Source organism: Arachis hypogaea, chromosome 12 (assembly GCF_003086295.3).
Source record: "Arachis hypogaea cultivar Tifrunner chromosome 12, arahy.Tifrunner.gnm2.J5K5, whole genome shotgun sequence".
Lineage (NCBI taxonomy): Eukaryota > Viridiplantae > Streptophyta > Magnoliopsida > Fabales > Fabaceae > Arachis > Arachis hypogaea.
Window position 1 is genome coordinate 99,969,941 of NC_092047.1, and position 72,089 is coordinate 100,042,029.

A 72,089-nucleotide genomic window follows, 5' to 3' on the forward strand; every position below is an offset into this window, starting at 1 on the left:
GGGTTAAACGGACTGGCCTGTTTATTCTTTTATTTTATTTTTTGAAAAATATTTTGACAAAAAATATCTTTTTAGGTAAAAAATCTTAAACAAACAATATTTTTTTTTAGTTGATGGATCGAATTTTCGGGTCGGATCGAAAGAAATATCAGCCAAAAAATAAACGGACTGTCCATTTAGCCCACACGCCTGTTTAACCAGCCAAAAAATAAATGGGTAAACGGGTTGGCCCGATGGGTTTAGCCTATTTTGACGGTCTTAATCCTAATCACCTTTAATCTTACTCTCATGCATGTACTTAGAAGAATAAAATTTATCCCTTAGTCAAAGATTCATATCTACATCAAATACACACACAAAGTATAGCCATGAAACAAGCCTTTCTTCTCTCTTCGCTAACGAATCGTGCTTATTTAGATTGGAATATATATAGGATTTTCACGAATTTCACTGGAGGTAGAGATTATATGCTTTTTATGTATCGTATATTAAATATTTTTTAGTATGGATGCTATAATTGCATGTCATGATATAATGTCTCTTTGTTACATAAAACATCAAGCATTTTGATGGTTTTCAGTGGCTAAGAGAGAGGGTTGAATCTTAGCCCCCTTTTCACTTAATAACACTTGCTGGTCTTTAGAACAACTTTTGGAGACTTTTTGATTTTTGTCTCGTACCCAACCACGAGACTTTTTCTTTTTATCTCGTGACCCGGCACGAGATATTTTTCAATTTTATCTCCTGTGCAGCAGAAACAGAAATGGAGTAAAAGAGAGAGAAAATTACACCCAGATATATCCTGGTTCAGCTGCTAAGTGTAGTGCATCCTACATCCAGTCTCCATCACAATGATGATGGAATTTCACTATAATCATTCTTGATTACAAACACCAATTCTCCCTAGGAACTACCCTTCTTATTCGGGACAAGTCCAGAATCTAATCCCCAATCCTGAACTTGACTTGGTCACTGCCAAGCTTTCAATTGCTAAGTGCTAACCCAACTTGTAAGGGGATTCCCACAGAATCATGAAACACAACACATATGTACAAAGGAACTCTAAGGACATCTATGACTTTTTCTTTTAATTTTGCACTCTCTGCCTTTTTTCGCTCTATGACTTTTTCTTACAAACCTCACTGTTTGCCTTTTTTCATGAGACTCAAGACAGACAAAATTAAACAGAAAATTATAAAACAGAAAACATTGAAGGAGAAGAACTTCTATTAGCTTAGGTAGCTATGAGAACTCTGTGCCTTGCACTCTCACTCCTTGCTTCAAGCCCTGGCTGTTCTCCCTTACTTATAGGGGGAAGCCTCCACGGTTGAAACCAAATAAACTAAGCCAAACTTCTTCTTCTTCATGCAAACCGGTTCGGCCAGAGAGAAAGAAGAGATAACCGAATGCTAAAACCCAACATGCAATTACCTCTGAGTCTTCTCTTTACACCAAGCTTTATCAATCTGAGCCATCAAACTTGTCTTGCTCTCCAAGAAGGACTTCTAGCCCTTGATGCTTCTTGATGTATGACAGCTCCTCCTGCTCCACTTTTGCTTCTTCCTTCACGCAGCCACCCTAGCTACCTTCTGTGATGAGTGAACACAAAAGCAGAGACGAGCCATCCTTGAGATCTTCTTCCTCTGACCGAAATCTTCTTCTTCCATTTTTGGTATGGAGAAGCTGAGATCTCTTCACCAAATCTTACCATAAGTGATGAAAATCTCAGCCACAACATACTTTTTGTTTTCTTTTTCTTGCCATCATTACAATGGTTTTTAGCTTGCTTCTAGCTTCTTCTTGATAGCTTGCAAAAGCTTCCATAGTTGCTGTGATGGAAGTGACCGAAAGTGAGAAGAGAGAATAGTAAGAGAAGAGAGAGAAAATAAAGGGAAGCATTAAATGGATTTGAACAAAGTTAATTTCCTTTCCTTTTGCTTTAGGCAGCGTGTAGCATTAAGTGCTATCTAATCAATCCCTTTTTCTCTTTCCTATTCCTAATGTTTGTATTAACTCTCCTTGATAAAATTTGAATTCCATCACATGGTAAACAAAGGAGATCCGTTGAAAGCATGAAGCAAAATATTTGCTTTCTTTCAATATTGGTCTCGGACCAACTTTAATGGTCTTGGAGCAAGAATTTCAATTGGGCTTGTATCACACATTCTGGCCCAAATATCATAACATTAATTCAGCCACAAGAATAAAAAATAATTTTCTATTAATGCTGAATGTATTTTTAATAGAATTGGGCTTGCAACAATTTTCTTTTCTGTTCGGCCCAATACAGAGATCTGTACACACAAAATTATTAATTAAGCAAGTATGATTTAAAATCAAATTAATAATTTTGTAATTAATTATTTCAATAATGTTTGTTCATCATCAAATTAAATTAGAGTTTTCTAAACTCATCAATCTCCCCCTTAATGACAAACATTATTAAAAAATTGAAATGGAAAGAGATCAAAAGTTAGAGTACTTCCTTTGTGAATACTTGGATTCTTTCCTTTCCAATTGTTACATGGCTCCTCCTTAATGTATGCTACTTTACCAAGGGAAGCTTTATACCTGTAACAATTTTTATCAAGTCTAAGGCAATAATGTTATTCAACATATTATATGTAGGATGTTGAATGGGTTGATTTATGAGTAGAATTGAAGTGATAAACAAAACTCATTTGTTATCATAAATTGATTTTCTGCTCAAACACATATAAAGCAATTGAGTACATATCAACCAAAAATATTTTTGATATTTCAAGAAGTTGCTATTCAATCTATTTGAAAATATTTTTCAATCAACATATTAGAGCAAAATAATCAGAGCAAGGAAATATTTTTGAGCATGATCATCTCAAAACATAGCAACTATTAGAATTTATTTACATATCACAACTTAAAGGAACGGCCAAAAATAAAATATTCCTAATCCATTATACAGTACAGCCAACATATTCACCAAGGTAAATCAAATGTATATTCCTGATCCAAAACATCAAACATCTTTACCAAGGTAAATCAAATGCATCCACAAGATAAATCAAATGCATATTTTTAATTCAAAACACAGCAGGCATATCTACAAATGCATCACAAGAATCAAGCTGATCACCACAACAAGTAATTGAAACAAGGGTGATCATAAATCCACAAAGGATTTTATCCCCTGTTTTGATCATAAATCCACAAAGGATTTCATCCCCTGTTTTCTTAATTTCAATTTCTTAGCCATTTCTCCCCCTTTTGGCATCAAGGGGCACCTGCAAAAAATTGACATTGGAAGCAAAATATCCAACATATAACCAAAATACCAAAAGTTTGTCACAGTGCCATAGGTCTAAAGTATCCAAGTATAAGAAAAACAGTGATCAATCATCAGATAAATTGTACTCAGAGCCATTTGCCTCATCATCACTGGTCGCACCCATCTCCTCTTCAAGACTCTGCAGCATTAGACCCACTCTCTCTTGGCGCTTCACCCATGCCCTTTCATTTTCAAAAGCTTTTTTATGTGCAGCCTTGTATGAATCCACCATTAGTTTAGACATATTAGAGAACTCAGTAAGGATGTCTCTCATCGATTCTGCTGTCTTGGAATGCTCAGGTAGTCGGCTCTCAAACTCGTTGTCAGAGGGAATAGACTTTTTTCCTTTGTTCCCTTTCATACCTCCTCCTCCCTTGATGATGAGTGAAACCTTATTTTTTACAGCTTCATTGATTAGATCAACTTTAAAATACTCAAAATTACTTGTGAGAAATATGTCATAAGGTAGATTTATCTTTTTGGTACTTTTAACAGATTCCCACATATGCCTTATCATAAGGTATCCAAAAGAGATAGGAGAGGAAGTGACAATAGCAAAAAGTATGAGAGAGTCAGAAACAGTTACTCTGTTATGTGAACCACTTTGAGAGGTTAGGATATGAGTGATGATTCTGTGGAGCAATGAGTTTGTGGGGCCGAGTGCCTTGTGAGTCGGGATGGTGCCGTCCAAGTCAGACAAGTTCTCGCAAATATGTTGAAGGGCAACCTTGGATGTGACTCCAACCTGCGAGTCCCATTTGTCAGTCATGTATGCTCTTGGTCCTTCATCTATGTAGCCTAGGGCAGCGCCGATTGTCTTCGAGTTCAGAGTCATGTATACCCTCTTTACATAGGAGTGAATGGTACCATCGATCAGCCTCATATTAGCATAAAATTCACGTACCAATCCAGGATAAACAGATTTCTGAATATGGAGCAGAGGAGTCCATTTCAGATTTTCAAATAGATGAGAAAAGTTGATTCCTTTGGCTGCCAGTGAGTCCAGATTCACTAGGTATGTGGCACATAAGTGGCGTTTCTCCAACACTTCCTTGTGAAACTCATAGAATGCACACGAATTGAACCTGGCAGGATCAAAGTGTGAATGAGATTTGTTGAACTTATTTTTGAATTTCAATGATTTCAAGTTGGCTGGTTCCCTTGTGTTGTGTAACACAAAGATTTTGGTCTTCTATGAACTGCATCCATGGGTGGTCTTCTTTGGAGGTGATGGATGCGGTGATGAAGGCAGTGAGGTGTGGGATTCTTCTTCTTCTTCAACCACTGGTTCCTTCTCCTTCTTCTTCCTAGAGGAAGTCTTTGTTGCTATCACTTTTCTCCTCATGTGTCCGTGTGCTTGGATGGTGGTGAGGGGGATGATGAAGAAGTGAAATGAATGTATATATGAGTGTGGGTTTGAGGTGTGGAAGGTTTTTGAGAGAAGAGGATTCGTTCACTTTTCCTTGGGGCAGTTTTCTTTTTCATGATAATGAGAATGGAGAAGTGGAAGGGGGAAGATGAAGAGAGAACCGAATTGAGTGGAGAGATGAGGGAGGTTAGAAACGCATTAAATGTTGAGTGGAGAGAGAATTGGAGGGAGTTAATACCCATTAATAAACGGTTATTTTATGTTGATAGTCTTTTCTAATCATTCTAAAGATAAAGATTAAAAAAATAAAAAAAATAAAAAAATATTGATGCCAATAAGATGGAATCTCATTTGACCTAGTTCTCCTTCTTTCTTTGATTTTTTTTTTGGATTAATTAACTTTCATAAACTGATAATTCATTTATTGTTTAATTCAAATATTGATATAACCTTATTAAAATTTTATTCGACAATGATGATAAATGAATTTTGAGTTAGTATGCATAGTCACTCGAATCAAATAGGAACAAAATAACACGACTCATCCTTATATCAAATTCTATGTCCCACTAACTTGAAAGATGCATTCGAACTTTAAAAAGGGAAATAAATATGAATATCTCCTATTATATATGCTTTGCTTCTTCCCATTTTTTATTGGTCCTACCTAGAGGTGAACATAAATCTAATAATATTCGTAAATTTGTAGTATTTTTTCGTATCTAATACACAAATTGTAATATAAAAAATTTTAGTTAAAATGACGGTTTTTTAGAGTTATTATGACAGTTTAAACTGCCATTATTACCTTAAATGGCAATTAAAAAAACAGCAATAATTCTAAGCGCCATTAATCGCCACCATTCTGATGATTAAAACGAAAGTTTTCTCTACGTTTAAAGAGGCGATTAAAACCACCATTTTAATTAGATAAAATGGCGATTTTTTAATTGTTTAAAACGGCAGTTTAAAACTGTCGTTTTTACTGGTTAAAATTGCATTTTTTTATGTTTATAATGGAGGTAAAAACCATCATTTTTACCGAGTAAAATGATAATTTTTTCGTTTAAAGTGACGATTAAAACACTATTTTTTACCTGCCAAAATGACAGTTTTTGCTTAGTTAAAATGGCTGTTAAAATTGCCGTTTTTAACTAATTAAAATGACAGTTTTATATTATTCAAAATGACAGTCTTAATCGTCGTTTTTACCTAATTAAAATGACAATTTTATGCTATTTTTATCGGATAAAATAACAGCTTTTACTCGTTTAAAATAGTGGTTAGAACAAATAATTTTTATAATTCATATAATTTTTATAACTCATACATAGTCATCAAAAATCAAAAGTCATAATCCAAAAACAAAATATCAACAATAACATAGTTTTTCAATAACAGATCTTAACATATGGTCCTCAATACATAAATATCATGCAAGATCATTACTTTCTAACTTTTTGTTGATGAAATCTCGCTCTCTTGATCTAATCTCTAAAACAAAAGAAGAGAGTTAAAAGATTAACCAATAAAAATATATTATAAAAATTTATACTCCATTAATTAATAATATTTTATATCTCATTATGCAAGATAATATTTCATATTTTATTATGTATGATAATGCTCCATACTGTATAATATATCATCCGTAATAATAACTATTTTATAACAATTCTCTTGTATTTTCTTTTGTTTCTCTTGCATGTTGCTAATTATTAAAGGTTAAATTAGGCTCGCTTTTAGTTCAAGAAGTTGGATAAATCAAAATATCTGTAGAATAGATCAGAGTTAGAAATGTTAGAATTGAATGTGTCCAAAGTCCTAAATCTTCCAAATGGGTTGTGGCTTGTGGGCTATAAAATTATAATAGCTTTGTCTCCAAAAGAAACGACCCATCTCTCTCTCTCTCTCTCTCTCTCTCTATATATATATATATATAAATAAGAAAGCAAGATTGCCAACCTAATATTATAGAAATCTCTCAACCTAATCTCCATCCTTCATTCAAACCAACTACTCAAATACTATAGAAATACAAATAGGTGTCTAATCAATGCACATTGCTTTATTAATAACTTTTCATTAATTTTTTTATTTTCTTTTTTCGGACATTTTAATAAAGTATCTTGATGTAGGACTCCACTTATAATGTATATGCCGAGTTATACATTATCATTTAAAACTCAATCTGCTTTATTAAAATATTACCAGTCTCAACTTGAGTGCTATGATATGACTGTTATAAATTGGTTATGAAAAACTCGACATATACGTTATAGGTTGGCCATAAAAAATCATAACAACAAATCAGAACGTTATGATTTCTATATGTTACTATAATTCGGTAACAGACAATCACGAATCACCAACTCTCAATATAAGAGAAAGAGAAGAATTCATTTGGAGGTAAGTTAAGAAGTATTTGAGAATAAACTTATTTAAATACTGACTTAAGTGTCGGAGTACCTTTTCCAGGTATTCACCCCTTGTTCACAAGAAGCCGAGGCATAACCCGTCTCGAAGAAAGTCATCGAAGAACAAGTTATATCCCAATCAATCCACCTAAGAACAATAGTTAATTAAAGTGTATGTCAATGTATAATAGAATTTGTGATCACTAGTGAGTTCATGTATATAACACAAACTCTACTCTCATTTTAATACAATTTTTACTCATTTTTTTATCTCATATATCTCTGATTTTTCTGTTTTGTGCCCTTATTTTCATTCCTCTAAACCTTAGCTTTGGAAGTTCGATACCTTTCAAATTGAGTTGTCAAATTTACATTAAATTAGTCTTAGGCATATTAATTATTATGATGATTGAAGAAAATATTTTTCTATGGTTACACACAATTTTTTGTTTTTCTTCTTGTATTAGTGTAAAACAAAAAAATAATTTTTCTTTAAAAAAAATTAACGGATATATATATATATATATATATACACACTCATTTTAAAGAAAATTAACGGATATATATATATATATATATATATATATATATATACTCATATCTAAAACTGTTCTTTCAAAGCCTAGTCATTCAAGCACCCAAAATCAATATGTTCATGTAGTTTTCAATCTTGTTAGTTGTTACACACACCAAATGTAACTTTCACACTTTTATTCTTCTTTTTTTAGTATACTTTTTTATTTGGTGAGAGAAATTTTCACTTCTCTACATTATTAGTCTATTATCAACTTTGTAATGGGGAATCAGAAGTGTTTTTCGATTAGAAAAATGAATTTCTTTATTCACAAGAAATTAAATAAAACGGAACAATATATAATTGTTACAAAGGTTTTGCTGATAGTATTATATATAAAGAAGGTTCTCATATCGATCGATCGACAAATTAAAGATGCAACTTTATATGTATTGCAGTTATAGAGAATGTTTAAAAATGAAGTGTTATCCAAAAACTATAAGAAAACAAGATAAGTTGGTGGAAATCGTTGGGTTAAAATTCATTATTTATTACGATGATAAATATAATCGTTGGAGTATTGAAATATATTTTAAATAGTTTTTATGTGTTTAATATATGTGATAAGTATGATAGGTATTTTCATGAAATTAGAATGAATAATGCTAAAAATAAAAGTAATAATTTGGACCGCACATAACATTAAAAGGAAAAGAAAGGATATTACGTAAAACATAATATAAATCAAGAGAAAGAATATTAAAAAAAATTCAAAACAACACACAATTAATCGAAAAAGCAAGAGGCTTTTACACTAAGCAATGCTTTAGATACATGAGAGTCATATTATTTTTTTTTTATTGAATTCATTTTGTATATCAGATTTTTTTTTCAGGCTTGACTAGTATTTTATATATATCTATATATATAAGAGTCTTGTATTAGGATTTTTCTTTTCTGTAAAGAAAAATGCTATAGTATGCAGAGAGAATTCAATAAAAATTATGAGAGAAAAAGCAAAATATTAGAAAGAAAAGTCATGAAGTATTTTTATTTGTATTTTTGTATTTTGACACAAAGAACATTCATTTAGAGTTTGTTCTTGATGTTTAGCGTTTTGAAAGCTTGAAATTTTGAGTTTTATTTGTCTTAACGTTGGAACCGGTTTTGGTTCTTTTGTTTAATTTTGTCTTTGAATTAGTGTTTATAATAAATTGATGATTATAATAAAATTCTACGTTTGTTGTGGTGAAAATTAAATATATGTCTTCTTACACTTATATGTTGAATTAGGATACATATGATGTTATATTCTCCTTTTCTTATTATATGTTCATGTTAGTCCAGATTCAATTCGTGAAACAAAATAAAATAATCTTCTGCAGTATCTATAATATCTTAGTTTTTTTGAATTATATTCATTATTTAATAATTAATCAATTAAAATTACAATGATTTAAAAAATTTAAATTCATAATAAAAAAATTAAAAGAAAATATGCTTAAAAATAAATATATCTAATTTAAAATTTAAAAATATGAAAACATTAGTTGTAGTGAATTTCTAAACAACAATAAATAATTTTTCAAGATATAGTTATAACTAATTTCATGTTTATTGGATTTGAATAATTTTTTATCATACAAAAAGATGAGAAAACTAGCTTTATTGTTTGAGCTCGTTACAAAATTAAATTCAAATTCAATTAGGTAGATAAATATGTTACAAGTTCATAATAAAAAATTGCGCTGTAACTAATTAATCTGACATATTAATAGTATTTCATAAATATCTTAAGCTCGAGTTATCTGATTGACTTGGTTCAAAGTTTTTTTTTTAAAAATCTAACTCAATTCTCTATAAAATTGTATCTAATAGATATTTTTAAATTTTAAATGTAGAGAAATTTATAGGGTTTGCAAAGTGACAATTAAAATTGAAAATTTTACCGAATTAAATACGAGTTAGATTTTCTAACACATACCTAAGAGCCATTTGAGTCCTATATTTCTCATTTGAGTAATGCTAGGAACCAAAAGGGTATTAGCCAAAAACCAGCCAAAATATTTTTGGTGAATCCAAAATTTCTACGAGTTAATATATATGAATGTTTCTTTTTCTAAATATCAGAAAAGTTTCTTTTTCATACTAAATGGATGTTCTTTTATATATTTTTCGAATTTTTTTCTATTGCAAATGTGAATGCCTATATTTCTTTAAGAATTTTATATATTTTTTTAAAATTTTATAGATATTTAATTATTTTTGCTAAAATATAATTAGATGTTTCTTTTGTTAAGTATTATGATTTTTTTTCATATTAAATGAATATTTTTTTATATTTCTGTAATTGTGTAATTTGCAGTCTCTTTAATCATCAAAATGGCACCTAATATCCCAAAACGCATCGAGCAACATCGTGATGATAAATAATTCTTTTAAAATAATAAAATTTTATTGAAGATAAAAATATTTTATTAAAAATAATAAATGAAAAACAATGAGAAGGGAAGAAAGAATGCAAGCAGCCAAACAAAACCCAAGAAAATACCCAAAAAAATAAAATGCACCAAAAAATAAACCCAAGAAAGTTCTCCAACCCTCTGAATTCTCAATTCTCTGTACGACTGCACACCATTTGATTGGCCTTAGCTCACAAATCCCAACTTTCCAACTGTTAATGGCCTTCCTCTGCTGACCACCCGCGGCGCCGCATGCTTCATGTCTTTCATCCGTAACCACGGCGGAGTCTTCCACGGTGGCCCCACCATCGATCACCACCTTCCATCAAAACGTAAACTTGAAGACTCCAGCTCCCTCATCGATGACAGCACTTTACTCGGCATGATCCTATTCGGTCTCGACGCGCCTGTTCCTGTCGCTGTTGACGCCGGCTCCGAGGGGGAAGTCACGTGCGCTGATGCGCGGAAGCTCCGAGACCCAAACCTGAGTCCGAACATAAGGTTTACGAGCTCCCGATCTAGTAAAGACAGTTCCGACTGGAAGCGGAAGCGATCAGAGGAGTGGGTCGCGATGGGGAGGCGGAGAGGGTCTGACGGTGAGAGAGAGGTCTGTGTGTGTGATTGTTAGAGGTGGGTAGGTTAATGTGAGAGAGAAGAGGAAGGTTTTTATAGGTTTTAATTAGGTTTAGTTAATCAAATTTAAATTTTTTAAATTTTGAATTTAAAAAATTTAAAATTAATTATTAATATAAATTAATGTGGTTTTGTTTAGTTTTTGGCTGATAACCTTTTGGTTCCATATACTTTTCCTTCTCGTTTTCTTCTTCTTTTCTATACAAAAATGCTAGGTGTCTTATCTCTTCTATCTTTTATTGTCTCTACAGATTGTCATTCATATACTTTCTACACTTTATTAAAAAAAATTCTTATCTTTTTTCACTTCTTTACTCACATTCTAAATCTTTTATCAAACTACTCACAAATTCTATTCATATATTGTATGAGAAGGTATCTTCTCTGAACTATACTAATTCTAAAGACTAGAAATATGTAGATTTTCTTTCTATAATAAAGTCAACATAGATTGAGAGATTTGCATAGGATTCATATTTTCGGTAACCTTCGTATTTATATTGAGTCCATCGAGTAAGACAATTTTGTCATCATAACTTATCATTTATTTGTTCCTCATATTGTTTTTATTAATAGTTTATGATTTATCAGTTTCTAACTAAATCCTAATTAGGATTGTCAGACGGGATAACTCAACCCATTTAGATCCGACCCGTTTAAGCTTGATTCATTCGCAAGCCATAATTTCTTAGCCCAGACCATTTATGGTTATCCTGATGGGTTAAACGGACTGGCCTGTTTATTCTTTTATTTTATTTTTTGAAAAATATTTTGACAAAAAATATCTTTTTAGGTAAAAAATCTTAAACAAACAATATTTTTTTTTAGTTGATGGATCGAATTTTCGGGTCGGATCGAAAGAAATATCAGCCAAAAAATAAACGGACTGTCCATTTAGCCCACACGCCTGTTTAACCAGCCAAAAAATAAATGGGTAAACGGGTTGGCCCGATGGGTTTAGCCTATTTTGACGGTCTTAATCCTAATCACCTTTAATCTTACTCTCATGCATGTACTTAGAAGAATAAAATTTATCCCTTAGTCAAAGATTCATATCTACATCAAATACACACACAAAGTATAGCCATGAAACAAGCCTTTCTTCTCTCTTCGCTAACGAATCGTGCTTATTTAGATTGGAATATATATAGGATTTTCACGAATTTCACTGGAGGTAGAGATTATATGCTTTTTATGTATCGTATATTAAATATTTTTTAGTATGGATGCTATAATTGCATGTCATGATATAATGTCTCTTTGTTACATAAAACATCAAGCATTTTGATGGTTTTCAGTGGCTAAGAGAGAGGGTTGAATCTTAGCCCCCTTTTCACTTAATAACACTTGCTGGTCTTTAGAACAACTTTTGGAGACTTTTTGATTTTTGTCTCGTACCCAACCACGAGACTTTTTCTTTTTATCTCGTGACCCGGCACGAGATATTTTTCAATTTTATCTCCTGTGCAGCAGAAACAGAAATGGAGTAAAAGAGAGAGAAAATTACACCCAGATATATCCTGGTTCAGCTGCTAAGTGTAGTGCATCCTACATCCAGTCTCCATCACAATGATGATGGAATTTCACTATAATCATTCTTGATTACAAACACCAATTCTCCCTAGGAACTACCCTTCTTATTCGGGACAAGTCCAGAATCTAATCCCCAATCCTGAACTTGACTTGGTCACTGCCAAGCTTTCAATTGCTAAGTGCTAACCCAACTTGTAAGGGGATTCCCACAGAATCATGAAACACAACACATATGTACAAAGGAACTCTAAGGACATCTATGACTTTTTCTTTTAATTTTGCACTCTCTGCCTTTTTTCGCTCTATGACTTTTTCTTACAAACCTCACTGTTTGCCTTTTTTCATGAGACTCAAGACAGACAAAATTAAACAGAAAATTATAAAACAGAAAACATTGAAGGAGAAGAACTTCTATTAGCTTAGGTAGCTATGAGAACTCTGTGCCTTGCACTCTCACTCCTTGCTTCAAGCCCTGGCTGTTCTCCCTTACTTATAGGGGGAAGCCTCCACGGTTGAAACCAAATAAACTAAGCCAAACTTCTTCTTCTTCATGCAAACCGGTTCGGCCAGAGAGAAAGAAGAGATAACCGAATGCTAAAACCCAACATGCAATTACCTCTGAGTCTTCTCTTTACACCAAGCTTTATCAATCTGAGCCATCAAACTTGTCTTGCTCTCCAAGAAGGACTTCTAGCCCTTGATGCTTCTTGATGTATGACAGCTCCTCCTGCTCCACTTTTGCTTCTTCCTTCACGCAGCCACCCTAGCTACCTTCTGTGATGAGTGAACACAAAAGCAGAGACGAGCCATCCTTGAGATCTTCTTCCTCTGACCGAAATCTTCTTCTTCCATTTTTGGTATGGAGAAGCTGAGATCTCTTCACCAAATCTTACCATAAGTGATGAAAATCTCAGCCACAACATACTTTTTGTTTTCTTTTTCTTGCCATCATTACAATGGTTTTTAGCTTGCTTCTAGCTTCTTCTTGATAGCTTGCAAAAGCTTCCATAGTTGCTGTGATGGAAGTGACCGAAAGTGAGAAGAGAGAATAGTAAGAGAAGAGAGAGAAAATAAAGGGAAGCATTAAATGGATTTGAACAAAGTTAATTTCCTTTCCTTTTGCTTTAGGCAGCGTGTAGCATTAAGTGCTATCTAATCAATCCCTTTTTCTCTTTCCTATTCCTAATGTTTGTATTAACTCTCCTTGATAAAATTTGAATTCCATCACATGGTAAACAAAGGAGATCCGTTGAAAGCATGAAGCAAAATATTTGCTTTCTTTCAATATTGGTCTCGGACCAACTTTAATGGTCTTGGAGCAAGAATTTCAATTGGGCTTGTATCACACATTCTGGCCCAAATATCATAACATTAATTCAGCCACAAGAATAAAAAATAATTTTCTATTAATGCTGAATGTATTTTTAATAGAATTGGGCTTGCAACAATTTTCTTTTCTGTTCGGCCCAATACAGAGATCTGTACACACAAAATTATTAATTAAGCAAGTATGATTTAAAATCAAATTAATAATTTTGTAATTAATTATTTCAATAATGTTTGTTCATCATCAAATTAAATTAGAGTTTTCTAAACTCATCAATCTCCCCCTTAATGACAAACATTATTAAAAAATTGAAATGGAAAGAGATCAAAAGTTAGAGTACTTCCTTTGTGAATACTTGGATTCTTTCCTTTCCAATTGTTACATGGCTCCTCCTTAATGTATGCTACTTTACCAAGGGAAGCTTTATACCTGTAACAATTTTTATCAAGTCTAAGGCAATAATGTTATTCAACATATTATATGTAGGATGTTGAATGGGTTGATTTATGAGTAGAATTGAAGTGATAAACAAAACTCATTTGTTATCATAAATTGATTTTCTGCTCAAACACATATAAAGCAATTGAGTACATATCAACCAAAAATATTTTTGATATTTCAAGAAGTTGCTATTCAATCTATTTGAAAATATTTTTCAATCAACATATTAGAGCAAAATAATCAGAGCAAGGAAATATTTTTGAGCATGATCATCTCAAAACATAGCAACTATTAGAATTTATTTACATATCACAACTTAAAGGAACGGCCAAAAATAAAATATTCCTAATCCATTATACAGTACAGCCAACATATTCACCAAGGTAAATCAAATGTATATTCCTGATCCAAAACATCAAACATCTTTACCAAGGTAAATCAAATGCATCCACAAGATAAATCAAATGCATATTTTTAATTCAAAACACAGCAGGCATATCTACAAATGCATCACAAGAATCAAGCTGATCACCACAACAAGTAATTGAAACAAGGGTGATCATAAATCCACAAAGGATTTTATCCCCTGTTTTGATCATAAATCCACAAAGGATTTCATCCCCTGTTTTCTTAATTTCAATTTCTTAGCCATTTCTCCCCCTTTTGGCATCAAGGGGCACCTGCAAAAAATTGACATTGGAAGCAAAATATCCAACATATAACCAAAATACCAAAAGTTTGTCACAGTGCCATAGGTCTAAAGTATCCAAGTATAAGAAAAACAGTGATCAATCATCAGATAAATTGTACTCAGAGCCATTTGCCTCATCATCACTGGTCGCACCCATCTCCTCTTCAAGACTCTGCAGCATTAGACCCACTCTCTCTTGGCGCTTCACCCATGCCCTTTCATTTTCAAAAGCTTTTTTATGTGCAGCCTTGTATGAATCCACCATTAGTTTAGACATATTAGAGAACTCAGTAAGGATGTCTCTCATCGATTCTGCTGTCTTGGAATGCTCAGGTAGTCGGCTCTCAAACTCGTTGTCAGAGGGAATAGACTTTTTTCCTTTGTTCCCTTTCATACCTCCTCCTCCCTTGATGATGAGTGAAACCTTATTTTTTACAGCTTCATTGATTAGATCAACTTTAAAATACTCAAAATTACTTGTGAGAAATATGTCATAAGGTAGATTTATCTTTTTGGTACTTTTAACAGATTCCCACATATGCCTTATCATAAGGTATCCAAAAGAGATAGGAGAGGAAGTGACAATAGCAAAAAGTATGAGAGAGTCAGAAACAGTTACTCTGTTATGTGAACCACTTTGAGAGGTTAGGATATGAGTGATGATTCTGTGGAGCAATGAGTTTGTGGGGCCGAGTGCCTTGTGAGTCGGGATGGTGCCGTCCAAGTCAGACAAGTTCTCGCAAATATGTTGAAGGGCAACCTTGGATGTGACTCCAACCTGCGAGTCCCATTTGTCAGTCATGTATGCTCTTGGTCCTTCATCTATGTAGCCTAGGGCAGCGCCGATTGTCTTCGAGTTCAGAGTCATGTATACCCTCTTTACATAGGAGTGAATGGTACCATCGATCAGCCTCATATTAGCATAAAATTCACGTACCAATCCAGGATAAACAGATTTCTGAATATGGAGCAGAGGAGTCCATTTCAGATTTTCAAATAGATGAGAAAAGTTGATTCCTTTGGCTGCCAGTGAGTCCAGATTCACTAGGTATGTGGCACATAAGTGGCGTTTCTCCAACACTTCCTTGTGAAACTCATAGAATGCACACGAATTGAACCTGGCAGGATCAAAGTGTGAATGAGATTTGTTGAACTTATTTTTGAATTTCAATGATTTCAAGTTGGCTGGTTCCCTTGTGTTGTGTAACACAAAGATTTTGGTCTTCTATGAACTGCATCCATGGGTGGTCTTCTTTGGAGGTGATGGATGCGGTGATGAAGGCAGTGAGGTGTGGGATTCTTCTTCTTCTTCAACCACTGGTTCCTTCTCCTTCTTCTTCCTAGAGGAAGTCTTTGTTGCTATCACTTTTCTCCTCATGTGTCCGTGTGCTTGGATGGTGGTGAGGGGGATGATGAAGAAGTGAAATGAATGTATATATGAGTGTGGGTTTGAGGTGTGGAAGGTTTTTGAGAGAAGAGGATTCGTTCACTTTTCCTTGGGGCAGTTTTCTTTTTCATGATAATGAGAATGGAGAAGTGGAAGGGGGAAGATGAAGAGAGAACCGAATTGAGTGGAGAGATGAGGGAGGTTAGAAACGCATTAAATGTTGAGTGGAGAGAGAATTGGAGGGAGTTAATACCCATTAATAAACGGTTATTTTATGTTGATAGTCTTTTCTAATCATTCTAAAGATAAAGATTAAAAAAATAAAAAAAATAAAAAAATATTGATGCCAATAAGATGGAATCTCATTTGACCTAGTTCTCCTTCTTTCTTTGATTTTTTTTTGGATTAATTAACTTTCATAAACTGATAATTCATTTATTGTTTAATTCAAATATTGATATAACCTTATTAAAATTTTATTCGACAATGATGATAAATGAATTTTGAGTTAGTATGCATAGTCACTCGAATCAAATAGGAACAAAATAACACGACTCATCCTTATATCAAATTCTATGTCCCACTAACTTGAAAGATGCATTCGAACTTTAAAAAGGGAAATAAATATGAATATCTCCTATTATATATGCTTTGCTTCTTCCCATTTTTTATTGGTCCTACCTAGAGGTGAACATAAATCTAATAATATTCGTAAATTTGTAGTATTTTTTCGTATCTAATACACAAATTGTAATATAAAAAATTTTAGTTAAAATGACGGTTTTTTAGAGTTATTATGACAGTTTAAACTGCCATTATTACCTTAAATGGCAATTAAAAAAACAGCAATAATTCTAAGCGCCATTAATCGCCACCATTCTGATGATTAAAACGAAAGTTTTCTCTACGTTTAAAGAGGCGATTAAAACCACCATTTTAATTAGATAAAATGGCGATTTTTTAATTGTTTAAAACGGCAGTTTAAAACTGTCGTTTTTACTGGTTAAAATTGCATTTTTTTATGTTTATAATGGAGGTAAAAACCATCATTTTTACCGAGTAAAATGATAATTTTTTCGTTTAAAGTGACGATTAAAACACTATTTTTTACCTGCCAAAATGACAGTTTTTGCTTAGTTAAAATGGCTGTTAAAATTGCCGTTTTTAACTAATTAAAATGACAGTTTTATATTATTCAAAATGACAGTCTTAATCGTCGTTTTTACCTAATTAAAATGACAATTTTATGCTATTTTTATCGGATAAAATAACAGCTTTTACTCGTTTAAAATAGTGGTTAGAACAAATAATTTTTATAATTCATATAATTTTTATAACTCATACATAGTCATCAAAAATCAAAAGTCATAATCCAAAAACAAAATATCAACAATAACATAGTTTTTCAATAACAGATCTTAACATATGGTCCTCAATACATAAATATCATGCAAGATCATTACTTTCTAACTTTTTGTTGATGAAATCTCGCTCTCTTGATCTAATCTCTAAAACAAAAGAAGAGAGTTAAAAGATTAACCAATAAAAATATATTATAAAAATTTATACTCCATTAATTAATAATATTTTATATCTCATTATGCAAGATAATATTTCATATTTTATTATGTATGATAATGCTCCATACTGTATAATATATCATCCGTAATAATAACTATTTTATAACAATTCTCTTGTATTTTCTTTTGTTTCTCTTGCATGTTGCTAATTATTAAAGGTTAAATTAGGCTCGCTTTTAGTTCAAGAAGTTGGATAAATCAAAATATCTGTAGAATAGATCAGAGTTAGAAATGTTAGAATTGAATGTGTCCAAAGTCCTAAATCTTCCAAATGGGTTGTGGCTTGTGGGCTATAAAATTATAATAGCTTTGTCTCCAAAAGAAACGACCCATCTCTCTCTCTCTCTCTCTCTATATATATATATATAAATAAGAAAGCAAGATTGCCAACAACAGCTACACAACAAAACTCATTCTAAGAAGACCCATTATGTCTGTGCATTGCACATGTTGAAGAATCAATCAGATGTTTATTTATAACTCAAAAAATTATTATTAAACTTTTATATTGTTCTAATTTTTTTTCTTCAGTCAAATTTTATCACTGCGCTCTTATATGAGATGATAAATCACTTTTTTATTACAAAATTATTATTTAACCATAAAGGAGCTAAATAAAAAAGTAATATTTATATAATATATAGTACAAACTACAAAGACTTACTTTTACAACATCTAATTTAAGTATTTAACCGATCTAGGCCTCGACTCATCAACCACAGCTTCCAATCCATATTTTCTTTTGTTTGGACATTAAACTATGTCTTATGTTAACAAAAATATTTGATGAAAATTCTTGCCAATATAAAATAAAATAACTCCTCCACCAAATTATGTAACAGATCAATGTAAGGTCAACCTAATACCATTGTTCTGCACCACAGCCTAATAAATTAAATAATAGGTGGTTAGGAGGGTATTTTTGTCATCTTAGAGTTAAGGAACGAAATGATAATTTTGTTATATCTAAGAATCTGAATTCTAGAGGAATTATGTCATGTCAGTCTTGGACATCTAGAAGACCAAGAGTCTGTCTCAAGAAGGCAACAATTCATAAGGCCCATTGGGTTAAGGCAAGACAACAAGAAACCCAATAAAACTTTTCAAATTCAATTGAAGGCATATTTTATTATTTATTTTCAAATTTTTAGGCCTTTATTTTAAGTTTGTTTCGTTGTTAAAGTTTGTTGAAAGATTTGATTTACTTTTGATTTATTTAGTAGTATTTTTAGGGATTTTAAATTTAAATAAAATCTGATCTAATCCAATAAGATCAAATTTGATTTAAATTATTTATCTTATCTTTTAGCTAGTTTAAATAGACTCCTAACAAACTAGCTAAAAGATAAGATAATATAACTAATTTAAATCATATTTGATCTTATTGGATTAGATAAGATTTTATTTAAATTTAAAATCCCTAAAAATATTATTAAACAAATCAAAAGTAAATCAAATCTTCCAACAAACTTTAACAACAAAACAAACTTAAAATAAAGGCCTAAAAATTCGAAAATAAATAATAAAATATGCCTCCCATTGAATTTGAAAAGCTTTATTGAGTTTCTTGTTGTCTTGCCTTAACCCAATGGACGTTATAAATTGTTGCCTTTTTGAGACGTATTCTTGATCTTCTAGATATCTAAAATTGGCATGGCACAGTTCCTCTAGAATTCAGATCTTTAAATATGACAAGATTATCATTCCATCTCTTAGCTCTAAGATGACGAAAATATCCTCATAACCACGTATCATTAAACTAAACTAGATCACATTGATACTTGCCTATTTATTTTTATTCAATTTGCATCCAAATATTAATATATAGTACTTTGTTGTTTTCAAGCTACTTTCGTTTTCTAGGAAGTGTGCTTTGTTAGACTCAACAACTAACGTTAGTTGTTGGGCAAGTGGTACGGTTGATGCAAACTCATTCGCAGCCCTCACATCATTTCCTGTTCTGCTTCTTTTTCATTCCAGGTCATGGAAAGTATTTGGTCAAATAATCAAATGGAAATTTTTTTTGGTGCTTAAGTAAATTTTGGCTAATTTGTCTAAAAGTAGAAATAGAATAAGGTGGGACGACTCACCTTTTTATATTTTAAATTCTGCCAATAAAATTTAGGCACATAGGAGAGAGAAATATATATAGTAGTCAAAGTGACATTTCCATTGTTATGTTCAACTTTCCCACATTGCATATTACCAAGTGGTGACTAATTGGACTCTCCGGTTGGAAACAGCATGAAATGATTTATTCATAATATTTTCAAACTCCTTTCAACCAAACCATATTCCTCTCGCCTGAAATTTCCCATGATTTTGAATGATTTCTTGCAAGAGACAGGAAACTACAAAGCCAACTTTCAAAATGTTGCACTAACACAGAGCAGGTAAACGACTATGCAACTGCTTGAACTAAAATATCAATGATAAATGATTATGGTTACCATTGTAAGTGATGTGATAACTGAAAATTTGGAATCTTACTTAAACCATATATAAATTTGGTAGAATTGGTTTTTTGTTTAAGATTTTTAGTACTGCTATTTCTGGGAATGATTTTCTCCCGGTTTTCCTTAGAGCATTTGGTAGGTCAACCAAATTTTCATTTTTTTTTTTATATATTTTCAAAAATACATAGTTGGTGGCAGTCAAGTAGGCAATAGACCAATAGTGGTGTATGGCAATAGTAATATTTTTGTCTTTTCTTGAGGAAAACATTCCTCAGTCCAAAAAAACAAAAGGGGAAAACATTTGTCCTCATAGAAATGTCACAATCCCATGTAGAAGGTGTGATTACTTTGGAAGGGACTTGTCATGCCACTCACAGCCTTACCATCAATATGACCGAAAAAGAAATTACGAATTAATATGGTGCATTTTTTTTTAATTTCAAAAATCGTTACAGTGCAATTGAAAAGTCATAGACCATTTTGATACAAATGCGCAATTTTAGACATCAAAATGCAGTTTAACTCAATGTTGGCTAAAAACTATTACCAGGAATGCCACGTTCTCAAGGATACTTCTTCGGATCTTCTACCAAATATGAAAAAGATTTCACATTTTTTCCCTGCCAAACATCTCTTGGAACAAGATCTTAGTAAATCACAAAAGAAAACACGGCTTAGGATTCGGTGGTCCAAGAACGTTTGGACCACTTAGTGGTCCCAAAACAAAACATGTTTTTTAAGTTTTTTTAATAACTGCTACATAGTCCTTTAACTAATTTTAATTATAAATTGACCCCATATATTTTATATAATTATAAAAACGATTTTTTATTTTATAAATAATTAATTTATCATAAATCTATCATGTTCATTAACAATCAAAAACAAAAACAACTTTTTGGCCATTACAATCGATTAAAATATTAAATTTGATTCATCTCGTTCGCGAGGAATCTTAAAATTGTGTTTTCTGCGAAAACCAATCGATTGGAATAATGAATCAATCGATTGAATTATATCTCAATCGATTGGATTACAGTTTACCACTAAACAATCGATTGAAAATTGCCAAAAGCATGGTTTTCGCATAACTCAATCGATTGGTCATACGATCCAATCGATAGAACGATGAATAAAAATTGGATTTTTGTAATTCAATCGATTGTTTAGAATTTCCAATCGATTGAATGCTTCAAAACAACCTGGGTCTCACCAAATTCAATCGATTGCTTTTGTGACTCAATCGATTGAATTTAGGGGTGCACAGACCCGGCCCGGCCCGAAGGCCCGGCCCGGTCCCGAACACTTTTGGGGCTAATTTGGTGTGATTTCATCGGGTTTAGGGCCGGGTAAGGGTCTCAAAAATAGACCCGGTCATTATTTCGGGTCGGGTCCGGGCCATATCTCGGGTCACCCGAAGTCGGCCCGGTAACCCGGTCATCATACACAATTAATATTTTGTATTATTAGTGATGGATCATGACTATTCTTATGTGGAATTTAAGTATTGTAAATCTTAATATTTTGTGTTATTAGTCATTATAAGACTATAAGTTAATGTTTTATGTTTAGAATGCATAAGACTTTATACTAATGCATAATATTGTGTTATTTGTATTGATTTAAATATTTGGTATTATTAGACAATATTAGTATTGATTGTGGTTATACTTTAGTATTGATTGTGGTTATGCTTTAATTTTGAAGAAGGGTTGGTTCTTGTTATATTTTTCTAAGTGAATTTTACCATGTTAAATAATGGTTGGAGTCTTGGAAATTTGGATATTTTTACATGCTAACTTACAAGAAGGTATCAACGTAATGTAATGTTAACGGCCCGGTTTTCACCCGGTATAATTGTGGCCCGAAAGTGTATTGGTTTCATCGGGTCTAGGGCCGGGTTCGGGTCTAATAAATAGACCCGGTGTATATTTCGGGTCGGGTCTGGGTCACATCAAACCCGGCTTCACCCGACCCATGTGCACCCCTAATTGAATTTACCCAAACAATATGAATTTGTCAATTTCAATCGATTGTAGTGTGTGTGAATTCAAATTCAATCGATTGAAATGATAATTCAATCGATTGGAACGCGATGTATTACGCCTATGTCAGTCTTGTTTTCGTTTTTAAAAATTATCTTTTTATTCATCTATCTTTTCTTTAAAATTCTATCTTCCTTTTTTAAGGTTTTATTTTGAATTAGATACTCTAATCTTATCTTTTCCTTAATATTAACATTATAAATTGGTGAATAATCCATCACCAATTATTCAATCCCACCATTAAAATCGTGTATCATTCTCTTTATAAAAAATTTCATTGTTTTTCTTTCGAACATCCATCCATCTACTGAATATCCAATTTTTTTATTTTTTATCCGTCTATTTAATATCCACTTTTTGTTCATCGTTAATTGACAATCACCGTTTGCGGCAATCAGCAAAGGTCCAATCAATTTTTTTCATTGTAGTGTTCAGAAAATAATCCATCGTTTTTAGAAACAACTCTCTAATATTTACTTACCATTTTTTGTACTAATTTATAGTGAATAAATTGCAGCTTGAGGATCACGATATTCGCATGATAACCGCTGTGTATTTACTCCGGAATCGGATCAACCATAAGAAGGCACAAATTATAGCGTCGGCCGATGATTTTTGGAAATTGCACACTAACCATGAGATGTAAAGATTATAGTAGTAATCTAGATAAAACTTAATACTTTGGTTATTGTCAATTTATTTGTTATGTTTGGTGGATGTACTTCTTTAGTTATTTTTCAATGACTTCTTAAATAGATATTTATCGTTTTGTGGCTTCTACAATTTTTCTTTATTTCTATGCAATTTATAGATACTTTAGTTTAAAAAACTCATATTATTTTGATGAAGTAATGTTATTTTCATTTATTATTTCAACAACAATGGCATACAAATATTATGTCTTGTGAATTATATTTTATATTATTTAATTAATTTATAAATAAAAAAATTCCATGTCTTTTTATTTGTTTGCATTCTATTTTGGATTTTTGCATCTTATCAAGATTTGACCTCTCTATTTTAATTAATTTTATATATGTTGCTAATAGATAAAAAAATCTAGATAAGAGTAACCATAAGAACAATCAATCATGATTACTATATATTGCATTTGGAAAGAGAGACTTTTTAAAACAACATAACGAAAAATCAAGAAGCAATAAATTAGAACAGCAAACCAGAAATTCAAATTACATAAAGAACAGTTTCTTCTTCTTCCCTTCCCCCTTCTTTTTCTTCCCTTCCCCTTTCGGACGAACAGAGATACTCTTTCTCTTTTTTTTTTCATTTTATAATTTTTTATTATGGATAATTTGATCCAAAATTTTAACATCTAAGTAAAAAAGACGATTTCGTATACAAAAAAAGATTAGAAACGAAAAAAATTTTAGCCTATACCTTAAGAACCAAAATCGTTCTTAACCCTTAATATTTTATAGGGACTTACTAAAATACCTTTTAATTTTAATACTGTATGATATGAGATATAGAAATTCTTGGTTCGGCTAGAAAAACCAAGGTGAGACCACATAATGAAAAATTCCGAGGGGAATGAAAAATTCATTACACATATTTTAATTGTAGAGAACATGTGGTAAATTGGATTTCCATTCTAGAGTTTCTTAGGTAACATAGAAGAATCAACCGTGCATATATTCACTTGGACTACAAACTATGCAATTACATCATTAGGGACAACTGGACAAGGAGCAATCAGATTTGAAAACAAACAAAGGTATGTGTCCTTGTATGTAACACCAAAAAATGTTAAACTATCAAAAAAGCCTAAGTGAGACTTCTAACTAGATTGGTATCTCAACATATAAGATATAAATTTTCTCCACTATTTATTTGGCCATAAGAAGTGGAGGCAAATGAAAAACACTTGAAATGAAGAATGCAAAGAATCAGTATAAAATTCTGAGACAACTTCCATCTTCAGAGATATGGTCTCTTGCATGCATAGAACTGTTGTTAAACCACTCTAGCCGCTACCAGCCCACAAGCCAGAGCTGCTCCAAACAAAGCATGTAACCTCACACAGAAGTACTTTGCCATGAAGACATTGCTTTTGTCCTGTAAGTAAATAACATAACCAAGGCTTAATACCAAACTCCAGGAATCATAAAAGGGTAACACAAAGTCTTGGACGTGCCTTATGATTTTCTTGCACAAATCTCACTACCAAGTTTCCAATTGGTAAGGTCAAGGCACAAAGGAACTAGAACCACCATAGTCATAGCAAGAGAGAAGACAAACAAATCATAAGCTCATAATGAGATGAGAAGATATCAGAAATTAAGTGTTTAGAGTTGCATACAATACTGGCTAGGGGAAGCGCCTTGCACAGACCGAAAGCAATCAAAAGAGCATAGAGTGCCATGACTGCCACTTTCACTACCTCTGCGCCTCTTGCAGTGCCTAGTCTAACCTGAAAGAGACAATGGGAAATCAAAATTATCCTAATCCGAATCCTAACTAGCAACAATACCTAACAAAATAAATCAATAACCAGCAACAATGAATCAAATTAACAATGAATTAACAAGTCAGCAAGTCAGCAATAACTTTGGTGGTATACTCCAGCTTTTAAGTTCAAATCTCCATTACAGTTAAAATATTGTGTTGAGAAACAATTATGTGATCAATCTGATTTTAATGAAGTTTATTCACTTCTTTTTGTCATACTGATCTTACAAAGATAGTTGTATGCGCATATTATGTTGCAAGATGAATAATGACATTAGATTTTACCATGTTAATTTTATATGATAGGAATTGTCCAGTGGGGAGTATTTTACCATGGTAAGACAAATGAAGACTATAATGACGTGAATGTAAAGCATATTTGGGTGTGAGGTTGCGAGGGTTGCGAGATTAAGTAAACAATATCAATGAATCAACGATTTAACCAAATCACATACCTGACTCGGTGGCTCGGGCTCCATATCTGACTTGAATCGGTGGCTGGGTGGGAGACTTGAATCGGTGACTGGTGGGTGCTGTGTTGTGGGTGGCGACTGGCGAGGGTTGTGGCTCTGTTACTGCTGGGTGTGAGGTTGTGAGGTTCGGGCTCTGCTACTGCTGGGTGCGAGGAAGGAGGCTCGTGCTCTGCTACTGCTGGCGCTGGGTGCGAGCGTCGTTCAGGCTGTGGGGCGAGTGTCGTGCGCTACTGCAGAGAGGAGAGCGCGACGGTGAGAGGAGAGTGCGACGGTGAGAGGCTGAGACTGAGAGCTTTGGATTGGGGGTGGGAGGCGTGGGGTTAGGGCTCACTTCTGCTCAGTAATCGCTACTTTTAGCTACATCTGAATGAGGTTGATTAGTGCCTTCGTCTACAGCCTTGTAAGATGAGTACAATCCCATAATTAGGTCACGTGTCTCTTCATATCTCTCTGGTACTTTAGCAGCAACAGCAGCCAATTGTTTAGAAAATTCCATCAAGGCACTTTGGCGACTAATAACAACAGCATCCCTCGTGAACCCACTTGGATCAATGAGTGCTGACTTAACCTTTTTTGTCCATCTATCCAATACCAATGACCGGGGAATCTCACAAATGTCAATGTCAACCAGAACTTTCACAATATGTTCGCAGGGAATTCCAAATGACTCCATTCTTAAACAGGTACACATGAAGATCATTTCTTCTTGACGAAAATCAATGGTCCACATAAAATCGGGCCTCCCATGCTTACACATAATGTACTTTATGCCATCATCGTTATTCTCTATGTTTAGCACCCGCATTGATCCAGCTCTAGAAAGAAATGGCCGAAAGAAACGAAATATCTCATAAGTGTATAACTCAGCAGCATATCTCTCTAGCAGCTCTATACAAGTCTTCATGACGGGCACCCCACGTGTAGATTCATAATCAGCATTAAATTCTTTAAAGCGCATGTGTGCAACACACCTTTGAAAATGCTCTACGAAACTTGTCAAATCATGCCGCGACCCCACATACCTTGCAACAATTGAGTGTAAACCTTCACATCTTGAGGTAGTTCTAAAGCCAGCAAAGAATTTTCCTCTTATATATACAGTATCCCACATATGCTTCTCTTCGTACATGTTGATCACCCACGGCTTATCCTCAAGGCCAAATTCTTCGTATATTGCTAGCAGGGACGGATCCAGAGATTTTAATATTGAGGTGCCAATTTTTATATAATTTTTTTTAATCTATAAAAATAATTAACATATAGTTATTGGAGTTAGTTTTTTAATAGATTTATTAAGATACATATAATTATAATTTTTCCAACAATTTTATTTTTAATATGATAGTTACATAAATAAAATATAACTTTAACAATTGTACATTACAAATTTATAAAATACCATATAATTTATAACGGGATTTGCTAAAAATGATCCCATATCTTATTAATTAAAATTCATTCTTTCAAAAGTTTTAAAAAAATTTGAAAATAAATTATAAATTATTAATTAATTGAAAGACACAGTACCATTGTAGAATACAAGATATACGATATCTTTATAAAATTTTTCTTTTACCAATGTGAATTTAGAAGAAGAATTAATATTTTTTACAAGAAAATAATATCTACAGTACATAATGTGATTACCAAAACATAACTACTTAAGTTATTATTAATATAAAAATATGAATGTTAAATATATTAATATAAAAAAACAAATGATTTTAAAAAAAAATAAATATAGAAATTATTATATAAAAACTAATTTGAAAGGTACAAAGACTTGAGGGTATGATATTAAATTAGTTAGGTAAAAATATTAGTGAATTAATAATTAAGACATAAATCTATTACATAGTGAAAAATAATACATATAAAACTATTAAATTACCTAATATTTGTTTTTATTTTTTAAACACAAATCTTATATGTAAGTATAATTTCTTAAAATTTTGGGGGGTCCAGGCCACTACTCGCCCCCTCTAGGTCCGTCCCTGATTGCTAGCTAATTAGTAATAAAAAATAATAACATCTATTTACTTTTTAGTAATTATCAATGTCTTGTCAGTTAATAAAAGATAAAAAAAACATTTTTTCATTACACAATCAATTTTACGAATAATTGGAAAATTAGAGATTCTATCCACTTACCTCGATTTTGTAATCAAAACGATGGATTGTTTTCTGAACACTACAATGAAAAAAATTGATTGGACCTTTGCTGATTGCTGCAAACGGTGATTGTCAATTAACGATGAACAAAAAGTGGATATTAAATAGACGGATAAAAAATAAAAAAAAATTGGATATTCAGTAGATGGATGGATGTTCGAAAGAAAAACAATGAAATTTTTTATAAAGAAAATGATACACAATTTTAATGGTGGGATTGAATAATTAGTGATGGATTATTCACCAATTTATAATGTTAATATTAAGGAAAAGATAAGATTAGAGTATCTAATTTAAAATAAAACCTTAAAAAAGGAAGATAGAATTTTAAAGATAAGATAGATGAATAAGAAGATAGTTTTTAAAAACGAAAACAAGACTGACATAGGCGTAATACATCGCGTTCCAATCGATTGAATTATCATTTCAATCGATTGAATTTGAATTCACACACACTACAATCGATTGAAATTGGCAAATTCATATTGTTTGGGTAAATTCAATCGATTGAGTCACAAAAGCAATCGATTGAATTTGGTGAGACCCAGGTTGTTTTGAAGCATTCAATCGATTGGAAATTCTAAACAATCGATTGAATTACAAAAATCCAATTTTTATTCATCGTTCTATAGATTGGATCGTATGACCAATCGATTGAGTTATGCGAAAACCATACTTTTGGCAATTTTCAATCGATTGTTTAGTGATAAACTGTAATCCAATCGATTGAGATATAATTCAATCGATTGATTCATTATTCCAATCGATTAGTTTTCGCAGAAAACACAATTTTATGATTCCTCGCGAACGAGACGAATCAAATTTAATATTTTAATCGATTGTAATGGCCAAAAAATTGTTTTTGTTTTTGATTGTTAATGAACATGATAGATTTATGATAAATTAATTATTTATAAAATAAAAAATCGTTTTTATAATTATATAAAATATATGGGGTCAATTTATAATTAAAATTAGTTAAAGGACTCTGTAGCAGTTATTAAAAAAAACTTAAAAAACATGTTTTGTTATGGGACCACTAAGTGATCCAAACGTTCTTGGACCACCGAATCCTAAGCCAGAAAACACAATTGTTTCAGTTTGATTTAACCAACTCTAAGTTGCAAAGTTGCAATAATTTTATAAATGATTAGATTTGCTAAATGACAAAAAAAAAAAAAAAGTGGAGCCACAAATCTTTCATATTGAAATGCAATTATGCAAATAAATTCTCTACACTATACTACATGGACAATGTTGTTAGCAACTACAACTTTTACAACAGGGATATAAAGTCCTAATTAGTCAACAAAGCCACTACTACTTAACTAATGAAAACTCGTTATTACAACAATTAACAAGTCACTACTCACTACAGCCTTTGAATTTCGTTAAAGTTGAGGGAGTAAAGTCAGCAAAACCATCCGGTTAATATCAATATTGCCTACATGGACCATGTTCCTCCACTTAGAATAAAATTGATAATTATCAATTATCATTCTAATGACCAATATGCACTTGAGAGCCATTAGAAACTACTCTGCTGGTTGTTTCTCCCATCATTTTAACACTGCTATTCTCCAATCCGCTTTTAAGCCAAGCAAGGTTGCTGATGTCTGTAGCAATTGCAGCCAACTCAAAACTTGGGAAAGATTGAGGTTCGGAGAATTCGATGAATTCTGGACCCAACAAAGAGCTTTTGAATTTTTTACCATTTGGAGCACCACAACAACCGTGGCCACACTGGTGAGGCACTGATTGGTCACTGTAAATTCCTTCAAGCATTTTGCAAATTTCTCTATCTGGTTTTGATGATTGTAAGATGGGTCCCTGAATTTGTCTTTGAGTTGATGTTGAAGGTTGGAAACCATCAGCAGTGTGATATACGCTAAAAGCACTAATTCGTGCCTTTGGCCGAAAAAGGGTAGGAGGATCCTTGACTTCATGGTACAATTGACCCTCCATCCGTGATTTTTCTTCGTATTTATCATCCATAGCCTCTGCAGAACTAACATCTCTTCCTTCAGAGGATCTTAATGAATTAACATCACATGAAAGTGTTTCTTCTGATGATGCTTTGGCTTTGTCAAGGCTAACATCTTCCACCATGTTACTAGATTCTACCTTGATCTTATCATGCTCAACTCCTCGACGCCTCAAAGTGGAATTCCAGTGGTTTTTAATGGCATTATCTGTTCTTCCTGGAAGAAGTCTGGCTATGGCTGCCCATTTGTTCCCATGAATTGCATGAGCAGCAACTATGATACGATCCTCCTCATCTGAAATAAATTGTAGCTTTTGAGCTTTGATTTTCAGTAAAGTAACTTAATAAGATTAAATGAAAAAATAAACTACAGAATTTTCTTAGTAAATATAAAAGGTATAATTCTTAAATAGAGAACTTTGAATTCTGGACATTGTATTGCCATCACATTTCAAAATTTAGACAGTTTCTATTAGTTCCAACTATGAAATTTCACAAATGAAAACCCCACTCAGCAGAAAAAGTCATCTGTGAAACATTAAACGGATAATAAGGATGGTAAGTGGTTCTAGTTCATGATCATTGCCTGAGCAGTCAAATAGAAGCATAAACGGGAACAAAGAGTTGGCAAAATGGAAAGATGGGAAGAGGATGATGAGGCAAATGATGAGACTGTCAATACAACTTCTTTTGAGGAGCAGACTTATGAGGTAGCAAGGTTAACTTGCCAACTGAGTAAAGACCTTGATTTGCTTGTTGATGAAGATGAGGAAGTTATTCATGTATTAGCCAAAAATCATTGGTAGAAAGGCAATGATCCCAAAGCTTCAAGGATTAGGGTATTATCTGCCTTTGTGTGAAAAAAATTGTTATCGTTAGCTTTTGGGTTAGTACTTGGTAGAATCCTCCTCATTTTGAGATCCTCTTGAGGCTTTTGGATGCAATAATGCTCCACTCTTTCGAAATCAAGCAATTAATCAATTATCGAAAAGAATTGGATATTGAGGAGCTCTATCATAAGGTCGCTTCACATTACATCAGTTTCGGTTATTGTTCCCCCTCCCTCTTTTCAGCGGCGGTCCCAAATGAATATTACATCAGAAATATTTGGGATTAAAATTTTAAGTAAATATACAAAGACAATTTGTGATCTCCTTGTTTTCCATAGTCTTTACTTCTGATCTTCTGGTTGTCAAATTTTAATGGCCAATAAGACTATATAAGAGAATGAAGTGAAATAAGGAAGGCACACATGGTTAGAGAAATGTAATGAGATGTTTTCATAATATCTTGAATCCTTTACCAGTTGCTGTGTAGACAGACTTATCCTTCTTTCAAACCTTTTTAATCCCTTTATAAAAGTCTAACTAGATTCTTTACCCTAGATTGCTAACTTCAGCACCAAAGAAACCTTAGAAATTAAAAAGATGCAATAGCCATTTATTATAGAACAAATAGACACTGGTAGAAGATATCTTCAACACAACAATCTTCCATGTCAATAGATTGGTTCAAAGCATAAGCAACAACCTTATTACCAAACATCAACAATTCTATTCTGGAAACAATCATGGATAATTGGACATAACAGAACAAAATAGTTACATTAGCTATTAGTAACAACTAACAACCATCACACCAGTATTATTAACCTGAAATATAAGAAGCTCAGATAAACTACTTATGATCCAGCCTCCACAATTCACATATTATCTCTCATGTTAAAGATGCAATCTTTAATCTCTAAAGTCCAGACATTTTAAAGTATCTTGAATTTTTTATCCCTACTATTCAAAGTTTAATTTCAAAAACATTAAAACTAAATCGAAAAAAATAACAATACCAAATAATTAATCCCAAAACAGAATTTCATTTTTAATTAGTCTTGTGTTGTTATTTCACATCAAAAATCCTAAATTCAGAAAACAAGATGAAAAATCAACATCTTGAAGGAAAAGCTCTAAATCGAGAACTAAAGAAATTGTCTGCATACCGGTAAAGGGTTTGCGCTTAACGGCGGGGTCGAGCTGGTTGCACCACCTTAGGCGGCAGGACTTGCCCGATCTCCCGGCGATCCCACGTGCGATGAGGCTCCAGTTTCTGGCACCAAACTTGCTCACCAGACGGCTCAAAATGGTGTCCTCTTCTGGCGACCAAGGCCCCTTCACCCTGTCTCTGTTACTTCCACCGCCACCACTTCCACCAGCTTCGGCTATCTCCGTCGGTCCCTCGTCGCCGCTCCCAGTGTCAGCGGCAGCATCTGCTCCAGTGGAAGCTCCTTCGTGATCGACGGTGGTAGTGGCAGTTTCTTCCGGAGGCTCCATAGTTGAAAGTTGAAACTTGAAAGAGTAGTTACGCCGTTTAGAATTAGAATTTAGAAGGAAGGAAGAAAAGGGGTGAATGAGTGAGACTGTGACAGTGACAATCCAATGAATGTTTCTTCTTCAATTACACTTCTGTCCTCAGTTTTCATCCGTTTAAAATAATCTGTGTAAAACTGTAAATTGTAAAGTTTAATTATTTAGTTGGTTTTTATAATTTTATTAAATTTTTATATTTTTTATTTAATTTTTTATAATTAAATTATTTTATGTTAAAAATATTTAAATTAATAGAATATTTTTAAAAAAATATATAGTTAAATATTTAATTAAATTTTTAATTGTGAATATTTTTAATTTATAAATAAATATTTAATTGATTTTAATATTTTTTATATTGTAAAAGATCTAATTACAAAATTAAAAATGGTATAGAAATTTAACTAAAAAATATAAAAATTTAATTATAAATTTGATAAAATTATAAAGACTAATAAAATAATTAAATGATAATAAAATAAGATTTTATCTATTTTTATTTTTATTAATAAAGTAAAATTAACGGAGACTTAAAATAAAAAACATGTTAGTACTTTTATCGTGATCAATGATTTGTTTAATAAGAAAATAAAATTTAATGAGTAATTTTATTTTTAATATATAGTAAGTTGTTATAAATTTTTGGAACTTAAGGATTACTATTTCAGTTTAATTTAAAAGATTATAATATATATTTACTAAAAAAAATACTAATATAGAAACATATATTTATATAATATATTTCAAATTCAAATTTATTTTTAAATTTTATAAATATAATATAATCAAAATTAATGTATACTTATATATCAATATAGTTCTGCAAAATATAATTTTACATTCATAGTTATAATTAAATTTTATAAATAATATAATAAAATTGATTCACATTTATAATTAAATTTTATATTCACATTTAGACCAAAAATTATTCAACATAAAATTACTAATAATAGATTAAAAATAAAAATATCTTAACTTTTATATAAAATTATATAAAAAATTATTTCAAAATTTAATCTATTTTTTAACACTAATTTACCTTTTTTTGGTAAGCCTCTCCTCTCTTGTGTATATATCTTGGGTCTTTCTATTTGGGCAATGGTTCTAAATATTTTTTTTCTCCAAAAAGGCAAAAATATAAAGGCACGCATATATCCTTTTTTTTAGGTTACAAATAAAATTCGAACGCACAATTTTTATGTGAATACAGAGAGATCGCTATTTGAGTTATAACTAATTGAGTTATAACTAATTGGTAAGCACATGTTACCTCTGCTTTGCTTTGTTGTATGTATATAATTATCTATATTACCTCTACTTTGTTTTGTTGCATGTATCTAATTATCTATGACATGATTGAGACCAATTATTCTAATAGAAAAATTCTATGTAAATTTTCAGCTTGAGTGGCATTTATGGATTCAAAATCATCAAAATGAATAAAAATTAAAGATATGATGAAAAAAGACAGAGAAGACACCATAGACAAAGAAGTGGAAGTGATAGACATTTCAGGATCTCCTCATAACAAGCATTTATGCAATAATGCTAGTTCTAAAGTGAGTGTAAACCAAAATGATCTTTGCTTAGATAGTACTAATAGTGAAGTAGAATTTGATAAAAGGTTCCAGAAATGTGGTCAATCTCCTGCTAGTGTAAGGTTTGGGAAAGGATGTGTACAGATTTTTGTCATAAAATTGTAAGGAAAATAAAGTAAATATGTATATTCATATATTATTGTAGGATTGGATATGTCTAAAATAAGTATAATTTTGTGCATATTAGATGTATCATATTTTTATAAATCATTGAATTTTATTAAATAAAAATCAAAGACAACTATAAAAGAAGAGTATTGATAGACGGTACTAAATATAGAATATATCAGTATATAAATAAATATTTTCTTTTAATATATAATACTTTAAAAGACAAATATAATCTTTTATTTTTAAATGAATAAGTATAAAACATCTAAATACAAAACATATAAATGTTTTTTTATTTATTAAGATCAGTTATCATGCAATAAAATTTTTATAATATAAAAATTATATTAAAATAATATTTTAAGTTGTAATATAAAAATATAAAATATTTAAATTTTATTTTATATTATTTGACAAATAATTAGATTATTATATTAAAACTTTATTAACTAATTACTTTATTAAATATTTGTAAAAATATAATTTATTTAAAATGTTATATAATACATCAAAGTGTTGACCTTTTTATTTTTCTATTTTTTAAAGAAAATTTGTTTTGAATAAAAAATTAAAAAAAATAAGAAATATGCATATTTTTCTTTTTTCAATGCTCAAATATTCATAAAAAATTGTTTATGAAATATTTGCTAGTGCCAATTATATTTATTATTTAAAATATTATATATTAAAATATATTTACTTATTTATGTATTAATATATTTTGTATTTATTATGGTCTATTAATATTTTTCTTTTACAAAAATATTTGATTTTTATTTAATGAAATTCAATGGTTTATAATAACGTATGTGACACATCTAATATAATATGCACAAAAGTATTGTGGTCATTTTAGATACATTCATTATTGTATATATATCTATGGCAAAAAATTGTATTTTAACCATTGAATAATGAAACAATACCATAGTAAAATGCACCCAAATTTGTACAAAATTATAAACGATATAAAATGGAAGAAAAAAGTTTGATAATATGGAAGAAACAACATAGCTCAAGCTTATTAGAATGATATTTTATCAATTAGTTTGTCAAAGGCAGATTTAAGATTGGTTATAAAGTTTTTTTGGTAGGACTTGTGATTTACACGAAATATGAGATTTGATTAAGAGAAACAGGAGAGCTTAATTTTCGGATTATTTAATTAACATGAAATCTAAGCGTTTAATTTATTTCACTTTAAGTGTTTTCTCCTAGGAATAAGAAGGATGCATGTCAAATTCACAATGCATGTATGAAGCAGGTCCGAAAGAAAAAGTTCATTTTGTTTAATTATTATAGGTGGGTGATATATAAAAACAACTGTCACTGAAAAGCATGATAAAACTTCAGTAGTTAGAAGTTGTGGTGAGAAAAGGATGATTTTAGAACGGTTCAAATAGTATTAATCTCATTATTGAGGTAAATTATCACATGACTTATGTCTATTTATAAGTTATAACAAGTATTCAATGATAAATGGAAGAGTCTAATACGGTGAAAGTATTTATTGGTCTTTAAAGAATTAGGATGTTTAGAGAAATTTAAAATAAATTTAGGGTGAAATTATAAATATATTAATATATATATTTTTGCATAGAATACTTACAAATTTGTCACATGTTCTTGTCATTTTTTATTTTTATTGGATTTAAGTTTTTTTTATTTTAGATATTTTTTAAATAAATAATTTATTTATTAATATATGTAAGATTCCGAATTTTTAAAAATTAAATAATTAGTTATTTATGAGCTAATATATTATATTAAGATGTAATTTAAAAAAAATTATTTTTAACAAAAATAATTAAACAAAATTTTATAATTATTAAAGTTTAATTTAATTATTATTTATTCTATTAAATTTAAATTAGTTATCCAAAAATAATTTAATAAAACAAAAATTAAATTTATTATTATTATTATTATTATTATTATTATTAATAAAAGGGGGGGGGGGGAGTGGCCGAAGGCCTTAAGGAAGTAAAGAAATAAAGCTAAGGCTTGAATTCATATATGTATATATATACACAATGTGACACCTACCTCCCCTTTTGCATTCATTAATAACGCTAATTATTATCATTCTTTGATTCCATTCATTCTTTTTGCCAAAGCCAAAAAGAGAACCGTGGATCATCGTAATCATGACACTTAAACCTGTCTAACGTGTCACATTTTTTCTAAAACATGATCATTAGCTCCTAACCGGCTTTGCATGTTTCATTTTTGAATAAAGAAAGAAAGAAAGAACCGAGAGAGAAGAGAGAAACCGTGAACTTCCTTGAGCTTTCGATTCCGATTTCTTGTAATCTGTAACTCTAAATAAAAATCTAATTCGATAAAAGTGTTCGTATTCTTCTCCTCTACATATTGGTGTTACTTTTGTCCGATAGAAATCGACGGTAACGTAGCTCTCCTGCCCCTTGAATTTGGTCAACTGAAATTTTAGGAGGCACAGATGATTTCTGATGCTTTCTTCTTCAGCTCGGTCAGAAAGTTTCGGTTTGAATTCATACGGAGGTAGGGGGTTTTATTTTGAAATTAACTGTTTTAAATTATGAATGCCACGGAAGTCTAGTGGATATTTGCAAATAATTTATGATTGCTTGCAATGACTGAATGATGAGTTTGAATTGAGGCTGTGCTTGATATTAGTTTTCTGGTTTTGATGGAGTTGTTGAAATTCTGATTTTGTGTGATTATGATGAATTGGTTGAGTTATGGCTATAAAAGGTGATTAAATTAGTGTTACTTGTTAAATTATAATATGATGAGTTAATTATTGAAGAAATTGCCATATTGATAATTGTTGAATGGAGTTGGATTTGAGTTTGGTTTGGAAGGTGATGAATTTGAGGGAGCCCGCATGGGTGGTGAAGTCCAATTTTTAAGAGGGATTCTGCCTAATTTTATGTAAAAGTAACCGAAAACGTGGTTTTATTTCAAAAATCTGATTTATAAATTTATTTTGAAACATTATTTTATAATGAAAAACATTTTATTTACATATTTTCTCATATTGAGAAACGGATTTTGTATTGAAAATTTGTTTTATTAGTATTGAATTGAGAGTTAGAAAAGGTTTTGACATTGGAACTAGTTGGATTTTCAGATTTATAAATATTTTGGATATTGGACTTGACCTGCTGGTTTATCGGAAGTAATCTGTGAGAATTGAAAATAGGTATTTAGTACTGAATTTGATTCGTTTGAGTTATCAAAATGTTTTTTGAGAATTAGAAATGGTTTATTAAGAAAAAGAAAGAATGAGAAAAGAACATGGCACGTGTGATTATGAAATGTTTAAAAGGTCACGAGAGGGTGACGGAAAGTAAATGGTTATGGTGCTTATGGGAAAATGTTAAGCTGTGGGCTTTATATGTGTATCATTGTGCGGGGACGCCCGTGTGTATGGAATGGCTTCCAGGAGAAAGTGGCACATGCTTCAGCTGGAGAATCAGCGCCTGCAAGTACTTGCAGAGGTCATGTTCGGCATACTTCAGATGGAGAATCAGCGCCTGCAAGAGGTTGAAACCTTGCAGAGGTTATGCCGCTGGAATGCCTTATCTGACTTGCGAGTCGGATTGCGTCGGGTGCGGGTCGAAACCGACAAATGAACTCATTACCTGCGATAGGACTAGATATGCATCATCATTGTTTGCACATTTGCATTTGATTGTGTTTGCTTATCTCGTCTTTCTGTGATTGTGCTGTTTGTCGTATTGCTATTTGTTTGTGTGTTGATCTGTTTTCTATGCTATTAGTTTGTGTATTGAGCTGACTGAGAATTGAGGTTGGGATTGAGATTTGTCTTAAGTTCGGAAAAAGAAAGTAATTAACTATATAAGGTAATAGTAAAAAGTATTTTCAAAAGGTTTGATAAGAATATAGTTTTATTGCGTAAAGTTAATTATTTGCACTTTATTTTATTACTTTTACGGCATTATCATTCCCTACTGAGAACTAGAGGTTTGTTCTCAACCCAAAATCTTCCACCCTTTCAGTGACACAGGTTCAGAGATTCTGTTTGAAGCTGCGGGTGATTATGAGTTTTATTTAAGTTAAGTTTACGTGTTGAGTTATTTTCATAGAATTTTCTCGCCTTTGTTATTTAAGATTTTATTTTATACAGAGGGATAGGAATTGTATCTGAGTTTCTTTTGGATTCTTTTGTTTAATATTTATTATTATTAATAATTATGTGATTAGTATTACTTGGGGATCTTTGATATTTGATTTTAATTAATAAAAGCAAACTTTTCAGGCATTTTCTTAAAAATTGAGACGCGATATCTAACTAAAGGCTCAATATTAAATAGTAAATAAGGAAAGTAGATTAGTAATACCTTATCTTTAGTATGATCATGACGTGCTAAAAGTTAAGGTGTTACATTATGGTATCAGAGCAGTTCATTCCAGTTAGAGCCTTGGGAATGGACTGACTATGCTTAATGCTTCACTGCATACTCTGAGTGTCTGTCATGCAATAGGACTTGTCTATATGATTTATTGATCTTAGGGTGATTCATAAAATTGAGAATTGGATTATTGGTACTTCTCTATATGTATACTTGTTCTATATCTTGGTGCTGAGTCTTATAAATATTCTCAATTTACTTACAGCTATGGTTTTTTTTTTAATGAGATTTTATTTTTCCAAAAAAATCATAGAGAATTACTGGATTAGGGTTGTAGATTTTTTAATTGAGTGATGAGTGTAAAGCTGAAGATAATGATGACAAAAGTACTTGGAATTTGGAAACATATATTTTAAGAGTGTTTTAAAAAAATTTGAGTTTGTAAATTGATAAAGATCATATAATTTTGGTGTATTTATTTATATTTTATTTATTTTTTATTATAAAACGATTTTTTCGATTCAACTACGGTCGAATCAGTTAAATCTGTAAACCAATAAATCAGTAATTAGAACGATTCGATGATCGGTTCGATTTTCAGAACCTTTATATATATATATATATATATATATATATATATATAATTCCACCTTCGCAAGGCTACATGGTGCTCGTAATATGTATCCGATTTTTCTTTGTCGTATTAACCTGACTAATTTTTAATAATCATACAACTCATACTAAAATAAAATAAGTGTTCATGGGAGCGTTTAGTCATATATTTCATGGTCCATTACCGGCGGTGGCAAGGACGAATAATATATATAATGTTAAGAGAAAAAACGATATATATAAAATTTATTTTTGATGTCCTACCAGTCGTATAATTATATCTATTTTTTTGGATGATTATTCACATCGTTAATATAAAAGATAGTGATTTTGTTGATGTAATATTATATAAGTGAATTCTACCCAACTTTTTCTAATAAAGAATAATAAAAGGGCTCAACACTAGAAAGGCGGCAACAGATGTAAAGAATTTATTTAAAAGAAAGGATCTCAGCAAGAAGGTAGCGACGGGCTCAGCAACGACAGTGATGAGCTTACCAGCGACGACGACAGAGTTGTGAAGGTAGACGGTGAGTGACGACAATGAGCTCAGTGGCAAGATGGCATGAGCTATGACGACAAAGAGAGTTGTGAGACAGTAAATCACTAATGTGAGACAAATCCTAGTCCTAATCCTGAACGAAACCCACCTCTATCTCGGGTTGGGTTATTATCCGTCCTGACCGAACAGGGACGGGTCGAGTACTTGCAGATTTTGGTGCTCCTGTAAAGTCTAACCAAACTACATATTGATACTCCATTTATTAATGAACAGCCACTAGCCACTGAATTACTACACACGTAAAACGAGATTCGAATTCCTAATACGTACTCACTAACGAGTGAGATGACCACTCAACAAATTTAGATTGATTAAGATAAATACTAATTATTTATAATATTAAAAATTTTTAAAATTTAATTTAATTATAACTTAATAAAATATTTATAATAATAATTATTATATAATTTTTTATTTAATTTTTTAATAAATTTTTTTATATAATTTTATGTATTATTCTGTATAGAGTATAAAAACATACACAAATACCAATAATGACAGAAAATATATATACTCATTAAATACTAAACATAATAATTATGTCATTGTGGAGTTTATATAAGACTATTGTATTTTAAACAGGCTAAAATTTTAATTTGTAAAAGTTATAATTTATTAAAAAAATAATTTTATTCCAAATCAAAAGGTTTTTCTTTGTAGAAATTGAAAGTTTTTTTTAGGTGTTTCGGATAAATACTTAGAGTTTTTTAAATAAATTATTTTACTTTAAATTTGAATAAGTAACTGTTTATAAAAAATTTGAATATAAGCAACCCACGGGTACATTTAAATTCGAATAAGTAACTATAAAAATATTAATCCGATTAATTTAAGTTTATTAAATTCAATTAGAATAAATAACGAATAATTTATTTTATTATATATTTTATAAATTAATAAATCAATTAACCGATATAATAAATTATAATTAATGCAGTATACTCAATTTGATATAAATTATAATAAATTATATTAATATTTAAATATTTAATTAAATCAATTAATTAAAATAATTAAGTTATTATAATAAATTATATTTAATAAATTAAAATAAATAAATCGAAAACCATTGTTCGAAGCATGTGACGTCAATTTTATTATTAAATATAAAAATTTAATTTTTATATAATAAAATAAATTAAAAATTGAATTGTCACTTTTTAAAAAAATTACCATTTAATTTATCAAGAATTAATATAATATTTTACCCTTCATCGAACACTTCCGTTCCCTTTATAGGTGCTCACCCATCGAAAAACACTTCCCTTCGAAGCTAAACTTTCCCAATTCTAATCCGAATCCTAATTAATCATTCTCCCCTTCTCCTTCAATCCTCCACCATCGATCTCCGATTCCAGCTCTGCAACCGCAAGCGGAGTTGTTCGTGATTCTCTCATTCGAGAGTTTCGATCGCAGAGGCTCGTCCAAATCCGAGTTCGCAGTTTCGCCTCCTTCACGTTCTTCCCCGAGTTGGGTCGGTTGTCGAAGCGCGACCGTCGGAAATTGTTGCTGTTCTTCCTGCTATCGATTCGACGATTGCATCGCTCAGCTCCTAATTGACGCTGTGCCGGTGCCACGGTGGTTTCTGTTTTCATAGAGGGCTTCGACGGAGATTCTTCTCTTGGATCGGTCGTATTCGGAATACTCTGATTTGTGATGGTTTTCATTGAGAGCGGCTGCAACGAAATCTGAATTAGCGGAGATTCTGAATGCGTAACGGAATTTTGTGAAGAACTTCAAGATTCCGCGTTGATTTTTGCTGGCAGAAGAGAATTCTAGTAGTGTTCGTGCTCTCAGCCTCAGCCTCGGCCTTGTGGGTTCGATTTGATCGATCTTAACCCTAGTAATTAGCAAGTGGGGAACAAAAACAGAGAAAAGAAGAAAAAAGAAATAGAGCTTTGGATATAGCATTGTACTGTTTGTTTTGTTTTGATTTATTTAATATCAAGGGCCATTCTAGTTTTGGGATTTCATAGGCCCTTTTAATTCATCGTTTATTTTTGTTATCATTGATCTTAATCTTTTTTTAAATAGAAAGAATAAATATACCATGGCGGTGTATTATAAATTTAAGAGTGCAAGAGATTATGATTCAATTCCCATGGACGGTACTTTCATCTCTGTTGGAACGTTAAAAGAAAAAATATTTGAATCCAAGCATTTAGGCAGGGGTACTGATTTTGATCTCGTGGTAACCAACGCCCAGACCAATGAAGGTTGGTTCTGAGACTTTTTAATTAAAACTATTGTAAAATTAATTGTAAAATTAAAATATGGAACTATTGCATTCTCTTTGCCTTTGAGAAAGGCTTTCGTGGTTAAACTCTCGGTGTTTATCATGTTCCTCTCAAAGTAAACATTTTTGTTAGTCTTGGCTTTCAGGAGTTCATGGTGTTGAAGTTGAGTTTGATGTTTTATTTTCATGCACTGACAGTGTTGTTTTACACTGATGTCCAATAAAAATCAGGGAATTGTTGTGTTTTGATTGACAGTTAAACAGGCAATTCTCATGAATTCTATTGGTTAATAAATATATAAGATTACACTGTCGCTACATGAGAATCACTTTACGATGAAATTCTTGGTTTTTGTAGTGTTTTTTTATTTGATCAACATTGGCCTCCACCTCTTCTATTGCAAAAATCAAACGAAAAGACAACGAGAGAATAGAAAACCCTCAAAGTTAAAATGCTTAGAATGTAGGCCAGGGTGTTGAGAATTTGAGTTCCAGTGAGGTTGTAAGCTAGTTGTAGGAATTACAAGCGCCCAAACCTTGCAGGATTTGCAGCATGGTAGTTAATATATATAATTGCCTTGATGAATGGCATATTCAGTGTTTTATAGCTGCTCTGTCTCTTTGGAATTTCAGAATATCTTGATGAAGCAATGCTGATTCCTAAAAATACCTCAGTGTTAATTCGTCGGGTTCCTGGTCCGCCACGTTTACCGATTGTTACTGAACTAGAGTATTATCTCTAACCTTTAATCTTATTACTGTTGTTGGTTTTTGGACTATTGTCATGCATCATGCATGTTGGTTCTTGAAATGGGCAGTCATGTGCTTGCTATTCTCATCTTGATACTTCACGTTGTAGTCACACAGTTTTCCCAAGAAACTACCCTTTTGATTTGTGAGAAAAATTCTGCGTTGAGTTGCTACTTTCCTTGGCTTTTGCAGGCAAAAAAAGGTGGAAAATACGGCTATGGAAGCCGAACCTGAAAGCAGCAGCTTACCAGCTGAAGATGCATCTGCTGTAAAATATGTAAGTCCCTTTTTGCTTTCCATGTGTTTTATTTAATAAACAATTCCACTTCATTCCTATTTTATTTACCTTCTCATAACATGACAGCCAGAAGATTCAGATTGGGATGAATTTGGAAATGATTTGTATGCGATTCCTGATGTACCACCCATTCAATCAAGTAACTTAATTCCTGAAGCTCCTCCAACCAACAAAGCTGATGAAGAAAGTAAGATAAAGGCTTTGATTGATACTCCTGCCTTGGATTGGCAACGGTGAGTAAACTATCCACTTTCCTTCAGTTGTCTTTCTTTATTCTTGGAATCAGCATAAAAAGGGATGATGACTGTAAATATGAATATGAATTACTAATAAGTAACTTCATATTCTCTTTCACCTGCAATAATATGGTCAATAATCTCTGGTGGAAAGGATTGCTCATTCTGGAATCAGCACCTGTACTAGAGGAGCAGTTGTTTCTTATTTACCATCATTCCTGCATAAGGATTTCTGCAGAAAATTTCATTTCACATACCAAATGTGCTTTGTTTTGGTGAAATCATTGTCACTCTAGACTTCGCCATATCTAAAGTTTCCTTTTGGCATGCAGTCCAGGATCGGACTTTGGTGCTGGTAGAGGTTTTGGAAGAGGTATGGGTGGACGGATGGGGGGTGGTCGTGGTTTTGGTGAGTCTCCTTTTCCTATTCTATACAAGTTTGAGTCACTGCCTGCTTTGAATACAGATTTTGATATTACTGTTCTAATGCTTATTCACGTACTGAGCAGGGCTGGAGCGGAAAACACCTCCCCAAGGCTATGTATGTCACAGGTGCAAGGTTCCTGGTATATCCTAGACTCTTATTATTATCAGGGAGAAAAAGGGGATCTAATCTGCTTAAATTGCTGGATGGCATTGTCGGTTATGCTTAGCTTACTTATTAAACTTTTTTTGTAGGCCATTTTATTCAGCACTGCCCTACAAACGGTGATCCAAATTATGACATCAAGAGAGTTAAACAACCTACTGGTATTCCGAGATCCATGCTGATGGTGAACCCACAAGGTTCCTATGCTCTACCAAATGGTTCAGTAGCTGTATTGAAGCCAAATGAGTGAGTACATGTTGGTTCTTCGTCTCCATTCTGTCATATGTAGGACTAATATTGTATTTCTCACCTAATCCTGCTAAACAGGGCTGCTTTTGAGAAAGAAATAGAAGGTTTACCTTCCACCACTCGTTCTGTTGGGGATCTACCACCTGAGCTTCACTGCCCCTTGTGCAATGATGTGATGAAAGATGCTATGCTGACAAGCAAGTGCTGTTTTAAAAGCTTTTGTGACAAATGTAGGTTTCTTTGTCTTCCTGAAGAAGTCCTGGTTCTTAGAATTTGAGTAAATACTTACGTTTTTAAGCTTATAATTCTTCATTAAGCAAGTAAAGAATGCTTTAGATGATATAATCTCTCCTCAGCATTTCTTCCCGATGTACAAACATCTCAGATGAAGTTTTGTAAATATCATTCTGAAAATTCTTTTCAGGTATTAGGGACTATATTATCTCCAAGTCCATGTGCATATGTGGTGCAACAAATATTCTTGCAGATGATCTTTTACCAAATAAGACCCTAAGAGATACTATTATTCGTATATTGGAGTCAGGCAATAGCAGTGCTGAAAATGCTGGGAGCACCTTTCAAGTTCAAGGTTATTGAAACAATTTATCATGTGAATCTTACGTGGACTTTATTTGGTTAAAAATTTATTGAAACTATCATGCAAATTGCAATTGTTTTCTCCTCCTTTCCAGATATGGAGTCTGCTCGTTGTCCACAACTGAAGCTTCCATCTCCAACCTCATCGGCTGCATCTAAGGGAGAACCAAAGGTTTCACTTGTTCGTGAAGGAATGACAAATGTACCGGAAACTGTTGATGATAAAAAAACAGTTTCTGCTCCAGCTCCATTGCAAACATCAGAGCAAGTGAAGCCCAGAATGCCTGATGTAAGTGAAGCTACACATGAGTCGACGAGTGTAAAGGAACCAGCCTCACAAGGGAGTGCTCAGTTCGTTGAGGAGGAAGTCCAGCAAAAAATGGTTCCTGCTGAGGCAGGTAATGTAGATTGCTCATGTCATCGTGTGTAAGACATGTAATAATTTATTTTCTTTGATGACAATCTCATTTGTAGTTTCAACTTTCAACTTTGCAGGAAAGAAGAAAAAAAGGAAGAAAGTCTGTTTGCCTGCAAATGGTAAATCTGCTCTCCTGCATTCGAATCTATATATTTATATTCAAATCTGGACATGTATCTGTAACTTTTCCTTTATATTATTAAACTTTGCAAACCGGATTGCTGCTTGAACATTCGGGGGAGGAGTACAATACAGAGGTCTTTTTTTTTTTTTACCTCTATTTATGTTATTTGTAACAATGTCAAATTATTTATCTCTTGCAGATTTTCAGTGGAAAACCCCACACGACCTTGGGGCTGAGAGCTACATGATGCCAATGGGCCCAGCACCTGGTTACAATTCATACTGGAATGGCATGCAACCTTGTATGGAAGGATTTATGGGACCATATGGTGGCCTGATGCAGATGATGGGTTATGGCCTGGGCCCCTTGGACATGCCATTTGCAGGTGGTCTGCCTCATGATCCATTTGGCATGCAGGGTTACATGATGCCTGTTGTTCCACCTCATAGGTATGTAGCTTTTTTTATTATCAAAATTTGTCTTGCATATTTAGATAATTACTATTTTAGAAAGCTAAATTATTGTTTAGGGATCTTGCTGCTGAGTATGGCATGGGGATGAATGTTCCACCTCCAGTTATGAGTAGAGAGGAGTTTGAAGCTCGGAAAGCTGATCGTTGGAGAAAGCGTGAAAATGAGAAACGGATTGATAGGTAAAACAGAATTACTCCTGGATGGCGATTCATTTTATTTTATATATATATATATATATATAACCAATTGACACCAGGTCGATCTGAGTAAATATTCACTGTTCAACTTTTTATTCATGTAATTTTTGAAAAAATCAACCATTGGATTAGAAACTTATATATTATAGATCATCTTAAAAATATTTTGTCAATCTAAAATCATTTGTTATATCTTTTATGCACTTGAAAATAATGTAATATGTTTGTTCAAAATATACATAGATAAAGAGGTCTTCAATTACATGTTTGTTAATGTTTGATTTTGGTAAAATGTGTTATAGATGATCTTTATTATTTGTTAGTGATCCAATAGTTGGATCGAAATATATATATATCCTATAAATAGTTATGAGCGCCACTCATTTTGTCAACTTCTCTAAAAATGATGGAAAAAGAATAGACTCTTTAACAAGAGAAAAAATCTTCTATGATGAATTCAATTATTGTTGGAACTCTCAAAATGAAGGGGAAAAAACCTAAGCAATGAAATTCTAAATAGGGCAGGAGTTCTAGATAAGGGATTTATGCCATTGGATATATTCCTCAAAAAATGAATTAGATTGTGCAATGAAGAGACAAATAGTTATGATCACTGTAACTTTATTTAAACTGACACCTATGTCAACCCATATATATATATATGGAATTTAAACTTAACAGTGAAATGTCTGTTACCACTGAGTTATAACTGTTTTAGACATGATTGCTCGTCTATGTGATCTTCTGCATATTTCTTCTGTATTTTGACTCTGTTTTGTTTACGATTTAACATAATTTTACTTTCTAATAGTTATGATTTGTAGCGGGTACGGCTATCCTTTTTCCTGGGTTAATAAAGGACAAGGGTCGCATGTTAATTAGCAAAAGCTTTGGTTTACAAGATAATCTATTCTTTATCTACGTTGTCTATTGAATTTTTTGTTGCCAAATTTTCCAATGTTATTGTGGTTCTTGTTGCTTGTAATTTTATGTGGGTTATTTTCGAGGTATTTCTGTTTTGTTTATCATTGTTAATGAGTTTGTTTCTTTAATGAAATAGGGATTTCTCCAAAGATCGAGATTTTGGTAGGGAAGCGAGCAGTATTGGGGATGTTCCTATGAAATCAAAAACTGTATGTGCTTTTTGTTCTCTTATTTTGCCTTTATTTATCTGTGGACTTGTATGCAGCATTTACCTTTCTAGGTTTTTTCCACTAAATTTTGGTAGAAACTTGAACCTTGAGCTTGAACAGTAATTGCTTTAGATGATGCCATTCACTGTTTTGGCTTCTTAAATGATGATAGTAGTCTTTAGCAGTTAGTCTTGCTTGTTTTACAGAGTACTATTCTTGTTGGTCATAAATGGTTGAGGGAGCAGTGCCTACTCAGAACCATATATCTCTAATCAACAGCCACCGGTTGGTTTAAAGTTGATTAAAAGGGAATTGGTATAACTAGATTAGAGTTGCATTGCTGCACTTGGATGGTAACAATAATGTGATTAAATTTATATGCTCTCTCTAGGTTCAGAGTCTCTTTAGCGATCATTTATGGACTATTGTTTTTCGATATTCTTTGACTCATGATACCTTTAAATTTATGCCTTTTATCCTGGTTGTAAGGGTTCTGTTCATAATTGTTGTCCACTAATGAGGGCAGGGTATAGTGATTAAAATTTAACATTCCTAATTTTTGTCTATATGGTTTTAATAACTAATACATGGTCTGTACTGCATTATTTATTTTTCGAACATAAAACAAACTTGGGTCAGTATATTGTTGGTCTGTTTTGTGGCAGTTAAATGTTTTATTCGTCATTCTTGTCATGTCATAGATCTGCCTTTTGAGAGGTAAACTTCTAGTCTATATTAGTTGTAACAAGGGTAACAAGGATGAGTGTGCCACCTTGTGCGCCAAACAAAAACAAACACAAACTGCTCAAACTGTGTGTCCTAAAATTATGTGTTTTGAGCGAAAAAGAATATCATGTGAGTTGAAACTAGTGTGTTACTCATGTTTCACTTGCTTGATTCCTTTAAGTTCCAAGATGGAGTTAGTTAATATAAGCTGTTAGAATGAATAATTCTAATCTATCGTATGAGTTAGCTGCTTGAAATGTACAAAATGTGTACAAAATGTGTAGCAATGCTGGCAAAGATTGATTTTTGAATTACTAGAATGCACAATAGTGCTTTTAAAATGTTTAAACCTTATGCGCATGAAGTGGCTTTTGGAAAATGAATATGAAAGGGAGCTTTTAACGCTGTTCTCCAAGTCATTCTTGAGCTATCTTCCTTAATTGAATTTACTTGGGTGACCATATTTTTGTCCTGTGTTAGTGTTCCTTAATATATAGAAAGAAAACGTGATTGGTGTGGCTATGTTGCTTACATATTATTATTTATAATATTACTGTCGTTGGAAATTATCATGGAATATTGTGGTGTCAAGAGGAATGTCAAAAAATAATAATAATTAAAAAACTAAAACCGTACATGTTTCAAACAATAATTTTTGTTCTTTTTTTAATGCAGAAATCACTTCCAGCACCTCCAAGTAGTGAGTACCACCATCCCCAACCTCATTATCACCGTGCAGAACGTGTGTCACCTGAGGTGGAGCCTCCACGTCCTATCAAGAGAAAAGCTGACTACCATGTGGATCGGGATCGGGATCGGGAATGTGAACGTGACCATGATCGTGATCGTGACCAGAGGGACCACCATGATCGAGAAAGAGGCCATCACCACCATCGCCACCACCAGTCAGAATCCTCTTCCCGGATGTCATCTGAACCAGTGACCAAAATCTCACCATCATCTGCAGCTGCAGCTGCAGCAGACCGCAAGCAGAAGGCCAGTGTTTTCTCCCGCATAAACTTCCCCGCTGAAGAAGAAATGACCAAGAAGAGGAAGATATCTGCCTTTCACACAACTGAAGCTGCTTCAGCTGGTCCCCTGCCACATCTTCAGCACATCTCAAGGCAGCATCGACAGCCTACTATGAAGGCAGGAAGAGCAGCACGATTTCTGAATGAGTCCAGTGATGATGAGCGGCATTTCAAACGGAGGCCATCAAGGCACAAGTGTTCTTGTATGTGATAATAGTAATAAAATTCTAATTCACAATAATTTTGATGGCATTGCCAAAGAAATTATTGTGTAGTTAGTGTTTGCTATTTTATTGTGTATGATATGATAGGTGAAAATAAAAAACAAATGTAAAATATGTATTAATGTATATTTTGTTACTATTTTTTTTTACTCCTATTAGAACCCCCTCTTTTCATGTGTCAATTTGAGCCATCAATGAATTTATTTCCAGTTTTGGTCATAAAATTTGTGGAAACTATTGTGATAAGATCAAATTAGATGCCCATTAATATGGGCGGTTGAATTTTATTTTCAATCCTGAATGAAGTTGAAAAGTAAACTTCATACGCTTATAAATAGAGGAGCAATCTCAAGTATATTACACAGCAATAAAGCATTCCTCTCCTCTTTTACTATAACACTCTTCTTCTACATTGCTAATATTTCTCTCTCATTTAATATATAATAGTGAGATTGTTATTGGCTAATATTAATACTTGTGTTTTCTACTTTCACTTTTGTTTTATATTCATTATATCTTCTTTATTTATTTTACAACACGTTATCAGCACGAAGTTCTAACGAAATTTTAGGAAGACTCCAAGTAATAAATTTTTATTATGTTGAAACTCTCTCATCTTGAATTTAATGCTTTTGATATATCTGAAAATAATTATTTATCATGATGTTAAAATCCATCTTGATTTAATGGATCTTGAAGATACCATTAAGGCTGAAAATAATGCATCCCAGAAGGATAAAGGCAAAGCCATGATTTTTCTTCGTCGTCATGATGACGTATGATTGAAAAATGAATATCCCACATTAAAAGATCCTGCAGATCTGTGGAAAGGCCTTGAAAAAAGGTACAATCATCAAAAGACGGTGATACTTCCTCAAGCCCGATATGTTAGAGAAAATTTTTTCGACATTCCATGCTTCGAAAGTGCTCCTACAGCAGCAGTATCGAAAAAAATGATTAAAAAATATTTTGAGTTAATTTCTTACTTTCTTGTTGCTGAACGCAACAATGAGTTGCTCTTAAGAAATCATGAAGCGCGCCCAGATGGCGCCGCCCCATTTCCTGAAGCAAATGCGGCAAATTATAACCCTAGAAGAGGTAAATGACACGATTTTGATAACAAGAAAAATTATGGAAGGAAAAGAAATTATGCTCACAAGAAAAGATCTCACCAGAAGTGGGATAAAAAAAAAAAGAAATAATGGGCAAAGTATATCAATTGATGATAAATGCTTCCGTTGTGGTGGAAATGGCCATTGGTCATGTACCTGTCGTACCCCAAGGCACTTAGTTGATCTTTATCAAGCATTCTTGAAAAAGGATGATAAAGGAAAGGAAACAAATTTTGTTTCAAATTATGAAAATTCCACCACTCATTATGATGTATCTAATTTCTTTAAGGATTCTAAAGGAGATATTGGCTATTTGATCAATGATGAAATAATTTAATATGTGTGTTTGTTAAGTATTCATGTAAATAATTTTACCGTACATGTACTTTTACTAATTTTATTATTATTATTATTTGTTTTTGAAAGAAAAATGGTAAGGACATATTCTGAAGATATTTGCCTTGCGGATAGTGTAAGTTCGCACGCTATTCTTAAAAGTGATATATATTTTACCAATCTTGTGCCAAAAGAAGAATATGTTAATACTATTATTGGCTCGGGCAATGTGATAGAAGGCTCCGGAAGAGCTATAATTTTGTTTCCTGGAGGAACAAAATTCATAATAAATAATGCACTATTGTCTACCAAGTCTCGAAGAATCTTGTTGAGCTTTAAAGATATTCGTCGAAATGGATATCATATTGAGACTATGAATGAGAGAAATCATGAGTACTTATGTATCACAACTCATGATTCAAATAAGAAAGTTATATTAGAAAAGTTGCCCTCACTTTCATCTGGGTTATATTATACCAAGATTAGTGCAATTGAATCACATGCCATTGTAAACCAGAAGTTTACTAGCCCAAATAAATTCATAAATTGGCATGATAGATTGGGTCATCCGGAAACAACTATGATGAGGAGAATTATTGAAAACTCTCATGGACATTCACTAAAGAACCAGAAGATTCTTAAAAGGATTTTGTTGTGCTGCATGTTCTCAGGGAAAGTTAATTTTAAGGCCATCACCAGTAAAGATTGGATTTGAGTCCCTTGAATTCCTAGAAAGGATTCAAGGTGATATATATATGGACCTATTCATCCACCATGTGGATCTTTAAGATATTTTATAGTCCTAATAGACACATCTTCGAGATGGTCATATGTGTGCTTATTGTCTTCTCGCAACCTGGCGTTTGCGAGATTACTGGCTCAAATTATTCGATTAAAAGCACAATTTCCAGAAAATCCAATCAAAGCAATTCGCCTTGATAATGCTGGTGAATTTACTTCCCAAGCTTTTGATGCTTATTGTATGGCTAATGGAATAAGTGTTGAACATCCAGTAGCTTATGTTCACACACAAAATGGGTTAGCAGGATCACTTATTAAACGCCTCCAATTAATTGCTAGACCCTTGCTTATGAGAACAAATCTCCCAACCTCGGTTTGGGGGCATGCTATTTTACATGCCGCAGCACTTATTCGTTTGAGGCCAACGAGTTACCATCAGTTCTCTCCTATGCAATTAGCTTTTGGCCAGCAGCCAAATGTCTCCCATTTAAGAATATTTGGGTGTGCGATATATGTTCCCATTGCACCACCTAATCGCACCAAAATGGGACCCCAAAGAAAATTGGGGATATATGTTGGATATGATTCTCCCTCTATAGTGAGGTATCTTGAGATACAAACGGGAGATGTATTTAAAGCCCGATTTGCGGATTGTCATTTTGATGAATCAAAATTTCCAACATTAGGGGGAGAGAATAAGCTTCCTGAAAAGGAACTTAATTGGAATGCATCATTGTTGATGCATTTAGATCCTCGATCAGGGCAATGCGAACTAGAAGTTCAAAAGATTATACATTTGTAAAGAATAGCAAATGAATTGCCTGATGCATTTTCTGATACAAAGAGGATAACCAAATCTTATATACCAGTGGAAAATGCCCCAATTCGAATTGATGTCTCAGTAGGACAAGTAGCCACTGAAGCAAACTCACGCCAGAAGCGTGGCAGGGCGGAAAATGACCCAATTCGAATTGATGTCCCAGTAGGACAAATAGCCACTGAAGCAAATACACGCCAGAAGCGTGGCAGACCTGTCGGTTCCAAAGATAAAAATTCTCGAAAGAGAAAAGAGGTAAATACGATTCCTGTTGAAAAAGACATTGTAAAGACACCTGCAGTTGTCCAAAATTCTGAAATAATTTTAACGCCAGAAGAAGTTCAGGTACCTGAAAATTGTGAAAATGACGAGATCTCGATAAATTATGTCTTTACAGGAAAGAAATGGGACCAAAATAAGACAATTGTCAATGAAATATTTGCATATAATGTGGCATTAAATATCATGCATGAAAGTAAGAATCTTGAGCCAAGATCAGTCGAAAAATGTCGACAAAGGAATGATTGGCCAAAATAGAAAGAAGTCATGAAGACTGAATTAGACTCACTTGCAAAACGTGAAGTCTTTGGACCTGTAATCTGTACACCTGAAGATGTAAAAACTGTTGGATACCGATGGGTATTTGTGAGAAAACGAAATGAGAAAAATGAAGTTGTGCGCTATAAAGCCCGACTTGTGGCACAAGGTTTTTCACAAAGGCCCGGTATAGATTATTGGATACCAATGGGTATTTGTGAGAAAACGAAATGAGAAAAATGAAGTTGTGTGCTATAAAGCCCGACTTGTGGCACAAGGTTTTTCACAAAGGCCCGGTATAGATTATGAAGAAACGTATTCTTCAATAGTGGATGCGATAACATTGCGTTATTTGGTCAGTTTATCTGCATATCATATACTGCATATGCATTTAATGGATGTGGTAACAGCCTATTTATACGGCTCATTAGATCGGGATATCTATATGAAAGTCCCTAAAGGACTAAAGATATCTAAACCATCCAATGAATATGCGCAAGGGTTATACTCAGTCAAATTGCAAAGATCTTTATATGGTCTGAAACAATCTGGACGAATGTGGTATAATCGTCTTACTGAGTATCTGGCAAAAATTGGATTCAAGAATGATGATATATGCCCATGTGTTTTCATAAAGAAAACTGTATCTGGATTTATTATAATTGCTGTGTACGTTGATGATTTAAATATCATTGGAACTCCCGAAGAGATTCCAACAATTATAAAAACTCTAAAAGAAGAGTTTGAGATGAAAGATCTTGGAAAGACTAAATTTTGTCTCGGCCTGCAGATCGAGCATATAAAAAATGGGATCTTTATTCATCAAACAACATACACAGAAAACATCTTGAAAATATTTTATATGGACAAGTCACATCTCTTGAGTACCCCAATGATCGTAAGATCTTTGGATGTGGAGAAGGATCAATTCCGTCCTAAAGAAGAAAATGAAAATATCCTTGGTCCAGAAGTACCATATCTTAGTGCCATTGGAACGCTAATGTATCTTGCTAATAATACACGACCCGATATATCATTTGCTGTGAACTTACTAGCAATGTATAGTTCCTCTCCAACCAGAAGACATTGGAGTGGAATCAAGCAAATCTTTCGATATCTTCATGGAACGGTTGATATGGGATTGTTTTATCTCTATGGATTCAAGTCACAACTAGTTGGCTATGCAGATGCTGGCTACTTGCCTGATCCACATAAAGGGAGATCTCAAATAGGATACATGTTTACATATGGTGGAACAGCTATATCATGGAGGTCCACGAAACAAACGATTGCTGCAATATCATCTAATCATGCCAAAATACTAGCGATTCATAAAGCAAGTCGCAAGTGTTTTTGGCTCCGGAGTTTGATCCAATATATTCTGTCATCATGTGGACTGATTGATCATAAGATAGCTCCAATTGTCCTGTTTAAAGATAATACATCATGCATTGCTCAACTTAAAGGCGGATACATCAAAGGTGATAGAACAAAGCATATTTCTCCTAAATTGTTCTTCACTCATGATCTTCAAAATCAAGAGACAATTGATATCCAACAGATCCGCTCAAGTGACAATCTGGCAGATTTATTTACAAAGTCACTCCCAAAATCATCCTTTAAAAAATTGGTACATGAGATTGGGATGCGCCGATTTCAAAATATTAAACGATGTCGACAAGAGGGGGAGGCTGTACTCTTTTTTTCTTGGTCAGGTTTTTTCCCATTGGATTTTTCTTGACAAGGTTTTTAATGAGGCAGTCTCCATCAGAGGATATTGTACTCTTTTTCCTTCACTAAAGTTTTTTTTTTCATTGAGTTTTTCTTTAGTAAGATTTTAATGAGGCATAATCTTAAATGGGCATCTAAGGGGGAGTATTGTGATAAGATCAAATTAGATGCCCATTAATATGGGCGGTTGAATTTTATTTCCAATACTGAACGAAGTTAAAAAGCAAACTTCATACGCTTATAAATAGAGGAGCAATCTCAAATATATTACACAGTAATAAAGCATTCCTCTCTTTTTTTACTATAATACTCTTCTTCTACACTGCTAACATTTCTCTCTCATTTAATATATAATAGTGAAATTATTATTGGCTAATATTAATACTTGTATTTTCTACTTTCACTTTTATTTTATATTCATTATATCTTCTTTATTTATTTTACAACAGAAACTACTTTCAATCAAGTGTCAAAAAATAAAGAATTTGTCTATAGTGGAGAAAGTATAAATTAGTTCTTTAAGGACCAAAGGAAATATGCCATTTTTGTTGCTATGATAATTTTTCTATACTAATTTTTAATATTATGTAGATAGCCTCTAAATCGATAAAATCAATTTACAATGAGTGAATTGAAAGATAGTCCAATTAGACTAATAATTATAAGTATAAATTTAATGAAAAAATATGAATTTGTTTGTGATAGATACGTATTTAATAAAATTCATTTATTATAATATATATATAAAAGTAAATATCAATTCTAAATAAATAAATCAGTTATCTCTTTATTTTTTATATTGATAAAAAGAAAATAAAAATAGTTATTAATTTGTTTACTTTATTTTGTTTTATTGCTACCAAAAATATATATAATTAATTCATATCTTTTAACAAAATTATCACCGCGCGAAAGTAAATATCAAATTTAAAATTGTTATTTACAAACTATGTAATTTGTATATATTTAAATTGATTAGTAGATAAATATTGGTAACTACATATGTCATGAATAATACAATTATTAATAATACGATGATATTATTTAATTTATTATTTATATAATTCTATTAATTAAGTAAACATAGTCAATCTTTTAATTGTCTTTTATATATTTAAAATAAAAAATTTCAATCTTTCTTTGATTTTAAATTAATATAGTAATTAAAGACAAAAAGGTTACACATATATTGATTACGGTCTAATTTTAATTCTTTCAAAATTAATAAAAAAAAATTAATATATTAGCGAAACTTACACTCTTAATATAAAATTTGTATTTTTATAAAAATACATATACATATGATAAAAAATAAAGATTTAAATTTAAATCTCCTCTTTTTACATACAAATATTTAGTGCCATCAAATTAGTAATTTAATTTTTTTTGTAACTTAAATAAGTTAAACAGTTAGTAATTTAATTTGTTAATCATAAATAAATAATATTTGATATTATAAAATATAAAAAAATAAAAAATGTTCTTTTACCTATAAAATTGTTTAATTGTATTACAAATTAAAATTTAATTTTTAATTTTAAAATATTAAAACTCCAGATTTTTTTTAAAAAGTAAATATTTTTCACATTAAACATAAAAATACCAAAATATCTTTTATGTAATAATTTTAAAATTAGCTTTGTTTTTGATAGAAGAAGTAAAGACTGAATCTTTGTAAACTAACGTTTCAAATTTCATATTAGTGCCTTATATGAGTCCATACCATAAATATAGTAATTGAAAATTTGGTCCTATATGTATGATGAATTTCAAGTAGGTGGTGTTATATTTAGCCTAATTTAATATCATAGATGAATGAAAATTTGTTTAAATTAAAACGAGTTGAAAAATTTGTAAAGAATGATCACTATAAATATTTTTATAAAATATAAAATTTTTTGCTATAAGAAATTTTTTATAACTTTGTACTTATTTGTATAAAGTTTGAAAATTTGTATTGCACTTGTTACATTTTGCAACGGATACAACTAGAATAACAAATAGGATTGAAAATAACGAGTACAAGAAAAAAATTTTAACTTTATAAACAAATTAATAAATATTTAGTTGTAATTATTATTTTAATTTTATTGATAATCAAGATTCTATTGAGTATTTATAATTGTTATAAATATTTTTATAAAATTTAAAAGTTTTTATTGTAGTAATAGTTACAACTAATAATGAATAATCTAAATTCTAAATTTTTTTATTCAATTATGTAAATTTAATGAATTTTTTAAAATAAAATTAGTTGACAAATTAAAAGGATTGACATTTGAAATTTAAATACATTTATGATTATTAACTATGATGCTTTAATTATTTATATTTAAAATTATTCATATCAATTTAAATTAAATAGTATTTAATTGTTATAATTTAGTAAATCTTTAGTAATGGTAAACATGTAGTAATCAATAATTAAAATTGTTTGTAGTCGAAGTAGTTAATAGATTATTTTAGTCTTATAAAAAAAATATACATGTATTTTTGAAGCAGTCAGATAAATGATATAAACAAATTTTTAATAAATTAGACGACGATGACGACAATAACATCACCAATATAACTGAAAAATAGATAAATAATAATAAGATATATCGATATAACGATAAATCAATTTTTTTGTATAGTATTATTTTTAAATTTTGGACTTTTGTAAAAATAGCATATTTATGAATTAATCCCTCAGTTTCTTCTAATTTTTTTTCATACTCAAATTCTTTAAGGTTCTGAAATATTTTCACCACCATAAAAAACTTCATAATAAATTGGGTATCTATAGTAAACTGAATTTTCATGAGAGAGAGAGCTATAAATCAATTATAATCGAGGTTCGAAAAATCGGACCGGTCATCAAACTGCTCTAGTTACTGGTTTATTGGTTTATTGGTCTAATCAGTCTAACCGATGGTTCAACTGGAAAAACCGTTTTAAAATAAAATAATAAATAAATTATAAATAAACATCCTAAAATATAATTATAGTATAATATAAATATTAAAATAGTTTTCAAATTTAAAAAACTACCTTAAATGTCATCAATCATATTCATATAATCTTATTAATATACAAACTCAAGTTAAATAGTATAAAGAAATATCAAATATTAAATGTCAACATACAGATTTATCAATCATCAAAACCTCAAGATGTTCTTGTGAGTTTCTTTTTTTTTTTTTGGATAATTATTTAAACATATTATGTAATTATGATTGTGATTTCAACTATTGTGCTAAAAAAACCTTCAAGTAACGAGGATATGCTGACGGTGGTGGTGTCTTCTGAGGCATCAATGTCTCCTCATCCAGCCCCTCCAATTTCTTCAGCTAAAGCCATAACAAAAGAAATGGTACCAGAAAATGAGGTAGTTAATGGATCATCAAATGAGAAGCTTTTTGTTATTGTAAGTGAAGATGAACAGGCCAATGCACAAGTTTGAATGTAGCAACTTAACAGAGCCAGAAAGAAAAAAGAAGCATCAACAAAAGTTAAATACCATCAACAAATAATCACTCTAAACCCTGAAATCAATAACTATTTCAACAAAAATTCAGAAACATCATACTTAAAAATTAAAAACGGCAACAGCAGCATAACAAATTCATTTTAATCAACAATTTTAACAACACAAAATAAATGATTTAATTAATTTCAGATTCAGAAATCACAAATCAAGAGTATCAGACATTCAAAACACTGAAATAGACTCAACAGTGATGATACTAAATTAAACAGAGCATTAGCAAGGAAGAAGAAGAAGAACATTAGCAACATTATTTGAACAAAAAATTCAGAAATTAAAAGTAAGAAGAAGAACCGAGCATTCATAAACTAAACAAAGCCATCAGTAACCAGAGAAAAATTAAAAGAACCATAAGAGTAACAAAACTTCAAACATTCACAGCAAACTTCAAACCATCAGAGTAACAGATCCAGAACTAAACTTTCAGAGTAACAAAATTTCAAACATTCACAGCAATTAGAAAACAGAGTAACAAAACATTTAGAACCAAACTTCAAGGACCATCAACAACAACAACAGATCCAGAACCAACCTTCAAACATTCAGAACAAAACTTCAAACCATCGGCAAATACAAGACAGATTTGAACAAAACTTCAAAAATTGAAGAAGACTTGAACCAAGATCAAAGCAGACTTGAACAAAAATTGAAGCAGAGTTGAACAAAAATTGAAGCAGACTTGATCCAAGACCGAAGCAGACTTGAAGAAAAATCAGAAATGGAACAAAAATTGAAGAAGAAGACCAAAGTGAAGATGAAGAAGAGAAGCCACTAACCTGGGTCCGTGCCGAGAAGCCAGCGAAGATGAAGAGCCGAAGAGGAGCTGGGTTAGGAGGCGACGATGAAGGGCTAGGCAGAGGGCAACGCGGCTAGGGTTTCTTTCATTCAGAGTTCTCCAGAACATGGATGAATGAATGATTGGGGGAAGAGGGGGGGGGGAAGGTTTGGTCATGAGGGATCACTGGATCGGTGGATCCGTTTCTTTTTTTTTACAAGTTTTAAAACGGCGTCGTTTTATACGAACCTGCCGGTTACTGGTCCGGCCCAACCGACCGGTTCGCCGATTTTTCACCGGTTTTTCTTCGAACGGTTATAAAGGGAGGATCGGACCGCTTTCACCACCGGTTTCCGGTTGAATCGATTCGACCGGCCGGTCCGGTTTTCAGAACCTTGATTATAATGGTAAGATCGATACTCAACTATTACTGTAAGGCCTTTTTTAGTTAAATTTTGAATATTATCTAAAAGAGAAAAACCCAAAACAGCCCCTAACAATTACCTTAAAAGACAATGAGGTCCTTGACAAAAAAAACCCAACCCGGCCCCTGACAATTACTTCGAAAGGACAACGAAGCTCCTGTGCCAAAAAAAGTTAATGTTATTTTTTTGGCACAGGGGCTAATCTGTCCCAAAAAAAAGATCAGGAGCCGAATTGGGTATTTTTTTTTTTTTGGGTCTCGTTGTCCTTTCGAGATAATTGTCAGGGGTCGAATGGGGTATTCACTCTATCTAAAAAAATCAATTAGGATTATCTCTGAGGACTAGTGCTAGTAGATATTGGTATCATTTTATCCACACCTTTTTTACTACTATACTAAATTGTAACTAATGCACAAACTAATGGGGGAATACTAAGTAACCAAAGAAGTTTAATAGGATATCATTATTGTGAAAATGATCATTCTCCTAGTCCAAAGAGAAGCCCTTACAACTCCTTGTTTAGTATAATTAATTTATTTAATTATTAATTTATGCATTAGTTACAAAATAGTAGTGTAGTAAAAACTATGGATAAATTGATACTACTAGCAACTAGTAATAATCTTCTCTTAAAAGAGGTAATTTTATTGACTTGGAAGACAACATAATTTAAAAAAAAAAATTAGTATAGGCAATCTTAATTGATTTTTTAGAATAATATTAAAAATTTAAACAATAATTATTAAGTGTCATATCATAGTAATTTTAAAAAATACGATAGTAATTGTTGGGATTTATTTTATAAATGAGGAAAGAGTTTTTATAAGATTGATTTCGTATTTAAAGATTTTTCAAATTATAGTCATAAAACCAGTCTAGTAAGATTAGGAACCTTAGAATTGTAGTACCTCCCAATTACCACTGAGCCATTATATTTCTTATTATTGTATATGACAAACTAATTATATAGTATACATTCAAACCGCATAATTTTATAGATATCTAATTTAATTTAATTTTTTATTTTTTATTTTTGAATTAATTATATTTTAATCATGTACTATTATTAATCTAAATATAAATTTCACTAAAAAGTTATTAATCTACTTGATCTATTTCAATGCTAATATTGTGATTAAAATTATCTGTTTTGATGCTAGTATTGAAATTTAGTTATTTATAGTTAGAAGATAGAATTTGTGAATTAATTGTTATTCTTATTGTGTCAAATTAAAATATTATTGTAGTAATACTCACAAATTTTATGTTTATTTTTATATTAGTTATTTTTAGAGGTTGAGACTCGATTCTTTATAAATTAAAATATTAATGAAAATATATATTTTAAATTTTAATTTTAAGTTTATGCTTCACATTGTGGGCACTTAATTACAAGCTAAGTTTGCATTTGACATTTTCTAAAAATATTCAGAAGATGAGTAGAAAAGATTAACAGAATTATACTCTTTTCAGAAGATGAGTAGAAAAGATTAACAGAATTATACTCGATCTTTTGTATTATTCAATTTCTTTTTTCTGGGATTTCATATCTGTATTTTTTTTTTGAAACAAAGAAAGCTCAACACATTAGAGTGGAGCAAGAAAGTAATATAGCATAAATAAAGTAAAATAAAATATATAAAGATGAACCTCGGTCATCTCTGGCAGAGCCATCAACAACCAAAAGGATCAATACCAGACCACTCCTTGTAGCTCAAAAACGTCCTTTCTTGAATGTGCTCAACACCTGCTTCTCTGTTATTGATGATTCTATCATTTCTCTCCATCCAGATATTCCAAATCACTGCAAAGAAACTAACTAATAACAGTCGCTCCTCCTTCTTTCTGTTCTGTATGCCAAGCCAACTCTCAAAAAGTCCTTTCATGGTTCCTGGGACCGCCCATGGTCTATCAAAGTGTCTGAGCCAAGCGCCCCATACCTGCCACGTAAACTCACACCCAAGGAACAAATGATGCACAGATTCTAATTCCTTTTTACACAGGGAGCATAAACTATCATTTTGATGAAGCACGCCTAGTCTGCTCAACCTTTCTTTAGTGTTTACCCTGCCAATCAGAACGAACCAGCCAAAAAGCTCAATCCTCGAAGGTACCATTCCTCCCCAAATTGATCTAGTGAAACTGTAACTCGTAATCTCTTCCGAGAGAGTCTCCGCTTGCAACACCTGCAGAAAAGAGTTAGTAGAAAAAATTTCTTTTTTATCAAATTTCCACACAATATTATCCTCTCTGCCAGCTGATAGTGCCACTGGCCTTAACCTCTCATGAAGCTGATGAACTAACTCCATCTCCCATTGGAACAAATCTCTCCTCCAAGAGAAGTTCCAAATCCACTCTACTCCATCCCAGAACCCACAGTCCCCTATCACTGATCCTTGTTGGTTTGAAATAGAGAAGAGCCTTGGAAAACTTGCTTCAAGAGGACCACCTTGCACCCAATTATCTTCCCAAAACCGTGTCCGTCTTCCATTCCCTACTTCCATCGCCAGACCACTAATAAGTTTTTCTTTCACCTGTTGTTCTGCTATATTTAATTGACATATGTCTTTCCATAGGTCCCCCTTCACTGGAAGAGTCTGAGTAGATACATAGCATTAGGGGTTAAATTATTACAGGAACACACTACCTTCTTCCACAACGGGCAATCCTCCTTTGAGAAACGCCACCACCATTTGAACAACAGCGCTGTGTTCCTGATTACTGCATCTCCCACCCCCAATCCTCCAACCTTTTTTGGGGCCTGGACCACCTCCCACTTCACTAGGGATATACCATGAGTACCATCATCCTTACACCACAAAAGCTTCTCTGAAGTGCAATGAGCTTGTTAGCAACCGCCTTTGGCATCTTGTACAGACTGAGGTAATAAACCGGCAGGCTATTCAAGACCGATTTAATAAGAACTAGTTTACCTGCTTTGTTTAATACCTTTGCTTTCCACAGGCTGAGCTTCTCTTCCACCTTGTCTATGATCGGCTTCCAAGTTTTCACTAATCGAGGGTTTGCTCCCAACAAAATACCGAGGTATCGAATCGGTAGCGCCGCTTGATTACACCCCAGAATACCACAGACATGCTTTACCCACTCCTGATCACAATTAACTGGGATCAAGTTCGACTTATCAAAATTGATGCTCAAACCAGACATCAACTCAAAACAGCGCGGCAGCCTCTTATAATTCACAATTGTTTCTATCTCCGGAGGGCAAAACAAGATAGTATCATCTACGAACTGTAGATGGGACAATTCAATATGATCGTGTCTGACCAGCAATGGAGCTATGCGCCCATTTCTAACAGCTTCCCCCAACATTCTATGCAATACATCAACCACGAGCACAAATAACAAAGGAGAAAGTGGATTCCCTCGTCTTAAACCCCTCTCCATTTTAAAAGCCTTGGAAGGTGAACCATTCACCAGTATAGACATAGAGGCCGTACTGACACACTCTTTCACCCAATTCCTCCACCTTTGCTCGAACCCCATCTTCTGAAGTACCAGATCCACAAAGCTCCATCTCACTCTATCATAGGCTTTCTGAAAGTCTAGTTTTATGATTGCCGCCTGCTTTCTTCTCGTCTTGATCCATTGAATTGTCTCACAAGCAATGAGGGCGCTGTCATGTATCGTCCTACCCTTAACAAAAGCACTCTGTGTCTCTCCTATCAAATCCGGCATTACTGTTCTCATTCGCCGCACTAAGACCTTGGAAATCACCTTATACACACACCCCACCATGCTAATAGGTCTGAAGTCCTTGATCTCTTTAGCACCCACAAACTTCGGAGCTAGCGTCACCCACGTGACATTTGCATCATTTGGTAACTTAGCACTTTGGAAGAAATCCATCACTGCTGCAGTGAACTCCTGGCCAATATCCTCCCAGCATCGTTTGATGAAGTTCAAATTGTACCCATCACTACCCGGGGCTTTAGAAGATTCACAGTCCCAAACTGCCTCCCTAATTTCCTCCACAGATGGCATTACCTCCAAAGCAATGGCCTCCGCTCCATCAATCTGTCTTACCAGCCCATTCCGAAAGCCAATCCTCGGAACAAACTCTTCCCGATACAGGTCTTTGTAAAACTCCCTAATTGCAACCTTTATGCGTTCCTGATTCTGCACTACCCGTCCATGAATCATCAGAGCATCAATCCTGTTATTCCATCTTCTAGCCGATGCAATGTTGTGGAAATACCTAGTATTTTTATCCATGTACTTCGCATGCTGAGACCTCGACATCTGCTTCCAGTGTACCTCGTTCCTAACATACCACTTCTCGCAAAAGCTCACCAATGCCTTCCTCCTAGCCTCTGTCGTGCTATCATAAACACCATCACTAACCATAGTATCCAGTTTTGTAATCTCCTCCTCAATCGTCTTCAGCCTCTTATCCATGCCCCCAAAATTGTTCTTGTGCCATAGACGTAAAGGACCCGTTAAAGCCTTCAACTTACTAGTGAACTGAGCCTCTCCCAAACTTCTCCACTCATTCTTAACCATACTCAGGAAACCCTCATGCGTAAACCAGGAATCCAGACTTCTGAACGGACATGGCCCATCACCAACTCTCTTATCCTCCATAATCAATGGACAGTGGTCTGACAACCCTCTAGGCCCACCTTTTAGTCGAACATCCGGAAATTCCTCAACCCACTCTATATTGACCAAAACCCTATCAATCCGACTGCAAGATCGTCCCCTGAACCACGTGAACTTTCTATCATTCAGAGGCAGATCCACCAACTGCATATCCTGTACCCAATTTTTAAACTCTTCCACTGACACCGGTACACTACTAGCTCCTTTGCGCTCTTTGATATGTAGTACCTCATTAAAATCTCCGAAGAAGCAGACAAGCACCTGACACAAACCCGCAACATAACTCAACTCCTCCCAAACAACCCGCTTCTCCTCCCTCTCATGCGCCCCATACACCAAACAAAGAGCACATTTAAAATTATTTTTCAACATCACTCCTTCAACACACAACCACCTCTCCCCCTTATAACAGTTGACAGCTTTGAAAAAGTCACTATCCCAAATGAGCAATAAACCCCCAGAGGCCCCTGCCAACTCCACGTACTCCCATCCCACAGAACTATAGCCCCAAACTCTTACAACATCAAATTTAGTAAAAACCTGCCTCTTAGTTTCAATCAACCCTAACATGTTTAGCTTATAACAGTTCTTCAAAGATTTTATCATACTCAATTTACCGTCCCCCCCTCAACCCCCGAATATTTCAACAGCTAAAAATCATTTAACAAGATTTTTACACACCTTATTTTGATTCTTCGACCGACTTCTTCGTGCCTTTTCCTTTTGTTTCGCCATCTTTCTCTTCACCGCTAATTCTTCATTCTGAGTTTGCAAGATCGCCATGATATCCACTTTTTCATCATATAGCACAGCACCCGACTCTACTGCTAAAGCCCAAGTTTTCTCGTTTTCTTTTAACTGATCAAGCACCGTATCTCTGTCTTCAGCCGTCCCCTGCCCTGCCTCTGCCCTTGTCTTGGATTCCATGTTACCCACAACTTTCCCCTCTGCGTTCTGTGTAACTAATCCTGAAACCCTCGAATCCTCATACTCCTGAGCCAGGTTCGAAAAATTGTTGCCACAAGATAGGCCGGTCGGTCCCTCTTCGGCCGGTTCCATCAGCGTCCGTGCCTTCTCCAGCAAGGGTGCCGCCACCCGACCTCCTTCACCAGTACCAGCGTCCCTGTCCTCCCTGGCCATGGCGCATCGTGCATCGGCCATCGAAGGCTCCAATTCGAGTATCTCAGTCCTCCTCGCAACCGCATCATCCAGCACAAGTGATCCTGGTCGGCGTCGCATTGTGTGTGAACAAGGCGCCCATGCCTGCACCGTGCCCTTCCCATTATGCTTGCTGATTCCCGCACCTTCAGCCCGACCCGGTGCTCTATCCAGTCTAGCCCACCTTACCTCTTTTGAATCTCCAACACACCCTACGTCCATGCATCCATCCGCATTAGCCCCTTCCCCTTTCTCCCAATTCCTTTTTTGGTTCAGCCCACCTACCTGGCCTTGTGTATTTGGGCCACTTATCACCAAGCCCAGACCGCTCCCCTCAGCATTACCGTCCTTTGTATACTCCCTATATGAGAAGCCCAAATCCTTCACTCCACCTAGCCTTATATCCCTATGCACCCCACCTTCACACACGTCCAAAGGCTGCGTAACCGTTCTCTCCGAATTCTCCTCCTCGACCAAACCAACTTCCCCAAAATCCTCCTTCCCATTACTTTTAGTACAGCTATCCGTATCAATAACGTTAAAACCTTCATTCGAATTATGATTTTTGAAATTTAAATCATTAAGGAGCACCTCATCAATTACCTTTATACCCTCCTCACCGCCGATCATGTTATCCTTGAAAATCTTTCGGTCTGCCACCGGATCCCACAGCACCACCTCATTCAATCGACTATTACCACTAACAACAGAGTTCAATCCAGCCCATTCAACTTGTTCCCGTATCGGAATTTCTGCTCCACCGGCCTCATACTCCACTTCTTTAACATAAACATCAAATGCACTATTGCCGATTGAGATGTGGATCCAATCCCGAATAACGTCAAGAGTGCCTGTGTCAACTTGAATCCGTCCAGTTCTAAAGGATGATCCTACTCCTAAACCTATATCACATCTAATCACATCACCCCACAATACACCCATGGTTTTAAACGTTCCTACTGACCATACGTGTAGAGGCACCCAGTAGCATTCCAACCAAACCCTTCTGGTCTCACAACGTTCCGACTCCTCCCATCTCCAAACTTTATGGAAGAACTGTAACATCCTATCCAACTTGAAGGTGAACACCTCTTCTGCATGGTTCACAGAATCAAACGTGATTAACACTTTACAGGCACCTAGCTCACTTACGTCCACAACATGAGGCACATTTTTGCAAATTGCCCTTCTCAACGATTGATGGTCAAAAGGTTTCAAAGTACTTCCTACCAGACTCCACACTAACCAATCCATATTTTCTGCCGCTATCGACACTTCAGCCCTCTTTATCCGGCCATTCGTATGTTGGCCAGTGACGCTCTTACCATCCATCTTCATTTCCACATGTTGTGCCATATTCATCTCTTTTCCACTACCACAATCTTTAGGCTCCTCCTCCTATTGAATTATTCGCTCCACCTGCTCTCGCCGGGGCCTCTCCTGTTGTTGTCTGCGAAACCTAGCTTCACCTACAGATATGATCTTCCCACGTAATCTCATATTATTCATCTCCGTAATCACCTTCAGCGCACCGCCCTTCGTGGTGTACCGAACAAAAGCAAAGAGATACACCGCTCCTAATTTATGTTTAGGGGCAAGATATATGTCGTTAATCCGTCCCGTCCAGCAGAACAAATGATATAACTCCCTCTTTAAAATATCCTCCGGTAAGTTATCCACAAACACAGAAAAAGACTCATTTTCCAGGCGATGGTAGTATTCTCGATTCCAAACCCTAGGATCCTTTGTGCGTGACTGGAGAACCCGAATCCCACCCCTCCCAGTGTTCCCCCCTCTCATTCACTCGCTCTCCCCCTCTCATTATATTAGGATCCTTTTTTTTGTTTTTATTTTTTATTTTTGAGTTTAGTGGTATTGTGGTAATGAAAAAAAAAGGAAAAGAGAACAGTAAAGAAAAGTTACTGCAGATGAGGAATATAGCAGAAAATGCAAAAAATGCAACATATTGGTGATAAAGAATTTTTTTTTGAGAGTATATTTTTTATTGGTAATAAACCAATTTAGTTGGGTATAATTACTAAAAAGACTTATACATATAGCATTACTAATAAATCAATTTTACGGGCTGGTCGGGTTTGGTTTTTAGAACCATGATTTAGATAATTTAATCATTTTAAAACCAAATTAGTTATTCAAAACGTACCCTTCTTGAAAATGGTTAACTTTGAGCTTGTTTGAAAAGTATTTAAGTGTAAAAAAAGAATTTTATTTTTTGTAAAAAAAGAATTAATTTTTATTTAAAATTTAATTCCATAATTTAGAATGACTTTAATATACTAATAGAATATAATTTAATTTTTTAGTTTAGAATAACTTTTACATGAGTTAAATTTTCTTTTTTTATAATTTTGTCATTAACAAAATTATTTTATTAAATATCTACTTATTTAAATAAAAATATTTTTAACATTTAACATGTTAAGTTAAATTGGTGTGAGAATTAATTTTAAAATTAGATCTTTTTTGTCTGATTTGTAAATAAAAAATTAAAATTTTTATTTATTTTAAAATAAAAAATTTGAGAAAAAATTCTAAATGGCCCGTAACAATAATATCAAAAGACAACAAGGCCCTTATAGAGAAAAAAAATCCCTTTTCGGTCCATGTCTTTTAACTCCGTTAGACAAGTTAGCCTATCCGTTAATAATTTCTCTCTAAAGCCAACTGACCATGAATACGTGGCACGTTAAGTTAATGATGTGTCAGTTAAATGCCAATCTAGATGGGTAGATTAATGGGCTATCCAACCCAACCCCTAACAATTGTACTAAAAAGAGAAGATTCAACCCTGATGACACAAAAGTCCTCTTTCACTCTATGAAATTATAGAAAATTTTAATCCTCTCCCTCCAAAAATTCGTTGACGATGCTTCACTTGGAAGAAGAAGTTGGTTCCGATGGAGCTATTGACGGCGTTTTGAGGGCGCCATGATGGAAGAACTGACTGTTGAGGTAAGCTTCATTACTCATTCTGTAACACCCTACCACACAGAGCTTTATGCTTAGGACATAAATCAAAGGTGGTGAGGCGCTATAAACGCTAAAATAAAAATGCATAAATAGATATATATGAATAATAGTTTAACTAGAAGTCTTGGGAAAAAGGTTGAACAAAACAATATCGAAAGCGCGTCACACTCGAAAAGCGATTGGATAGAAGACTTATACAGAAAACCAAAGAGACAAGTATATAAACAGAGTTTCAAAAGATAGATACATAAGCAAGCTCTAAACTCGACTTGCGAAGCAAGAGTTGGTTAGAATATATATATATATATATATATATAAAACTCCAAAAATAAACCAACAAATAAATATAAATCATGTTTCTCCAAGTCAACCTCTAAGAGGGACAAAACATAATATATACAAGATGGATAATCTATACACATATATAGAGTCTCCAGAATGCTCAGTGCGGTGTTTCGCATCCTACATCTGAAAATAATAATATATGTATGGAATGAGAACCGAGAGTTCTCAGTATGGTAAAGGTACCCATATAAATAATATATAAGATCCCGGAAAAGCCAGAGGTATTCCTAGAATTTCGACACTCAAAATTAAACTTAAGGAAAATAAACTAAACCAGAAAGTAGGTAACTGTCTAATGTTCTCAAGTCCTGAATCAATTTTTAACTTAACCATTCACTTTCTGCTTCCTCCAACCTTGTGAAACACCGGTGTATAGACAAGCAATACAGACAAAGAAACACAAGTAGGATACAGATACAGCAGGTAGCAAGTATAGCAGGTAAGCATAATAATCACATAAGCAAGCCTAATTAATGTACAATCAAACAAAACACACATATACATATGATGTATGCCTACCCTATGGCTGATGAGTCTCATCTGTCGGTTATAAAGTCAAACCGACTTGTCCGGTAGCTAACCCTGGATAGAACACCAAACACGGAGCAAGTGGGACAACGTCTCAACCCTTGCATCTTACCCACGTACCCGAGCAAGGGGACCGCCTCATCCCTGCCTCTTACTCAGGTGATGTTATAGTTTTTAACCCAAAGCAAGCAGCGACAGAACTCAACCCTTGCATCTTACCCGAAGTCTTGAACTCTTATCCAGAGCAAGTGGATAACACCACTGCATCTTACCCGGCTTATTGACTTTTACCCGGAGCAAGTGGATAACACAACTGCATCTTACCCGGAGTCACATTCAAAAATTCATTTTCATTATCATTACAATTCATTCAATTTCATAATCAAATTCAGTTATCATCATTCTTCTTCCTCATCTCTTTTCCGGCCATATAGATCTCATTATCATTATAATTCATACTCAAAACACAATTCATTCTTTTTTAAATAAAGCAAACTCAAAACGTAATCTTTTTCTTATTAACTCAAAATCAAATCATCAAATTCTTAAAAATTCAAATCTTTCTAAATAACCACTTCAAACGAAGCCTCCTATTTTCATAAAAATTTTGGCAGCATCTTCTCTAAAACTTAGACTTTTGCCACCCCTCAAGGGTCCCAACCACCAAACTAAACACCTCTCAGTCATTCAAATCATTTCAAGTATCTAATTGTTTCAAAATCAAACCATACATCTCTCAACCAATCTATTTAATTCAATTTCACAAACTTATCATCAATTCTCAACACATCAACAATCATATTTATTTTATAGTCATTAAAGTCATAATCTAACACATGCAAACTCATTTATCTTTTATATACACATCGTATACCATATACATAATTCATCAATAATTCATTCAGTTCATTCTTATCTTAAGGTTTTCTAGTCTAAGTTTTCACGTGACATTAAACATTAATTGTGAGAAACCAAAACCATCCTTTCTGTTTAACAGCTTGCCCACCCTGAAAACGGCTCAGCCGGAGGTAGGGTCCAGCGGCTGGAAGAGCACCGCATGTTGCGTGGTGTCCGGTGCGCCCTGGCGGCCCTTGAAAATCCGGAGGACCGAGTGCCTATCACGCCCGGTCGTACTCATAACCGTATCAGGTCTCCAAGGTGAACAGCCTCTGGTCGATGAAACAATGTAAGCAAGGGAAATCGGCAAAATAGATCCGTAACCTCGGGAAAAGGATTGGCTCTGAGGGCTGGGCACGGAGGTCCCAGCCCCGAACCCGTCGGCTGTCGGTGGACTGCTCGAGCTTCTCCTGTTGAGTTAAGTTTATAACTAATTTAAATGATGATGATAAGCATTGATTTATTGGGTTAAACACACAATTAGTTTTGATTGCCTTAGTTAGTGATGTAGGCCAAAATAAATTAAAGAAGTAGCAGCCCAATCCATTGGAACCAAGAAACGAAGGTAGCTGGTGAGTTTTTGATCCACAAACAAAGCCCAAAGGAATGAAGCAAAGAAATCAGTTGGGATGAATGGAAACTATATCCAATCCAAGACCAAGAAGGTTCCACCAAGTAGAAGCCTTCCAAAGCCAACGTTCACAAGTTTCCTTCGGTCAGAATCAGAAAGAAAGAGAGAGCTTCTTCCTTCTTGGTCATTCACCAGAGAAGAAAGAAAGAGAAAGATAAATCTCAAAAGCAAACATCTAATCGCCCTAATCAAAGCAAGTTAAGCAAAGTTAGAGGATAAAGGTGATTTATTTCCATTTGCATGCAAGTTTAATTCTTCACTTCTTCCTCATACTTCTGCAACATCATTTTTGGATAAATGGAGAAAGATGTTTCTGATAATCACTGCTGTGAATCAAAGGCTCAAATTATTTTTTGGAGCCAAAGCACCTTTTCAAGGGTTTGGATTTGGGATTATCTCTATGCAAATAAAAGCTTGCTGCTCTGCCTTCCTCGGTTAAGCCACAGACCAGAGTCAAAATTCCTAATTTTGGGGTTTATTGAAGAAAAAGAAGAAAATGACATGTGGTTCAAGAAACAAAGGTTTGGCTTTGGAGGAACAAAAGCCGTGACAGAAAATAAGATACAAAAAGAAAATTAATTCAGAAATTGAGAGAAGGAGAAATAACCAGAAACTGAGTTTGTTTGAGAGCTTCCCTGTAAAGAGTTCAATGTTTTGGACAATTTTTCTAAGTTAAAGAAATATTCCGCCAAGATGAAGAGCTTCATCAGAGATAGCTAAATCTGGTTCAACTTATAGCAACAAAGGCTGTTATGCATCAATCTCCTTCAAGTTTTACTATTTTGTATTTCAGTTTCAATGTATATCTTTCTTTGGTTTCTTTCTGAGGTAAAAGGCAAGAAAGTGAGACATTGATAAAAGCCAAAGAGTGAAAAAGGCTGAGTGAAACACTTGAGAGAAAATCCAAGAGTGATTTCAGATTTTTGTTGGTTGTAGTTTCTGTCTTGTGTCTTGTACCTGAGAGGTGTCCCTTGCTAAGTTGGGTAAGCACTTAGTGTGAAGAGTTTAGATATCAGCATAACCAAGTCAAGTTTAAGTAGAAACTTTTGTGTCCAGATGGGATTGTGTGAATCTTAAGGAATTGGTGTATGTAATACTTTGACTATAGTGGAAATTCTACCACTTGCATTGTACAAGGCAACTGAACCAGGATACATGACTGTGTCAACTTCTTCCTTTCTCTCTTTGTTCTGTTTTCTGATATTTATGAGACAAAACAAAATTGTCTCTTAAATTTTTCGCTGCTCAGTTTAAACAGAAATCAAGTTCAAGTTGGGTAACATAGTGTTAGTTTATTGAAAGTAAAAGAAGGCCATAGATTCAACCCTCCTTCTCTAAACCTTCTGTAACCTTCAATTGGTATCAAGAGCTAAGGTCTCAAGAATCAAGCCTTACAGCTTGGAGCAAAGGTCCAATGGCGAACAACATGGGCACAACCATTGTTGCCTATACTCTAACAGAAGGCCAGTCAAACAACAGGCCTCCCTTCTTCAACGGGAAGAACTATGCCTACTGGAAAGAAAGGATGCAAATCTTCATCCAATCCATCGACTACAACATATGGAAGATTGTTGTGAGCGGTCCTAAGATTCTAACAAAGACAAGTGCTAATGGAGTGGTGACTCCAAAGGAGGAAACTGAATGGAATGACGACAACAAGAAGAAAGTGGAACTGAATGCCAAAGTCATTAACTTGTTACACTGTGCTATCAGTTTGAGGAGTACCGAAAGGTGTTCAGATGCAAGACAGCCAAAGAAATCTAGCAGAAACTCCAACTTACACACGAAGGTACCAAAGAAACAAGGATTGATATGTTGCGAAAAGAGTATGAGATGTTTAGCATGAAGAAACGAGAAAGTATTGATGAAATGTTTGAGAGATTCTCAATCATAATTAACAGCCTTGATGCTGTGGGTTTAACTCACACAGAAAAAAACCTTAGTAAGAAAAGTCCTTAGAAGTCTCACAAAAGAATGGGAAACAAAAGCCACTATCCTAGCCAAGAGTAATAATCTAAGTCCTATAATCTATGATGAGCTGAGAGGGAAACTTCTTGCTTATAAAACCACACACACAAGCCAAGACTCAAAGAAAAAGGGAATAGCTCTTAAGTCAAAAGTCGAACCAAAAGAAAGTGAATCCAGTGACAGTTTTTCAGATGATGAACTTGTGTTTATTGCTAGGAGACTTAGAAGGCTAATGAGGAACAAAGGCAAGTACAAGGGCTCGAGCTCAAAGGAGTACAAGAAGGACATGAGCAAAGTGATTTGCCACAACTACAAGGAGGCTGGACATCTCAAATACAACTATCCGAAACTAAAGAAGGAGGACAAAGGAAAGAAAGAAAAGAAGAGAGTGCTCATGACATCTTGGGAAGACCTTGAGAACGATTTGGATGAGGAAGAAGACTCTGAATGTGAAGTTCAAATCTGCTTTATGGCTGGTGAGGACCAACTTGATGAGGTAAATTACTATAACTTGTCCATAGATGATTTACACGTTATCATTGATGATCTCATCCTCAATTCTAAAAAATTGCTGAACAAATACAATAAATGAAAATCTGAAAAAAAAATATTGAAAGCTGGAAATGATTTTTTGAAAGAAAAGGTGAAAGAAACTGAATGTACTTTGGATATTATTGAAGAAAACAGATTTCTGAAATCTGAACTTGAGAAACTTAAAGGAAAGCACATTATGGATCATTCTCAAGAGCTTGTTGTTGAAAATGAAAGGTTAAATGAAAGGATTAAAAGATTGAATA

The 72,089-nt window shown here is 33.2% G+C and overlaps 3 protein-coding genes across 3 annotated transcripts; 1 reads left to right on the forward strand and 2 right to left on the reverse strand.

Moving 5' to 3' along the window:
- Positions 1 to 23,734: 23,734 nt before the first annotated feature.
- On the reverse strand, positions 23,735 to 25,294 carry LOC112727860 (2-carboxy-1,4-naphthoquinone phytyltransferase, chloroplastic-like). Its single transcript, XM_025777784.3, has 3 exons — positions 25,087 to 25,294; positions 24,483 to 24,593; positions 23,735 to 24,383 (listed from the first exon to the last, which is right to left on the reverse strand). Exons 1-3 carry the CDS (start codon positions 25,108 to 25,110, stop codon positions 24,285 to 24,287), a joined length of 234 nt encoding a protein of 77 aa, XP_025633569.1. The 5' UTR covers positions 25,111 to 25,294; the 3' UTR covers positions 23,735 to 24,284.
- Positions 25,295 to 28,460: 3,166 nt separating this feature from the next.
- LOC112727861 (transcription factor MYB1) lies at positions 28,461 to 31,698 on the reverse strand. Its single transcript, XM_025777786.3, has 2 exons — positions 31,254 to 31,698; positions 28,461 to 29,555 (listed from the first exon to the last, which is right to left on the reverse strand). Exons 1-2 carry the CDS (start codon positions 31,582 to 31,584, stop codon positions 28,777 to 28,779), a joined length of 1,110 nt encoding a protein of 369 aa, XP_025633571.1. The 5' UTR covers positions 31,585 to 31,698; the 3' UTR covers positions 28,461 to 28,776.
- Positions 31,699 to 40,086: 8,388 nt separating this feature from the next.
- On the forward strand, positions 40,087 to 48,330 carry LOC112727862 (E3 ubiquitin ligase PQT3-like). Its single transcript, XM_025777787.3, has 15 exons — positions 40,087 to 41,083; positions 41,737 to 41,833; positions 42,046 to 42,130; positions 42,218 to 42,384; positions 42,720 to 42,796; positions 42,897 to 42,953; positions 43,066 to 43,222; positions 43,304 to 43,455; positions 43,650 to 43,814; positions 43,918 to 44,220; positions 44,318 to 44,359; positions 44,564 to 44,813; positions 44,894 to 45,016; positions 46,095 to 46,167; positions 47,569 to 48,330. The coding sequence occupies exons 1-15, from the start codon at positions 40,918 to 40,920 to the stop codon at positions 48,133 to 48,135; spliced, it is 2,481 nt and encodes an 826-aa protein (XP_025633572.1). The 5' UTR covers positions 40,087 to 40,917; the 3' UTR covers positions 48,136 to 48,330.
- Positions 48,331 to 72,089: the final 23,759 nt, after the last annotated feature.

Bases quoted from the DNA above. Each gene is read 5' to 3' on its own strand.
- LOC112727860 (XM_025777784.3), bottom strand. From the start codon at position 25,110: ATGGAGCCCGAGCCACCGAGTCAG. The intron at 24,594-25,086 runs GTATGTGATTTG...TGTCTCTTTCAG, and splicing joins AGCCCGAGCCACCGAGTCAG to GTTAGACTAGGCACTGCAAG. The intron at 24,384-24,482 runs GTATGCAACTCT...TGGTGGTTCTAG, and splicing joins CGCTTCCCCTAGCCAGTATT to TTCCTTTGTGCCTTGACCTT.
- LOC112727862 (XM_025777787.3), top strand. From the start codon at position 40,918: ATGGCGGTGTATTATAAATTTAAGAGTGCAAGAGATTATGATTCAATT. The intron at 41,834-42,045 runs GTATTATCTCTA...TGGCTTTTGCAG, and splicing joins CCGATTGTTACTGAACTAGA to GCAAAAAAAGGTGGAAAATA. The intron at 42,385-42,719 runs GTGAGTAAACTA...TTTGGCATGCAG, and splicing joins CCTGCCTTGGATTGGCAACG to TCCAGGATCGGACTTTGGTG.
- LOC112727861 (XM_025777786.3), bottom strand. From the start codon at position 31,584: ATGGAGCCTCCGGAAGAAACTGCCACTACCACCGTCGATCACGAAGGA. The intron at 29,556-31,253 runs GTATGCAGACAA...AATTTATTTCAG, and splicing joins TAAGCGCAAACCCTTTACCG to ATGAGGAGGATCGTATCATA.